This window comes from Vicia villosa, linkage group LG7 (genome assembly GCF_029867415.1).
Source record: "Vicia villosa cultivar HV-30 ecotype Madison, WI linkage group LG7, Vvil1.0, whole genome shotgun sequence".
In the NCBI taxonomy this organism is placed as follows: Eukaryota; Viridiplantae; Streptophyta; class Magnoliopsida; order Fabales; family Fabaceae; genus Vicia; species Vicia villosa.
In genome coordinates this window covers 36,867,294-36,939,382 of record NC_081186.1, presented here as the reverse complement: position 1 = coordinate 36,939,382, position 72,089 = coordinate 36,867,294, and the positions used below count along the sequence as shown (strand labels likewise).

Here is a 72,089-nt window from a genome sequence, read left to right as displayed (position 1 = left end):
AAAACCTGCGTCGAGTTGCTTTTGAACTTCCACTTTGATCTTGTTAGCCATATCAGGGTGAGTCCTTCGCAATTTCTGCTTAACTGGCGGACATTCTGGCTTCAATGGCAAGTAATGCTGAACAATATTGGTATCCAACCCAGGCATGTCTTGGTAGGACCAGGCAAACACGTCAACATATTCTTTGAGAAGGTCTGTCAACTTACTCTTGATATCAGTATCAAGCAGCGATCCAATGGTCACTTCTTTTTTGTCTTCTTCAGAACCCAAGTTGATCTTTTCTAAAGGCTCTTTGTGAGGCAGAATGGCTCTTTCCTCGTGCTTAAGTAATCGAGAGATCTCGTCCGGGATCTCCTCTTCTTCCTCTTCTTCGGCTTCGAACACAGGAAACTCAAAGTTGGGAGAGGGCATAGGGTTATTGCATTCAATGGGTTTATCAATAGTAAATCTGCACATGTGATTTATATCTATTTCAGAAAATTTATGAATGCAGGAGTGTATGCAGATTTTTTTTGAAAAGTTTTTTTTCTTGGTTTTTTAGGATTACCATTTCCAGAAAAAAGCAAAAAAATAAAACATATAATGTAGGGAATTCAAAATGACGCTTTATTTATGATTCATTTTTGAAACAAAGCCCTAAACACAAACTCATTTGTCTTGGGCAGGACAAAGAGGGAAACTTTTAAAACAAAGCCCTATACACAAAGTTATTTGGGCGGAACATTTAAAAGCAAAGCCCTATAAAACATCTCTCTGCTTTGGGCAAGGCAGGAGGTCAAAATAACAGCGAGGTGATTACTTTGAGCGGCGAACAACATTCGGAACGTCGACAGCTTTCCAGTAGCAACGAACTCCTCTGTGTATTATGTATTCAGGAAAATTCTCCCCAGAGTGATCTTCAGTATTGACATTGACCGCTGGTCGAGCAGGATTTGAAGGTCCTGGTTTGTCAACCTTGTTCTTTGTAGAGTTGAAATGGTCTTCTTCTACTTCTTGAAGAGCATAAGATGAGTCACAATCCTCAGAATTTTCAGGATGTATTTCCCAGTCTTCAGGATGAAGAGACTCATTGTCAGAGACACTTTCTGAGTCAACTGCGGGGCCATCTTCCCCTTCATCTTCAAAAATGGCATTTATGTGATAATAACCATCTTCGGGATTATAAATCTTGGCAGATGCATTGAAGTCAGTAATTTCAGGCTGCTGAGAAAATTGACAGTATTGGTAAGCCTCTTCTGGTTGACTATTGCATTCAAAGGAATCTCCCCATCCAGTTGGTTGAATATCTTCAATCGCAATCTTTGAACTTTCAGGTGCAGTATATTTCACCATATAATCATATTTTCCACTTGGTTGTCCCAAGGTGTCCCAGATTTCTGCAGGAACAGGCTCAGTTTCTTTGCCATTGGATTTCTCTGAAGGAGGATATGGTTCTTCCTGAGATATGTATCCCGAGTCATTGAGATAACATTTCCATTCTTCTTCAGGATCAGGTAGACCTTCCTCGATGCATTCTTCGATAAGGACATTAACCTCTTGAGGAATTGGATTAAGGAATCCTCCACTAATGAATGTTTCTTTGATCGGACGAAGGGTTTCATCCTTCTTGGTGCAGTTTGAGAATGTTGGTGAACATCCGAGACCTGCTCTAGTTTCATTCTTGGTAGGGATCACAACTTGCCCCCAGCCAGTGGTAGTTCCATCTTTCATTAATTTTACCGCCTCTTTGTAAGAAGAGATCGATGCTTTCTTCTTGGAAGATTCGTCTTCTAAAGAGAGACCTTGGAACTGAGTTCCTTCCACATCATCAGCACCAATGAAAGAGAAATTGGATAAATGGCTCACCATCAAGGCTTGCTCTCCACTTATTGTTACCAATTTTCCATTTGTTACAAATTTTAACTTTTGATGGAGCGTAGAAGTTACTGCCCCTGCTTCATGGATCCATGGTCGTCCTAACAGACAGCTATAAGCAGCTTGAATGTCCATGACCTGGAAGGTGATTTGAAATGTATGTGGACCAATTGTCATGGGAAGGTTGACTTCGCCGATAACAGATTTCCGCGATCCATCAAATGCTTTCACTACTACACCACTGAATTTCATAGGCATTCCTTGGTAAGACAAGCGAGCAAGAGTCGTCTTTGGCATAACATTCAAGGAAGATCCGGTGTCTACCAACACATTGGACAAAGAGTCTGACTGACAGTTCATAGAAATGTGCAAAGCAAGATTGTGATTTTTACCCTCCTCGGGGAGTTCTTCATCACAGAAGCTTAAATTGTTACAAGCTGTTATGTTGGCTATTATCCCATCAAAATGGTCAACAGTCACATCATGGTCTACAAAAGCTTGATCTAAGACCTTCATCAGGGCTTCCCTGTGGGCTTCTGAATTCAACAACAATGAAAGTATTGAGATTTTTGAAGGAGTCTGCATAAGCTGATCCACAATCTTGTATTCACTTCTTTTGATAAGCTTCAAAATTTCATCAAAGTCAGGATTGACGTTGGTTCCACTGGATTGACCAACATCTGTGTTTGTATTACTGATAGGAATTTCCACAGGATTCCTCACTGGTGTAACAACAGGATTTTGTCCGGTAGCAGGAGCAACAGGCTGCTTTAGAGGTAATGGAGTATACACACGTCCACTCCTTGTTACACGACTTATATCAGCAATGTTTACCACAGATGGAATAGTAGGTAAAGGAACTTCTTGTCCATTCTTTATCATTGTAGCATTGTAGTTGTATGGAACTGCCTTGTCAGAGTCATAAGGAACAGGTCCAGGTAGACAAATGATCAAAGGAGCAATAGGAACCTTCGGCTTGTTGTAAGTAACTTCCATGCGCTCAGGCATGTTGAAATGAGGAACGATGACGTTAACTGTAGGCATTTCCGAGTTGATATCTGAGACTAAAAGCTCATGCGGATAACATCCTATCGTGTTAACTTCATTTTCATCCCTATTTCTGTAGATCTGAATAGTACCATTATCCAACAGCACTTGGAGATCTCTTCTCACAATAGAACATCCGTGAGGATCTACACAACATATGCTACAGGAACCGTAGTGATGCTGGCGAAAACTCAGCCCTCGACAGAGAGTAGCGTGCATTTGTACCAAATCTGCTCTTGAGAAATTGATATTATAGACTCGGTACGGACCAGGACATCCATACACCATGTTTACAACATGCCCTCCATGATTGGGCAGCGGATTTGCTTGCACATTAGGATTCAAATTTCTGAAAGAGAGGAGATTAGATCTAACCAACCTCTGAACTTCATATTTCAAGGCTATGCAATGCTCAAGATCATGGCCAGGTGCTCCTTGATGATAAGGGCATGAGACCTCAGCTTTGTACCACCATGGAAGTTTCTCAGGTAATGGTGGTGGCGCTTTAGTTTGAATAAGACCTCTTTCAATCAAAGCAGGGTACAATTCTGTGTAGGTCATTGGAATTGGATCAAACTGTGGAGCTCTTTGTACACGATTCTGATTATTGTTAAACTGCTGAGCCTGTGGTCGAGGCTGTTGTTGTTGAAACTGCGGAGTAAACCCCGGATTCGGTGCTGTATTAACGGATGGTGTGATAGCAGCAACCTGTCGTTGACGATTAATGTTTCCTCTTGGCCTCCCTTGGGATACCATGTCAACACTTTGTTATTTCTTCTTTGGGAAACTACCTCCGAACTTTTTGGTTCCACTTGAAGATCCACCTTCTTTAGTCAAACGTCCTGTTCGGACTCCTTCTTCTAGACGCATACCCATGTTTACCATTTCGGTGAAATCACTTAGAGCACTAGCAATCATGCGTTCATAGTAAAACGGACTGAGAGTATTCAAGAAGATCTTTGTCATCTCTTTTTCTTTTAACGGTGGATTAATCTGAGCAGCAGTTTCTCTCCATCGTTGGGCATACTCTTTGAAAGTTTCATGGTCTTTCTGAGCCATGGATCGAAGCTGATCTCTGTCCGGAGCCATATCCGAGTTATACTTGTATTGTCGGACAAAGGCCTCACCTAGGTCATTGAATGTTCGAATATTAGTGCTATCCAAGCCCGTGTACCACTTCAGTGCGGCACCAGTTAAACTGTCTTGAAAGTAATGGATAAGCAACTGATGATTATCTGCATAAGTAGACATTTTCCTGGCATACATCACAAGATGGCTTTGTGGACAAGAACTACCTTTGTACTTCTCAAAGTCTGGGACCTTGAATTTAGCAGGTATTTGTACACTGGGAACCAAACATAGCTCCTGGGCATTCTTTCCAAACAAGTCTTTTCCACGGATAGCTTTAACTTCCAACTGCATCTTGTTAAACTGCTCTTGGAGATCTCCCACAAGATTACGCTGATTTGTGCTATCACCTTGATCATGATAAATCTCATTGCCATCATAAGGAACAGTGTGAACCGTAGGGGTCGGAACTGTCATAGTGGGCTGAGAAAGTGCCATAGTGATTTGGGAAAAAGTTACCCCTGAATGTGGAATAAACGCCGAACCTTGTGCAGCAGGCGCTTCAGTTGTGGATGTTTGAACCCCAGAAACATTATGGCGGAAACCTGTACCGAAGCTGAAAGGCGTGCCCCAACCTTCTGGCATGGAGAAAGATGGAATACCGAATGCAACTGTAGAAACTGGAGTAGTGACTTCAGATGTTACTGTTGCTTGACTGTTGGGTGGCGGCGGCTGATTCTGTGCGGCCATTAAGGAGTCAAACAGAGTAGTGAGACTTTCCAACTTTTCCTGAAGGGTGGTTACTGTACCACGAAGCTTAATATTTTCTTGTTCAGAACTTTCCATGATTCTTCTTCTGCTTGAACGAGTATTGTATCTGTGATCTGATTGCGAGCGCGGTCGAGAAACTTTGAGACGCGACAGCTTGACGATCTAATGGAGAAAGATCCAAAAGATGAGACTCTATATAACAGACTCGATATGCAGAATGATGTATGCAAAAAGAAATTTATGATTTTTTCAAATATTTTAAAGATTATTTTCTTTGCAAATATTTGAACACAAACAAATCTTTTATTCATTCATTTTTTTTTATTTTTTTTGCAATAATGGAAAATGTTACAACATTGGAGCGTAGCTCCTTACAAAAGCAAATGATAAATAAAAAAGCTAAACAAATCCTAAGCATCTTCATCAGACGAAGAACCAAATGCGTTGTGCAGCTTGAGCTTCATGATTTCTTTCCCATAGTGAGCTTTCAATTCGGCCTTTTCGGTCCTCAGTTTGTCAACAACATTCTTCCAATCATCAGGAGTCGGAGCGTTGCTTGTTGAGCCTTCAAGATTTTTCTTGCTTTCTTTGATGTACCTCTTGATTGCAGCGTCTTTCTGACGAATCTTCTCATCTTTGCTCATGAGCCATCCATCTTGATAATAGAGAGTTTCTTCGTGATCTTTCACTCTTTTCTTCAACTTTCTATTTTCCACCTCAGTGCTACGAAACTTTTCTTCCCAAGCATCTTTTTCTGTCCTCATTTTAGCCAAAGTGTCTTGGTATTCTTTCATAGTGGGAATGTTGGGTCGTTGAGACACTGCAGGAAACATGGGTTTTTCATAAGCATAAGGCATTTGAAACTCCTTTGCTCTTTTCTTTACCCAGCAGGTGTAGGCGTCCATGGCAATGCAATTTCTTTCCTCACCTTTTTCTTTCCATCGGACGTCGTACCAAGCTCTCACCATTCTTGCTTTCAACCTTTTAGGATTATCCCCTTCTCGGTAGAAGTAACCTTCCACTGAGGGACCAACAGGTTTAACTGAATTTGCATACCCGAGTTGTCGTCGGGCTAGGACCGGATTATAGTTAATTCCTCCTTGCGTACCAATGAGGGGTACGTTGGCAAACTCTCCACAACTATCAATGGTTTCTGTACCACAGCGAGCCAAGGTATACCAATGAATATCATTATTAGTAAGAGACATAAGTCTTCGAGGCCAACGCAAACCTTCTCGGTTTTCCGTGAAAATAGGAGACTCAGGTAAGTGTGAAACAATCCATTTGAACAACAGAGGTGCACAACATACAATGATTCCACCGCCTTGGCGATTCCTATGATGGACAGAGAAATACATGTCACCAAGCAAAGTCGGAACAGGATTTCCATTCAAAAAGATTTTTATGGCGTTGATATCGACAAAGTTGTCGACATTGGGAAACAGAACTAACCCATAGATGAGCAAGGCTAGTATAGCTTCAAAAGCTATCATGCTACCAGTTTCGATGAAATCAAAGGCTTTCTTTACCAGGAAGTGTGAAGTTAAACCCGGGAGGTTTCCTTTGGTAGTCCAATTACTCTCTACTCCAGATTTCTTCAAGTGGATACTTGCCGCAATGACGTGTGACTTAGGAATGGCTTCCAAACCATTGAAGGGTATTTTGTCAGACACAGGAATCCCCAAAAGATTGGCATATTCTTCCAAGGTCGGTACCAACTGGTAGTCTGGAAAGGTGAAACAACGGTAGACAGGATCATAGAACTGAACCAGAGTCTTGAGAAGTCCTTCATCAACATGAGTGTTCAAAATAGGCAAAAGCTTTCCATAACTTTTCCTAAAATTACAAGGATCTTGTACAGAAGATGCTAACTCTCTCAGTTTTTCCACATCAGGCGCTTTGAAACCGTACTTTTTGGTGTACCTTTTTTCCATAACTTAATCCTATAATGTTTGCAAAGAAAATTCTCTAAATTTTTTGGAAAAATCATGTTTTTTATGGAAAAAGATGGGTTTTTTTAATGAATGTATGAATGCATGGATGCGTGGATGCCACATATTCAAACATGGTAAAGCAAACATGGTAGTTCAAACATGGTAACACTAACATGGTACTACAAACATCGTAACGCAAACATGGTAACGCATAGGTTCAAAGGTCCAAAGTCACGAGCATGAGGTCAGAGAATCAAAATGGGATAGTTCTAGTTAATCACCTGCACAACATGTTCTACTGATACGTCAGAGTCTACATTTTTCTTTCGGATATTACCGGCTTTCCACAATTAAACTCATGAGCCAGTAATATTCTCAAGAAAAACTCGTCTGAGTGTGGTTCTCCGCATGACAACTAATCCAAGTCTTCACCTGAATAGTTTCTGCACCACAACCTAATAAGGCCAGGATGGGTTGGGGTTCTACGGCCAACTCAGCTTCTACAGTTCAATGAAAGTAATAATGTCTTCGCTACGAAACATGCTAAACATATATTACCAACAAGGAACCTCCACTGAGCGGAAGGATTCTCACGTGCGCCTGCACATGACTATACCCTCCACCTAATTTCCTATGTGTACTTAATCCGGGTTAGGATTTGTCCATAATGTATCACTTGTAACAGAACCACGCAAGTAACAGAACCAGAATCACACATATAACAAAAAATGAAATGAAAAATAAAGCAAATAGAATTAACCCTTCCTTTGGAAGCAATAAAAAGATGGTCCCCAGTGAAGTCGCCATTTTTCTGTCGCGGGCGAAAAATCGTTTTGTTCCTCTTTTTTGTGGGATGAGACACCTGATGCCTTCTTTGGGCTCGAGTGCTCATAAAAAATGATTTTTCTTTTGTTCCGACCAAACTTTTTATTATTTCCAAAGGAGGAAAAGGAAAAAAGCTGCAATAACCTAAAAGTGGGGGGAGAGATCTTTGGGTAAGAGGGTTGGTTATACGAAGGGAAGGTATTAGCACCCAACGTATCTATAGTACTCTATAGGTTTCTTTGCTTTGTTTTTCATTCCATGTTATTGAGAGGTTCTTGTGAAATAGGTGGGACCTAAGGTGTTTGTTTGATTATGCTCGCAAAGATCATCGCGATCCTCTGCATACATATCCCTTAGAGGGAATCAGAGCATCTGTAGCTCGGGGTCTACGGGTGCTAAAGTTTGAATGGTTTTTTGTGTTTTGTTTTGCTCGCCAAGGATCGACCTTGTGCCTACGTATTCTCAAAGGGATGTTGAGAAAGTCAGAGCAATCGTAGTTCCCACTTATGCTAGTGGAAGCAAAGGATAAGAGACAAATGTCATCTAAATGTTCGATGTATCTAATCTATATCATCACATACATCTGTTTGTTTTTGTTTGAAAATCTTTTCATTATAAGCCCTGGGCCATGCCACTTATGGCGCTTAGAATGATAAAGATGTTTTTGTTTAACCAGCCTTGTGGCAAAAACTTTCAATGAAGTCAGCCTTGTGACAAAAAGTTTTGATTAATCAGCCAGCCTCGTGGCAAAAGTTTCAATGAAGTCAGCCTTGTGACAAAAACTTTGATTAATCAGCCAGTACGGTGGCAAAACGGTTTGATTGATTAGCCAGCCTTGTGGCAAAAAAGTTTGATTGATTAGCCAGCCTTGTGGCAAAAAAGTTTGATTGATTGATTGTTTGTGATGATATAGAAGAGATACTCCTATCATAGAGATGATAAATGTCTAATCTCCTAGGGTATTTGATTTGGATATTGGGGATGCTTATAAGAAGCCCGTGGGTCCTTGTACGAAGCCCAAGAGGAGGCTATACGAGGGTCCTTGCATTGTAAGCCCAAGAGGAGGCTATGGGAGGGACAATCCAGGGTCCTTGCATTGTAAGCCCAAGAGGAGGCTATGGGAGGGTCACTCGTTTGTACAAAGCCCAAGGGGAGGCATGGTATAGTTGGTTTGAGCTCTTAGAGCGATTTCACCGGGAAACCATACTCTATGTCCTAACCTAAACTAGGGAGATTCTTTGCACGAAGCCCAATAGGAGGCTATGGGGAACCTAGTGTTGTACTAAGTTGAACAAGTATATAACACAATCACAAGTATGAACAAGTACGAACAAATATGAACAAGTACATGAACAAATATGAACAGTTATACATATATGACAAAGTGTGTGTGTATAATGGAGTTTATGAAGGAAATATACCTGTAAGCATGATCCATTTGTATACACAGGGCTCGGGACTCACACTCGGGGAGAAGTCCACTTGAGTTTATTCACAGCTATGTAAACAGGTATTCACAAAAGGGGCTTGGGACTTATACCTACATGGAGGCCCATGGTATTTTTGGGAAGATTTAAAGAAACCTTCATTTTTGGTTTGTTATTCAAAGTTAAAAAACAAACTGATCGAGGTATGTACAAAAAAGTGTATGTACAAAAAAACGTACAACGAAATACCTAATTTCATGTACTGGAATGGGTATGTACAAAAGGGGCTCGGGACTTATACCTACATGGAGGCCCATGGTATATTTTATAAAACATGGTTGATTGTTTATTTACAAACGCATCGTTTGGAAAACCGTTTGAAAGTTGTTTTGAAAGAAGTTTTCTTTTTTGTACAAAGAAAAAGAAAAGGGTATGAAAGGGGCTTGGGACTTATACCTACGTGGAGGCCCATGGTATTTTTGAAAAGTTTTGTTTCTTTGGAGTTTTGTTGTTTTGAAAATTGTTTGAAAATGATTTGAAAATTGTTTTGAAAAGATTTTATTTTGAAGAATGTTTTATTGTTTTAAAAAAAAACTGTACAAAAGGAAAAGAAATGGGACTTACACTCTCTAATATTCGAGAGGCCCCACTTCGTTTTGAAAATCAATTGATCAATTAAAAAGATTTAATCAAAAAGAAGTGGTTTATCATTTTGAAAAAGAATCGCGATCGCTCGTCTTAAAACGATTTGAATTTGACAAAAGTCAACTTAATTAAGTTAAAACAAGTTTTAATGCTTAATTAAGACCTAAATGATTAGGGTTTGATCACAAAAAATATTTACAAGTGATTAGGTTAAAAATTAAATGAAAAAAATATTTAAAGTATTAAAAAACACTTAAAAATGTATCATTTTAAACCTAATTAAAACATATTAAATAAATCTTTTTTTTGTGATTTTTTTTGATATTCATGAAATATATGTGTTAAATAAAGAGTGTACAAAAAAAATGAATGAAAAATGAGTTACTTTGATGTGTTAAATGATTAAATGAAGTTGTATAAAAAACCAAAGAAAATAAGTGATAAAAAATAAGGGATGGGCCAGCCAAGGCTTGAACCCACGCCCTTAGGGTCACAAACCAAAAGCTTTACCACTAGGCCACGCGCCTGTGGTGTTAACATGATGCAAAGCTTGAAATATATTTGAAAACAAGTGTTTGAAATGGTTTAAAAAAAATAAAACCAAAAGTCTGGGGCGAGGGGGATTCGAACCCCAGACTTTGGAGCATGGTAAGGTAAGAGGACAAGAGACTAAGCGTGCTGGCACTACCACTGGGGTGGCTATACATCCGATAGTGGTAGTGTGAAGAATGATATATATACTCTTTCTTCTTCTTCTAACTAAACGATGTGGGACATGAATTTCAAATTTTCCCAAACTTTGATCAATCCTATCTTCCTCGTTTCTTGATGAAATTTAAAAATGTAAGAATCAAAATTGCTCACAGTGATCCCAGGATTATGGTGATGTGATTTGTTTTAAGAAATTTTGACTCTAACGCACCCTAATATTCTGAAAACCAGACGCGACAAAACAGAGAAATTTCGAATCGTGGATTGAATTTTAGCATGAATTATGAATGATTAATGATGTGTATAGTTTCAGTGATGTTATCTGAGTGTGATAGAAGCAAAAAATTGGAATCAAATTGACTGGAACACAAAATGAAAAGTTGAGTTTCATACCTTCTTTAATGGAGGTCGGGTGTGAAGCTGGAGGTGCAGCAGGCTTCAAATGAGGATTGGCAGAGCTTTATCGGCACCTATGGAGTGTGTATGAATGCTTACTCGACCCTGAAAGCGTCTTGAACTTTCTACCCAAGTCCGTCTGGCCGTCTATGCAACTCAGAAGTGAAAACAATGAAGATGGAACTTTTGCTGGGCGGAGTTGATTCTGATCACTTGTATGGGGTATTTGTGAAGTGTTGGAATGATTTTTAGTTGAAGGTTTTGGCTAATTTGGCCTGCTCGATGATAAGGCAGAAGTTGCAGTTTTTTGAGTGAAAAATGTGGATTCTGGTTTTGAACTGGGTAGAGGTGTTTGGACTTCAAACAGAGGTTCTTTACCTCTTGCTTGATGTGCAAGGAGAGCTTTGGAAGCCTCTCACTTGCTCTAAAGTCAGCAGAAGAAGTCTGCTACTTCTTCTTTTTGAAACTCTTCAAAACTCAAGAAAATTGGAACTTGGAGGAAGAAGAGAGAAAAGCTAGGAGATTATGGCTTTTGGTGTCAGCAATGAAGAGAGGAATGCTCTCTATTTATAGGCAAAATTCTGAGATGGATGGCAGATTTCACAAAGACAAGGTAATTGAATTTTAACCTTAGGGGTAGTTTAGGAAGAGAAAGTTCTATGTGCAAGTTGTTACAAAGAGTTAACCATGGTTAATTTCTTTTGATTCTATCTTATCCTTGGCCAAGATATTTCTGATATATAGCACAAATGATTGCATTTGGATCAGGTTTGAGACTCATGTATAACAAATTATCATAAAATGACCTATAACTTGATAAAAGTGACCTATAATGCAAGTCACAAAAACTGTTTTGCAGCCATGTTTGGAGCCTTCAAAACCCTATCAAATCTTGATGAAATTTTGTGCTCTTGGATGTTTTGGAAAGGTGGGATTACAAGCTACAATATTCATTTGAAAAGTTTTTCAAGATTCAAATTGAAACTAAGTTGAAATTGGGTTTGAAAATCGGAAAAATGAAGAATTTCCAACACTTAGAAAAATTTCTAAGTGTTTAGAAATTTTGAACTTTTGAATTTGTTGACTTTTCCCAACCAATTTGAATTTCTTATGGTCATAATGAATATTTGAAATATTGAAATGATAGAAAAAATTGATTTTTGAAGATGTTGACCAAAAGTCAAAGGTTGACTTTTTCAGACGAATCGCGTTTCTGGAGATTTCAAATGAAACAGGCTATCCTCACCAAATGAATGGTATGAATGGATCTCATTGAGGAATTAGAGGATATTGAGCCATGGTTTGAGTTGTGGCACCATGTCCTGATCAAAAAGTCAGTGGTTTAGTGAATTAGGTCAAAAACCCTAATTGTCGACCTGATGAAATTGATGACTGTAGGTCTTGAATTGAGATGTAATTTCCATTGGATGTTGTCATAGGGATTATTTGAAGATGATTTAAGCTTTTGATTGACTTCCTGGGGATTTTTAGGGTTTCCCAAATGTGATCCCTGATTTCAGTCCCTGATAGTTCAAAACCCTGATCTGAGGATTTGTCTGATCAATCTTTGTGTAGGAGATGTTCTGAGTCAATGGATTAGGTCAAAATAATGCACTTGAGGTCTTGATATCATGTCCCAAGCCATTAGGTCAAATTCTGAGCAAAAGTCAGGAGTGTGCTATCTTCAGTCAAAACCCTAAATTGGTTGATTCAGAGCCTTTGAGCTTGTTGAAATGAATCTCTGAGGACCAAATGTTGACTGTTGATGAAGATGATTCATTTGAGATGAAGGGAGAACAAAACCCTAATTGATTTGTTACTTGTATTGATGAGTGATTTCCAGATTAAACCCTGCTGAGTCACAAGTAGCAAACACAAACTATGCAATTTGTTAGAGATGCAAATGATGCATATGCAAATGATATGAGGTGGTATCTTAGGTCAAAAATTGGGGTATGACAGTTTCATTGTCCCCTCCCCCATATTACTATTGTTCTTGCCTTATATTATCTGCGTGGTTAGTAAAATAGGGAGTGACAACCATTAAATTGAATTAGCCTCACTAATTTACAAGATAATATAATTGAATATAATCACGTGATTGGTGCACACACGCACGCTTTTGGGTAACCCTCTCTATTGCCTTGTTGCCTGTTGCCTGTTGCCTTGTTGCCTTGTGTTTTTGCAGAATAGCCAGTCCCTCGAATATGAGGATACCTCAGCCATGTTGCCTCGATAAAAGGTCATGAGACCCTAAAAATGATGCTGCCTTCGATACACTAACATGACCTCGACCCTCGAAAGTTGCCCACGAATAAGGCTGAGGTATCTTCTGGTTGCCTACGAAAGGCTATTCTGATCTTTCCCCTTAGACTACCTGCCCCTCTATGGCATGGGTCAGTCTTTGGGCGAACGATATCTCGATGACCCTTCAACCTCCAAACGAAAGGCTTCCTGCCCTCTTATGGCAAGGATAGACCCTTTCATTCTGAAAGGCTAAAAAGAGACCTATCATCTGAGTTTAAGGTAATTGCCCCTAATTGCCTTGCAATGCTCAATTTTCTATATTCTTTCTCAAAATTCTTCAAAAAAAACTGGCTACGCTCATTTACGAGCTAAAGTCCATTTTTCCTCTTTCATCTACATTTTCTGAAAACGAGCAAGCAAAGCAATTAAGAGCCCATGGCAAACCATGGATGCAAAGGGTGCTTTACACCTTCCCTTTGCATAAATTACCCCCCGAACTTAGATTTCTTTAAAAAGGTTTTTTTCTGTTTCTTTTTGCCTTTCCGAATTTGTTTGGATAAAATAAAAGTCGGTGGCGACTCATGCTTAACCGCGACATATCGATTGATAAAAAGTCAGTTCACCGTATTACAGAACTGGCGACTCTGCTGGGGATAAAATTTCGATAAAAGAGGGGTTACCTTAAAAGTTTAGGATTCACTTAAAAATGTTTTCTATTGTTTGCTTTGTTTGCTTTATTTTTGCAGGGATGTTTTGGGAATTTTGCTGTGTGAAAGATCCTAACCCGGATCTGAGAACCTTAAGTATATGGCATGAGATCAAGGAGACTGCACAGCGTATACTGATGTGGTTGATCTGATGGCCATCGTTAGTGTGACACATTGGTTTGTCCTGGTGTTCCTCGGGATCCGACCTGAGGAAATGCTTGGCCGCCGCGTGGTGTCATTAAGCACTAACTCGCCCTTAGAACCTTAGTTGAACTTGACTTTGGCCTATTAGAAAGTAGCGAGGTGGCTGGCTTTGGTTCCGACTGAAGTTGGTTGATACTCGAAGCTACACTCATATGGACTGGACTTTCAGGACCTTTTCGGTTGGCGATTCGATTGCCGAACTGAGATAAGCGCCTTCGAGAAAGGTCAATGATATGAGCTCCCTATAACCCGATCTTTATATAGGACAGGTTTGAACCAACTAAACTTCAGGGGGAGGGTACATACCTCTGGACCACGTGCAAGCCTAACCATAAGGCAAAATTGTGTGACTTGTGTGACTTGCGTGACTTGTTGGTGTTTGCTGCTAACCTTCGTTTCCTTGCAGGTTTTGTTAAAAGGACTTGTTTGTCCTTACTACCCCACACTATGCCTAATAAACTGCATTCGCATAACATCATGACATCATGACATCATAAGCATAACATGATTTAACTAACCCTTTCAAGGATCTTAGGAATTTAGGGCGCACAATTTTAGGTGCCCTTATCAAAGGTTGATTTCTTAATCAAGGGGCAAGAGGATTTATTTTTCTCTAGCCGCATACCTTCCAATTCAAAGACACAGTACCTAATCAAGGGGCCAGAGGATTTATTTTCCTCTAGCCATGTGCTTTCAAATTCAGAAGTATCCCGAATCAGAGGCGATGACCCACTTGATATGGTGAGCCTGATTTTCAAAGAAGGATGTTCAAAGACAAGAGTCAGAATTCTTCAAACAAATATGCGATCAAATAACTTTCCAATGTTGCTAACTAAATTCCTTAAAGATCCTTGAAAACATTTCATTTGCATTCATGACATTGCATATTTCTAACTTTGTTTTCAGGTTCCGCCTCGACAATCATTCCTCTCAGATATAATCGAGCTGGAGATTCATTCTGACAAGCCTTTTTACATTCCAAAACTTCGTCAAATAACTCATCGACTCTAACGAGCAAGCATTCTCTATCAGATATGGTCTAATGTATGACCCGTTCCGGTATTCTCAATCAGATATGGTCTAATGTAGGACCCATTCCGGTATTTTCAATCAGATATGGTCTAATGTATGACCCGTTCCGGTACTCTCAATCAGATATGGTCTAATGTATGACCCGTTCCGGTATTCTCAGTCAGATATAGTCTAATGTATGACTCGTTCTTGTATTCTCCTTCAGATATGGTTTAATGAATAACTCGTTCTGATATCCTTCCTCAGATATGGTCCAATGTATGACTCGTTCTGACATTCCAACAGATATGGTCTAATGTACGACTCGTTCTGCTATTCCTCTTCAGATATGGTCTAATGAATAACTCGTTCTGATATCCTTCCTCAGATATGGTCCAATATATGACTCGTTCTGACATTCCAACAGATATGGTCTAATGTACGACTCGTTCTGCTATTCCTCTTCAGATATGGTCTAATGAATAACTCGTTCTGATATCCTTCCTCAGATATGGTCCAATATATGACTCGTTCTGACATTCCAACAGATATGGTCTAATGTACGACTCGTTCTGCTATTCCTCTTCAGATATGGTCTAATGTATGGCTCGTTCTGATATTCCTCCTCAGATATGGTCCAATGTATGACTCGTTCTGACATTCCTCTGTGGATATGGTCTAACGAATAACTCGTTCTGACATCCTTCAACAGACAAGGTCTAAATGTACGACTAGCTCTGATATCCCTCAACATATATGGTTTATTTGCTCTGACGTCCTCTATCACATATGGTCTAAATGTATGACCCGTTTCTCTCATCACGAACAATGTTGTGCACAATCTGAAAGGTCGCAATGGACACAGCCAATCTGTGGGGACAATTCTGATCTCTACACTAGTTCCACAACAAAGACGCAAGTCAGATGCACCTAAGCGTCAATTCACCCAGATCAATATGTCATCGGCTCATGCATTACGACACTTGTTGAAGTCAGAATTGATTACTTTGAAAGACCCTCCGAGGAATCCTAGTACTTCCTCTTCTCGTGATAATCCCAATGCGAGGTGCGCATATCATTCTAATAGTCCTGGACATTACACAGAGAATTGTTGGCCGTTGAAGAATAAGATCCAAGACATGATCGATGCGGGCGAAGTTGAGTTCAATCTTCCTAAGACTCCTGTGGTGGTTACCGCTCCTATGCCTAGTCACGACAAGACTGATTAATGTCTAAGTGGATGAACTTTTAATCATTAGATTTACTTTCATGCGCAAATTTTATTCTGTTTGTTTAAACATTCGAATCATGATAGACATTATCTGTTTTAATAATTATCATCAGTGCATTGCATATGTTTGTCTTGAATACATTATTTCGTTATCACTCATTTTAAATTACGTATTTACTTTGCATATGTTTCGTGATACTCGACTCCTGCTAAGCTGTAAGCCTTTTTGAGGGAGGATGACGAAAACGATACTGCAACCTCATACAATATGCTTTTGAGCGGACTATGTTGACGATGTACAGGCATTATTTCAATTCCTAAACTGTGGAGATAAAAGGATGTTAATCCCTCGTCAACCCCTTTGAGCCTAAGAAGTAGAAGTTTCTTTCTCATACAAATTAAACCCTTAATCACAACCTGGGGCAGGGTAGTTACTTAGTTAACTCAATTGTGCTAGTTGTTGTTTATACAAACAATGATGGATTTCCACAATCAGTAAGTCATGCAGTCAATATCCACCAAAAAGAAAAAGCTGTTAAGTCAAAACCTATGGAGGAGACTTATAAAAAATCGAAACATCCCGCTGACTGTAACCCCAAATTAAACAGTTCAGGCAAAAGTTAGGGATAACAAAATCAATGTCAAAAAAAGAGGTCACTACAAATCCTCGGAAAAAAAGGCAAAAAAAAAAATTATTACAAAGAAGGATGACTGACTGTCCAAATAAACTTCTGGTGCTTCAACCTTCATCAAATATCAATGTCACAACTTCAAGCGCTGCTAAAACTTAAATGCAAAGTTAACTGAGCATAGGATCGAAGAACATCACGAAGATTGGGGTGGGTACAATCAAATTTTGAGCCTTTATCCTTTGTTTCTTAAACCGTGAACCAAGCCACGTTACAACCCTTGAAAGTCCTAACTGAAGCATGGTTAGCTCGAAAGCATACTGTCACCAAAAGGGTATCCCGACTCCTTAAGGTTTACCACAAATGCTAAGTTGATATCCTGTTTTTACAAACATCATGTTTTTATAAGTATCACGCTTTTACATCTCCAGTTTTAATGTTTTTCAAAAACTCAAGACAGACGTATGCATTGCATCTCATGAATTCATTATTAAATATATTCTGCTACATAATTTCAAATGTTAGCAACAGAAAGAATTTGCACAGGGTACAACTAATGACTGAAAGTTATCCCGACAGACAATATTACTTCAAGAAGCAATGTCTCCTACGTATAAAAGGGGCATGACGCAGTCTATCCAATCAATCTGGGGCAATCAAGTCAAAATTTCAAAAGCCTCTCAGAAGCATCAACAATCAGGGACATGCATCCAAGTATATCTGAAGCTACTTCCCAATCAACATGGGACATTGTCCTTGGCCTAAGATTACTAGGGGCATGACGCCCATAGTGCACATCTCATAAAGTCCTCGCGAGGCGAATCTTTCCAAGTTCCTACTAGCAGGGGCAAACCTATGCAAGTTCAATTTGACACTTCGATCAATATTTATCAGTGTGTCCTAATAAAATTCGGGAATGGTAGTTACTATAATACTGGGGGCAATGTTCAGGGCATCCATGCCTTCCCACAGCTCCGATTTCACAAGATCATATCCCTACAGAGAAATTCTCAAGAAGATATCTTCAAACATACTCGTCCTGACAGAAACATGACTCCCCAACAGAGTTTACATCTTCAACACTACCGGATCTCCAACACTTTGGTCTTCTCTAACAGGGTGTGTTAATATCTCTAGTCCCCAATCAGGGTACATTAAGTCATTGATCGTCCCCAAGCAGAAGTCATAAATCCCCAGCTGAGCATCTTCAAGATAAGATCAAACATTAAAATCACAATGATACAGAGATTTATTTTCTCAAAACACTCCAAATAGCATCAGTCATACATTATATATTCATACATTGCATACATTATCTCATAATAAATTCATACATAACATACAAGTTTCTCATTTATTTTGAGAGACTCGTCACATAAATACATGCATCATGGCATTGCATGCTGCTAACTTTGTCTTTCAGGTAAGTTCCCAAGCAGACGAATATCATCAACAAATCATTCTTATCAGATATACATTCCGGAAGCTCGAACCCCGGACATTCTGAAAATTCCAAACAGATGCACATTCTGGAAGCATGACCCCCAGACTTCTGAAACATTCTTATCAGATATACATTCCGGAAGCTCGAACCCCGGACATTCTGAAAATTCCAAACAGATGCACATTCTGGAAGCATGACCCCCAGACTTCTGAATCATTCTTATCAGATATACATTCCGGAAGCTCGAACCCCGGACATTCTGAAAATTCCAAACAGATGCACATTCTGGAAGCATGACCCCCAGACTTCTGAAACATTCTTATCAGATATACATTTCGGAAGCTCGAACCCAGGACATTTTGAAAATTCCAAACAGATGCACATTCTGGAAGCATGACCCCCAGACTTCTGAAACATTCTTATCAGATATACATTCCGGAAGCTCGAACCCCGGACATTCTGAAAATTCCAAACAAATGCACATTCTGGAAGCATGACCCCCAGACTTCTGAAACATTCTTATCAGTTATACATTCCGGAAGCTCGAACCCCGGACATTCTGAAAATTCCAAACAGATGCACATTCTGGAAGCATGACCCCCAGACTTCTGAGACATTCTTACAACTCTCATCTTTTGACACTCATTCAAGACATAATTCAGAAACAATCCAAGATCTAATTCAGTTACTAGGAACAGTGCTGACACGATCGACATTCGAAGATCTAATTCTATCATCACGAACGGTGTTGACACGATCAATCTCCAATAAACTTTCTCTCAAAACCTGGATGGCATCTTCAAGCCCATCTCCGACAAAGGTCCCTACTTCATCTAGGGCAAATTTCTTGGTATTCTAGTGTTCAATCATCTTCCACCTTCAGATACCGACTGGCATACAAACCACTCTACATCTTCAGGTTTAAGATAATTGAACAGGGGCAGCTGTCATACCCCAAAATTTGCCCACCACATTTTATACTCAAGCTCATTTGAATATCAGAAGCTCAAGACTCGACTGAACAACAACCCTCAAACTAGGTTTTTTTATTTCTCTTCAAGAAAAATCGAGTTCTGACAATTCAAGTGGACCTCATCACCTCCCATATGCCTCAAAGGAGCCCAATATTTTTTTAATCTTGTTCCGCAAGTTACCAATAGGGTCCATATCCAATGCCACAAATTATTGATTATTATTTGGTTTTATATGAATTTTTGATTCATTAAAAAAATCGATTTAATCAAAAATTTTAAAGAAAATGCATGAAGAAAATATGGACTAAACTAGGAAATTCTTCAAATGGGCCTATGTTTCTTTGATTCAAACATATTCTTAATATTGCCAAGGAATTCCAAAGCCCATTTACATGCCTTGTTGTCATTTATTTTATTGTTGGATTAATTTAATTTAGTTCAAATTTAATTAAAATAAAATACAACAAATCAAGTTAATGAAAATACATGGGCTAGGTTCAAGTTGTATTTGAGATCCAAAACAAGCAATAAGTCGTGTGAATCATAAATCTCTATGGGATCTTGGTTAAAATTGGCAAGCTTTCATGTGATTTGCAAATCAAATCTCTCTACCATAATCACAAGATTGATCTCACAAATACTGACCTAAAAGCACTTGCATATATATTAACAGAAAAATGATAGAAAAGGAGGATTTTTGGGTGCCGCGAAAAAACTCTGACCGAACTCAGAAACCGTGCGCAAGGAGGAATAGAGATTGAAGTTTCAGATCGATTCAAGCCAAACAAATAATCTCATTCAATTCTCCAAAGCTTTCTGGGCGTGATACAATCCATATTGTTGACTGAAGCAAGCCAATTCGCGCATACTATTACCACGGTTTGCTACGGTTTACTGTATTTTCAATCATCACGATTCATGCATCATATATATGTTTTAAAGCTATAGTATTGGTCGTATGAGTACGTAGACCGTTTCTGGGCTGTTCTTTTCAAGGTTTGATGCAGATACCATGGAACACCATGGTTAGGGTTTCGGCCATATGATTTGGAGACGGAGGTTGGAGGCAAAATCGTCCAAAATCGATGATATCGTTGGATTCATTGGGCAATTTCCATTCGATCTATGCCGTTAATTTTTATTTACCATCTATTTTTGTTAAGCTTTGATTCGCAGGAGGCTATGGAGCCCAAACCGTGGCCGCATCTTCGCGAGGAAGAAGAACAAGAGCGCTGAGTTTTTTTTTTTTTAATTATTAACGTCGCTTGAATATCCATATAGATCGTGTTCCAATTCAATAACAGCAAACGAAGCTTGGTGCGATGGTTGAAGCAAGGGACCAGAGTAACGTGCATGAAGGCGTGGGTTCGAAACTGGCCTCGTGCGTTCTTTATTTTCTTTTACTTGTCTCTTTATCATCTAATTCAATGTTACGCTTGGATGCGAGACCAACATGAGCCCTCACCTCACAGCCGCTAGATCATATATGGACCAGATCCAACGAACGCAGGACTGCAAGTCCACCATGAACCCTCACAGGCTTGCCACACCTGATTATTACGCTAAGTTTTTTTAACTTTTTCTTATTTTTATTATTTTATCTTCTTTATTTATAATTAGTTTTTAATTCTTTTTATATAAAAAAAAAAGAGACTTTTTCTTCTTTTTTTAAAATCATAAATTCTCTTAAACTTTTTTTTTTCTAATTTATAAATATAATTTTAGGGTTAATTAGGTTTTAATTTTAATTAAATAATTTTAATTAATATTTAACCTTAAGAAAATAACTTAGATTTGATTAATTAATTTAAATAATTAGGTTAATTAATTAGATAAATAAATTAGGATTAATTAGGTTAAAAACCAATAACTAATTAATTCAATTTTATTTATTTATTCTATTAACCATGTTTAATTTTTGTCCGAATCAGGATTTACGGGGATTTGCCCTACACTAAAAAATATTTCTTTCTGTGCCTTTTTCAGGGTTATCATCAGACATCTTCCGACTACGCGCCACGTCAAACCCAAAGCTAAGTATTCGATTTTAAAATTCAAAGTCTATTTTGATTTTAGGGTCTGCCCTTATATTTCTGAACTATGCATACATTCACTCTCCATTCTTCTGCCTTTGCCATTTTTTAGGGTTACCTCCGAGGCTTCCCGCCAACCATATCAGATCAAATCCAGAGCTAAGTACCTTTGTCTATTTTATTATCTTAAATTTATTTATTCTTTATTTTAGGGTTAATTCCGTTTGCCTCTGAACTATAATGCACTTACCCTTCTGTTTATTCTTTCTTTTCCAATTTTCAGGGTTTGTCGATTGCCAAAGCTACGAGTATCGGTAACCCTAAACCCTAAACCTCATTTTATTTTATGGCTTTTATTATTACTTATTTCAAACCCTATTAAGGGATCCACTGGTTTCATTGTCCCCTCCCCCATATTACTGTTGTTCTTGCCTTATATTATCTGCGTGGTTAGTAAAATAGGGAGTGACAACCATTAAATTGAATTAGCCTCACTAATTTACAAGATAATATAATTGAATATAATCACGTGATTGGTGCACACACGCACGTTTTTGGGTAACCCTCTCTGTTGCCTTGTTGCCTGTTGCCTGTTGCCTTGTTGCCTTGTGTTTTTGCAGAATAGCCAGTCCCTCGAATATGAGGATACCTCAGCCATGTTGCCTCGATAAAAGGTCATGAGACCCTAAAAATGATGCTGCCTTCGATACACTAACATGACCTCGACCCTCGAAAGTTGCCCACGAATAAGGCTGAGGTATCTTCTGGTTGCCTACGAAAGGCTATTCTGATCTTTCCCCTTAGACTACCTGCCCCTCTATGGCATGGGTCAGTCTTTGGGCGAACGATATCTCGATGACCCTTCAACCTCCAAACGAAAGGCTTCCTGCCCTCTTATGGCAAGGATAGACCCTTTCATTCTGAAAGGCTAAAAAGAGACCTATCATCTGAGTTTAAGGTAATTGCCCCTAATTGCCTTGCAATGCTCAATTTTCTATATTCTTTCTCAAAATTCTTCAAAAAAAACTGGCTACGCTCATTTACGAGCTAAAGTCCATTTTTCCTCTTTCATCTACATTTTCTGAAAACGAGCAAGCAAAGCAATTAAGATCCCATGGCAAACCATGGATGCAAAGGGTGCTTTACACCTTCCCTTTGCATAAATTACCCCCCGAACTTAGATTTCTTTAAAAGGTTTTTTTCTGTTTCTTTTTGCCTTTCCGAATTTGTTTGGATAAAATAAAAGTCGGTGGCGACTCATGCTTAACCGCGACATATCGATTGATAAAAAGTCAGTTCACCGTATTACAGAGATACATGGAATCCCTCCTAAAAATCAACAAGTGATGTGTTGTGAATTGTGTAGGGGTGACCATCAAACTGGTTTTTGTCCTCCACCGGGTGAAGAGGTGAATTATGTGTCAAATCCGAATCAAGGTTATGGTGGGAGACAATAACAACCTTACAACAATAACCAAGGTTACCAACAAAGAGGTAATCAAGGTTATCAAGGATGGAGGCCGGATGCGGGTCCATCAAATCGTCCAAGTCCTTATCAAGGTGGTTACAACCAACAACTTCAACAACCTCAACAAACAAAGCTTTCAATAGAGGACACTCTTAGCCAATTCATGCAATTGCAAATTGCAAGCCAAAAGAGTACGGATGCCGCAATAAAGAACCTTGAAACTCAAGTCGGGCAATTGTCAAAGCAACTTGCCGATCAAAACAAAGGTCCTTTTCCGGCTACTACACAAGAAAATCCTCGCGAGCATTGTAAGTCAATCTTAACTCGTAGCGGTAGAAATATTGATATGGGTGTGGGAGAGATAGTTGAGGAAGAAATTGTTGAAAGTAAAAAAGATAGGGTGATTGAAGTAGAAAAAAATGTTGAGGGTGATTTAGTTGAAAATGAGAAAGAGAAAGAATTAGTGGAAAAAGAAACTCTTGAGAAAGTAGTAGAAAAAGAGAGAAAAAAATTGAGTGTGAGTGAGAAGGGAAAGAAGAAGGATGATTCTATTCAAGTGAAGAAATTACCTTACCCTCCCGGTCCGTCAAAGAAAGAAGATGCAAAGCACTATGCTCGGTTCTTGGACATCTTTAGCAAGTTGCAAATCAATGTTCCTTTTTCCGAGGCATTAAAGCAAATTCCGATGTACTCTAAATTTATCAAAGACATCATCACTAAGAAGAGAAGATTCTTGGATCCGGAGGTAGTAACGGTGAGCTCTTGTTGTAATGCGTTAATTCAACGCACTACACCGATTAAATCAAATGATCCTCGACGGGTAACCTTGTCGGTGTCTATTGGAAATGTTCATATAGGCAAAGGTTTGGTGGATACCGGTTCTAGCATTAATTTGATCCCTTTGTCTCTGGTGAGAAGGTTAGGAATCAATGACTTGAAGCCGACTAGAATGACACTATCATTAGCAGATAAGTCCACAGCTCATCCTCATGGAGTTGCGGAAGACTTGCTTGTCAAAGTTGACAAATTTTGGTTTCCTGTTGATTTTGTCGTCATAGACATGGAAGAAGATCCTGATATACCTTTGATCTTAGGAAGGCCTTTTATGAAGACGGCCCGAATGATGATAGACATTGATGATGGCTTAATGAAATTAAGGTACCAAGATGAAGAATTATGTCTTGATCTCTTTGAAGACATCAAGCATCCGAGTGATGATGACGATTGTTTTAGAATCGATGCTACCGAAAGGGCTATTATGAAAGTGGAGAATCAAATGCACTTGTCGAATCCTCTTGAGAAAACTTTAATGGAAGCTCTCGAAGTTCTCACCAAAGATCAAGAGAAAGAGATTGAAGATTGCTTGAGAAATTTAGAGGCTTGTGATGAGATGAATCCATTTGAAACTCAAATTGAAGAGTTGAGGGATGAACCTAAAGTTGAAAAGCAAAAGGTGGAGTTGAATGTGTTACCGTCTCACTTGAAATACGTGTTTCTCGGTGACAATTCTACTAAACCGGTTATCATTAATAGTGGTTTGTCTAGCAAAGAAGAGCATCGATTTAAGGAAGTATTGATAAAGAATCAAGAAGCAATAGGATGGGTTTTATCCGACTTGAAGGGTATTAGTCCGGCCTATTGTATGCATAAGATTATGTTAGAAGATGATTTTCGGCCCGTGGCACAACCTCAAAGGCGATTGAATCCAACCATGAAAGAAGTTGTAAGAAAAGAGGTTCTGAAGTTATTAGAGGCGGGGATGATTTATCCCATATCCGATAGCGAATGGGTGAGCCCGGTGCATGTGGTTCCTAAGAAGGGTGGATTGACGGTTGTGAGAAATGAGAAGAACGAGTTGATTCCTTCGAGAACGGTGACCGGGTGGCGTATGTGTATTGATTATCGGAGGTTGAACCAAGCAACAAGAAAAGATCACTTTCCATTACCTTTTATGGATCAAATGTTAGAAAGGTTAGCCGGAAGAAACTTCTATTGTTTTTTGGATGGTTATTCAGGATACAATCAAATATCAGTGAATCCGGCGGACCACGAGAAAACTGCATTTACATGTCCTTTTGGCGTTTTTGCATACCGAAGAATGCCATTTGGACTATGTAATGCTCTTGCAACATTTCAAAGGTGCATGCAAACTATCTTCTCTGATTTGATCGAGAAAAGCATCGAGGTGTTCATGGATGATTTTTCTGTGTACGGGTCGTCATTTGACTTGTGCTTGAAAAATCTTGATGTGGTGATGGAAAGATGTATTGAAACAAATTTGGTTCTCAACTGGGAGAAGTGCACTTTCATGGTAACTGATGGGATAGTCCTTGGCCACAAGGTATCTTCAAAGGGGCTTGAGGTCGATCCGGCAAAAATCGAAGTTATTGAAAAGCTTCCCCCTCCGGTGAATGTGAAAGGCATAAGGAGCTTCTTGGGACATGCTGGGTTTTATAGAAGATTCATCAAGGATTTCTCCAAGGTCGCAAAGCCTTTGAGTAATTTGCTCAACAAAGGTATGGAATTTAATTTTGATGAATCATGTCTAAAAGCTTTCCTAGAACTCAAAGAAAATTTGACCACCACACCCATAATTGTCGCTCCTAATTGGTCGCTTGAGTTTGAACTCATGTGCGATGCTAGTGACTATGCGGTTGGTGCGGTCTTAGGCCAAAGGAAGAACAAACATTTCCATGCTATACATTATGCGAGCAAAGTTTTAAATGAGGCACAGGTAAACTATGCCACTACCGAAAAAGAATTGCTCGCAATTGTGTTTGCATTGGAGAAGTTTCGTTCTTACCTTATTGGTTCTAAAGTGGTGTGTTACACTGATCATGCCGCAATCAAATATCTTCTCACCAAGCCTGATTCAAAATAGAGGCTTATTCGGTGAATTCTTTTGCTTCAAGAATTTGATCTTGAAGTGAGAGATAAGAAAGGTACGGAAAATTTGATTGCGGATCATTTATCTCGGTTAGTGAATACCGAGGTGACAAACAATGAACAAGAAGTGAGGGAAGAATTCCCTGATGAAAAACTGTACATGGTACAAGAAGTTAGACCCTGGTTCGCGGATATGGCTAACCACAAAGCATCTGGCTGGATACCGGAGGATCTAACTTGGAATCAAAGAAAAAAGTTTTTGAACGATGCTAATTTTTATGGTTGGGATGAGCCTCGCTTGTTTAAGTTGAGTAGTGACAATCTTTTGAGAAGATGTGTCGCGGATGAGGAAACAAAAAGCATTTTGTGGCATTGCCACAATTTGCCGTATGGTGGTTATTTTAATGGTTTGCGTACGGCCACAAAAGTCCTTCAATCGGGATTTTGGTGGCCTACTTTGTTCAAAGATGCTTACCACCATGTTGCCTCATGCGACAGTTGTCAAAGAACTGGTGGAATAGGGAAAAGAGAGGAAATGCCCCTCCAAAGTATTTTAGAAGTAGAAGTATTTGATTATTGGGGCATTGACTTTGTTGGACCATTCCCTTCCTCTATGTCAAATGAATACATCTTGGTAGCTGTGGATTACGTGTCTAAGTGGGTTGAAGCAATTGCTTCACCCAAAGCGGATGGTAAGACCGTGATCAAATTTTTGAAGAAAAATATATTTTCGCAGTTTGGCACGCCAAGAGTGTTAATTAGTGATGGTGGATCTCATTTCTGTAATGCCCCGCTTGAAAAAGTGTTGGAACAATATGGAGTAAAGCACAAGGTAGCTACTCCATATCATCCACAAACTAATGGGCAAGTTGAGAGGACCAATAGAGAGATTAAGAGAATTCTTGAAAAAACTGTGTCTAGCTCTAGGAAGGATTGGTCGATGAAACTTGATGAAACCTTGTGGGCATATCGGACCGCTTTCAAAGCACCGATCGGTCTTACACCATTCCAAATGGTGTATGGTAAAAGTTGTCACCTTCCCGTAGAATTAGAGCATAAGGCATATTGGGCTTTGAAACTTAAATTTTGACCAAAAGTTGTGTGGGGAGAGAAGAAAAATCCAACTAAATGAGTTGGAAGAGATGAGATTGCATGCCTACAAGTCTAATTCAATTTACAAGGAAAAGACCAAATTCTATCATGATAGTAAGATTAGAATTAAGGACTTTAAGGTAGGGCAATTAGTGTTACTCTTCAATTCCCGGTTAAGACTTTTTCCGGGAAAATTGAAATCGAAATGGTCCGACCGTTTTTGGTCAAAGATGTGAGAAGCCAAGGGGCTATTGTGATAGAGGACCAAAAATCAAAGCAAGAATGGGTAGTTAACGGTCAGAGGTTAAAGGTTTATCGAGGAAGCGGTTTTAATCGTGAAACTTATGTTTTATCGTTTGGTGATCATTGATTGCCTTTGACCGTCGAGCTGACCGACGTTAAACAAAGCGCTTATTGGGAGGCACCCCAATTTGTAAATATTCAGCTTGTTTTATGTGTTTTTTTACCGTTTATGTTTTTTGCGTTCTGGTCGAGCCAAAATCAGCCTACCGGTAAAGTTACACTTGCTGGTAGAAGAAAAAAATTTCTGTGTTCTGTCAGGGGCGCTTAGTGCGCTATAGCCCGCTTAGCGCGCTTTTGAGATTTTGGAACCTTAAGTTCCAGTAGCTTTCGCGCTTAGCGCGCTTCACACCCCGCTTAGCGCGGGTTGGTTTTCAGAGAAAAAAAATCGTTTTTCGGCCCTTTTGTCTTTGACCCGGCCCATAACGAGAGTGAGGAGGAGAAGTTAGGGTTTTGAAGCATTTTGCCTCATTTCCACCATTTTTCTTCTCTTAAACTTCCTCTTCCTTTTGCTTTTGTTCCTAAGTGTCTCTTTCACCATTTCCTTTGCTACTTCTTCATCATCACCAAGGTAATTTCTCCATTTCCTTTGCTATTTCTTTATGCTTGTTTTATATATTAAGGTTTAAATTTAGATTAGGAATAGAAATTATGTGGTTAGGGTTTGTGTGTTGAAAACTTAGTGGTAGAATCTATTTTCCAGTGCCTTGCTGTGTTTAAAATCAATTTTGGGTGCTGGAAATGTTTGGAAACAACCCTGGTTCGCAGGGAATTTTTTCTGCAAATCGCAGAGCCCGCTTAGCGCGGTCTGGGAGTTTTAGAAAAATTCCCTATTCTCCCTGCTTTTGTTTGATACAGGGGGAGTGATCCTTTGCTGTGATTCTTACTTTGGTTGTTTATTTTTTTTATTATTGTGTTAACATTGAGGTTTTGTGTTGCCATTTCCTTGATTATTTCAGATGGGACCAAAATTCTTAGGCTCTAAGAAACGAAAGACTGGAACCGAAGGTGGCAGTTCTTCTCAAGCACCTAGGGCTATTCCGTTTGATCAGAACCGTTTTAAGGGACCTGTCCAAGAGGCAAGATGCAAGAAATTAGAGGCTAGGACATGGTGGCCTGAGCGGATTGTGAAAATTAATCCGGAGGGATCCTATGGGTGGTGTTATCGCACCCTTGAGGAGTATGGTTGGCTTAAACTTTGTGCTTATGGAATTTGAACCACCCATTTGTTCTTGTCTTAGCTTGTGATCTCATGGTTGTTTTTGTTGTTGTTTTTGTGTTTGTTTTTGTTTGAGGACAAACAAAGGTTTAAGTTAGGGAGAGTTGTTAGTTACCAAATTGTGTTAATATCTTGGGTAATTTTAGGCAACTTTCAAGTCTTTTTGTGATTAATCGTAGTATTTTATTATCATTTTATATATTTATAATCTTATATTTATATTATTGTCAAATAGTGCTTATCTTTGCAATTTGTGTAGGATTTTATAGTTTTTTTTTGCTAGATAAATGGAAGCTTGGACCATGGAAAATGAATGGAAGATACTCCAAGACCAAAAGCCAAGGATTGCTGGAAAAAGGTACCGCGCTAAGCACGGTATAGGCGCGCTAAGCGCGGTTTTGAGGAAATTAGAGAAGTTCTGGCAGAAACTTCTGCGCTAAGCCCGGTCTGGAGCCCGCTTAGCGCGGTTGGGCGGTTTAACTATTTTTTGAGTAGCGCGCTTAGCCGGCTGCACCGCGCTAAGCATGGTCTGCGTAACTCAGTTTTGTTGTTTAAGGGCCAGAAGTGTTAATTGGGCAATATAACATAATCCTAAGACCTAAAAGAGCATATTTTACTGTAGCAAGTGAAGAATTGGAGATTCGAAGCTTTGATCGTCGATTAATCACCGTAGATGCTTGTTGATCTTCATCCTTTCCTTCTTGAGCAAGCTACCATTTTCATGGATAGCTAAATCTCTTTTGTATTAAGATAAGATGTAATCTTCCTAGCCTTTTTTATGTTTTTCTTGTGAATATACTATGTATGAACAAGTGATGATCAATATAGATGGTTTAGTTTGTTTATTAAAGCTTTTCTTTGGTATAAGTGTTTGAGACATCAATGTTTGTATCTAGACCTAACTTTATCATCTATCAAACTATAAATTGCAGACATGGATTTAGCGTTTGATGTTTACTTAGTATCGGTTTTAAAAACGTTATTTGTATTGTTTAAAAGGTGGAGAAATCGTCGGTTAAACAATACCGTAAATCTAACTATATCGTTGCGGACACGGACGATATAGGCGTCGATGCGTAATTATATTGATCGTTACCAAGTTCATATACGTATATTTATAAGGAGACATACAAATTTAGGTCGATGAAATTGAATCTTGATACATTTTCTTTAACTTAGAACTTTCATTAATTTACTCTTTGCTACTAAAGTGATTGAATGATCTTTTGCAAACCCAAAACTAAAGTAACATTAACTCAAGACAAAATAGGCTATAGAACGGCGGTGATATCGCAATAATCCCTGTGGATACGATATAAACGAAAAGTACACCACAATACTCTTTCAACACTCTCTTACATCATGTTGAAAGACGCTACCATTTTCTCTATTTTCTTTTCCAAATAGGGTGATTTCTTGGCCCCAGGTAGTTATTTCAAAGAAAATGATACTTGGAAAGGGAAGGCTGAAGCTCTAGAGTTGAGGTGCAACAATCTTTAGACAAAGCTTGTTACACTACAGGGGGGTTAAGGTTGCTAACTATTTGCAAGAGGCAATGAAAATACATGGCTCTCCTTCCTTGGAGGCTCGTGTGACCAAGATGAAAGGTTCCCTCAAAGATGTAGAGAAACGATATAAAGTTGCTTCTGACTCTGTTGAGAAAAAGGCTCGCCAGGTGGAGGAGTACCGGAAAGATGTAGAGACCTTGAAATATTTTTACGATGTGGTGGCCGGTCTAAGGTGGGCGCTCCATAATGCTCTTCAACAGACTATGCGGGATGCGCTTGGAGTTCATGAGTGAGTGGTGGAACAAGCAAAGAATTTTTGCTAAGGCGCTGAACCCGTTTAAGTCTGCTTCTAGGGTGACTTAAGGAGGTGGTTCAGGAAAAGTGGATCTTACAAATTTTTGCAACTCCTGAGCTTTCTCTTTTACCTTACAGTGCCTTTATTCACTATATAGTTTAGGCCAGACCACCGGTGTTCCTCGGTAATAACATGATATCCCTTTTGGGCGTGAGAGCCTTTACTACTTTGCTTTTCGAAAGAAACTCTGCATTAGATTGTAACAAGATGACAAAAATGTCTCTGGAATTTTCTTGCATTTTGCAACCTGGTGCATTAAATGATGTCAGATACAGTTTTTGGTTGCTGCACTTGCTCGTTGTCTTTAGCATTTGTCACAGTAGTGTATTGATTTATACATCGCATTTGGCAATTTGTTTGCTTTTCCCATGCGATGCTTGGGACTGGCGAGGTGGACGCCGTGTGGTCGTACTTTTTATTGTGCTCTACGTCACAGAGGATTGTTCCCCCGCCAAAAGTAGGATCCCCGTCCCTTCCCATGAGACTTGCCTCGGATCGAGGTTGATATCTTCGGGCTCCACCACCTATGCCCTAGGATTGGCTAGATCTGACAGGGTTCACCAGCTATGCAGAAGTGCGTTTAATAAGTATTGAATGCTAGGTGTGCATTTGAGCCATATCAAAATCGCAAAAGTGTGTTAAGTTTATATCAGATACAGAATAGGGCACGGAATGTGCTTAAACTATATCAGAATCGTAGAAATGCGTTAAGTCCATACCGGAGTGTGCTTTAAGTCATATAATGTGTGTGTACATTTATAACATTTCAATATTTTTTGTGTAATTTCTCTGAGTTATTCTATCTCTAGTGATTGAGATTGTTTAATCAATTTTGTTGAACCACTGTTAGGTCATAAAATACGTTTCTCACTAGAAGAGTTGTTATATTTTTTTACACATTATTAATCAATTACGGGGTTTTTAACCTCCGAAAACAAAATCTCTCCGGTTTAAATAGTCTATCTGTTTTTTAATACATATGTTGACTCGGATTTGCACCAATTGCCTTGTTGTCATGTCACATCTGCAAAAGTTAACAATTTTTCACAAAAGTTAACGAAAAGGACCAATTCAACTAACAAAAGTGTTTCTAAATGACCAACATCTAATATTTTTTATATAAGAGACTAAAATGAAACATTAAATTAAGTTAAGAATTTCGTGACTAATTATATCTTAAATTTTAATTTAAGTGTGGCTAACAATTTGCAACATCATTTTTATTCACTATTTTATAAACCATTGCAAAATTTCATTCGTCGCACTTTTTTTATTATGACTAAACAACAAAATTTTGATTGTGAATGGTCGAAATTTCACCATTTAAAACAAATAAGTAAAATATGGAATGTTCAAATCCACACATATGCAATTAGATGGCTTTACATTACTACAAATCAAACAGATTTAACCGATTCATATATTGGACTTTTTATAGGAGAAAATGGGAAGTGTGAGTAGTTTCTTGTAATGACCTCAAGAATACAAGTATTTCTTTGAACAATATTGACCAGGATTGCTAGAATTCCAAACCAAAGTTTGGAGAACATGGAATGTGTGAATAGTTTTTTGTAATGACCTCATGAATACAATAAGTACTTCATTGAGCAATATTGACCAGTATTGCTAGAATTCTAAACCAAAATTTGGATCACTTTTTGAGTTGACGAAGTTTCGTTATTTACACCATGGATGTCACTTTTGAGGGTTGTTGACATCCAAGCTAATCTACATGAATTTTGCATGTCCACACAAAATATGGGGGAGATTTGGTGTCTTAGGTCTAAATAAAAAAGTTTGTTAATAACTTTTTTTGAAAAATATTTATTTAAAATTAAAATAACAGCTATGCTATTTCTACAATAATCTTAACATATACATAATAATCACTATTCACATATTCACAAATATCGTAAATAGTATTATGAATAGTGAATAATTACGTGAACACTAACCTTAAATGGTGTCGGTCAATAGTAGCATGAACAATAGTAACATAAAATTAGTTAATTCAGTGTAAAATGTTGGTTAATATAGTTTATAGTTTGGTTAATAAGCACTCCGATATTAAAAATAACTTTTAATAAAAAAAAAGTTGATTAATGAAGTGTAAAATATTAAATAATGAAATGGTGAAGTTGTTTAATAAACGTCATATATTAAAAATAATATTTTAGTAATAAAATAAAGTTGTTAATTAAATATAAAATATTAGTTAATTAAGTGATAAAGTTAGTTAATCATACCGCTTTTATATAAAAAAAATTAATTTAAAAAATTATTTTTTTTTAGAAAAATTATAATTTTTTAATAAAATACTGTACTACAGGGTAGTGTATCTTTTGGAAGGTAACAATAGCAATTTTTCTTAAAATAAAAGATAGTGACATGTATAATAGAGGAAAATTCTACATGTCATCCCTCATTTTATACATGACACCTCTTCTATATTTTTTTATTCCAATTTTATTTATCGTGAGATATACAGAATTTTCGGATGAAATTTTCAGTATACCCTGCCAAATTTTTGGTACAAGATACCGAAATTTTCAGTTATATTGAAATTTTCAATGAAACATATCGAAACTTTCAGTTATAATGAAATTTCCCTAATGCCGTTAATTTCAAAATTTCTAGATAGTACCGGAAATTTCAGTATAACTGAAATTTTCGGTATGTTTCAATATTTGATTTTTTCAACGGTTGAGATTTTGCTAACACTTTTGGAGGGTCCTTGTTAGGATGCTTGAATAAGAACCCTAACAAAACTATTAAAAGCTGGAAAATCTAAACTATTAAGAAGATAAACTAAGAAAATAAAGATAAAACATAACTTTTGATTTCTTTGATACCCTTAATTGTGTCAAAGACACTACATATATAGTTCCCATAATGGATGTTCAATTCAAAGCCCAAATACACAAAAGCCCAATAACATACTAATAATATAATTTCTATTATCACCCCCTATCAATAACAATACTACTAATATAAATCATATAATACCCTTCTATCGCGGGATTCACTTGAACCTTGTCCTCAAGATTCTAAAATAAGACTTAAGATGCTAAATTGTTATTGTTACATTAATCTTTCCTGGATCCCACATAATGAAGAGAAAAACTCCCCATCTGAACTCATTAATCTATGGTGCAACAGTCTCTTGTGACATGTCACGACAACAATCAAGAGCCACTTCTTTTACATGCCAAACACTGTCACTGCAGATCACAAGCCGGTCTCCAGCAGTGGACAACTTCACTTGTTTTACATGTTGTACAGGGACATAAAATTCACTGATATCCATATCTCCAATAGATCGTGAAAGGCACAAGCTACCGGGCCAACATCTAAAAGGACCAACCTTTGCATCACCCCCTATATTGAAACGTCAATTCTCAATTGGGATTCCATCATCTATAGTGTGGCCTTTATTAACCAAGGAACCCCTGGGATACTGAAAACAAACTGGCCGGTCATTGATGCGAGTAGCAGTAGCCACCATGTTCACAAGTTCAACTTTATCAGACAGTGCCATGACAATCATGTTTGGTAAGCACGACATGAATGTTATATCAAATGCTCCCCACTGGACGGGACCATCCGAACCTACCAATCTTGCACTTGTAATGACAAAACGCACTAGAATTTTTTGTTGATCAACATCATGAACAATCTGATCATAGGCTCTCTGTAATAAGGAAGATTGTATGATGCAAAATGGCTTCAATCTACCACATGACAAACCAGAAACAAACGTGATTGCATGTTGCTCGGCAACTCCCATATTGAAAATCCTATCTAGAAAAATTTTCCGAAACAGTTCAAGTGAAAGTTCCGATGTGATTCCTGCACGAACAACCACGATATCTTTGTCTTTTTCAGCTTCTACAACCAAAGAATCCACAAAGCAATCACCATATGCTTGAGGCTGACCAGCATTGTAGAACAAATCATAACTAACATATTCATCTTGTTGCTTGTCTATATTATTACTTTTCTTATTGTGTCCTCCAACCTGCTTTTCATCAGTTATAACATGAACCAAGACAGGACCCATCAAATCCAAGGAAGCTACTTCTTGAAGAACACATATGAGATCTTCAATATTGTGTCCATCCATTGGCCCTATATAATACAACCCAAGCTCTTCATCTACTTTAGCTTCCAATTCATGCATGCCCTGCCAATTTGTGAGCTATCAAAAGAAAATCCAACCAAGCCAGGAACTGTATCTGAATGTCCTTCAAAAGTATGTAATCAAGTTTTTCCCTTCCAAATCTTTAAAGTTGTGACACTTGAACCAGTAACAAGCTCACTTATGGGTAGCTTTATAACTGCTTGAGTCGTTGACTTGTGAACCTCCCATGTCTCAACGCATTGATAATTCCTCCACCGTTTCAAAGTATAATCACTAGAAGAAGAAATAAGGTCACCATCATCAAACACAATATCCGTGACCTGATACTGATGACCTTGAAAAGTGACCATCTCATAATGCATTCTCACAGCCAATTCTTTGTTAACCTGAGCATGATTGGTGTGATTCATGAACTAACCATCACCGTCAAGAATACGATAACAATAAACCCTTATGTTTGAAGTATCAGAGATGAATCTCATCTCAGAAGTGAATCCAACTTTTCCTCTAGGAAAATCAAGCACTCTTAATGGCAGTCAAATTTCCACTGGCCGCGGAAATTCATTAGTTGTCACTTTGGAATCTGGCGGTTTTGGTGGAATTGCAAAGTCGACCTTACCGTGAAACTCGATGTCGTTGAAGGGAGCCTCGATGTTGAGCAGTACCGAGAATGAGTTTGCAGTCGTCTTCCCTGGTAACAGTTTATAAATCGGAGCCAAAAAAATTTCATTACGAGTAAGCTCTTTCTTCAACGAGGATACTAGGTTGAAAGGAATTACCATTTCTGGGGTGAAGGTACTGTAAAATTCATGGTAGTGAGAATTGGGGAAAATTAGGTTTTTCGTCAATCGATGTAATTCCAACACAGGTTCCTCTTTCTCATCTTCAATTGATAAAATTGAGAAATCGTCGAGTTCCGTCAATCGTTATAACTCCAATGCATGATCCTCTTTCTCATCTTCAATTGATAAAATCAAGCAATCGTCGAGTTTCGACGATCGTTGTAACTCCAACGCATGTTCCTCTTCCTCATCAATCGGTAAAATAGATCTCCATTCGGGCTTGAAGTGCCAAATAAATACAGTAATGAATGTGTCCCAACATAACAGAGGTTGATGTTGAGACCGCCAAAGCCACCATTGATGAGCACCACCACGCAATTTCGTTACAGCTTTCTGCAACTTTATCGTATCTGGTATTCCATGATCCTTGAAACTTTTTTCAGCACTTAGCACCCACCAGTAGGCATCCTCTTTGTCGTCAAAAATAGGGATTGACATCTTAGTATCTTCAAATGTTTCAGAAAGAAAATCTTGCAAATCTTTTGTTTGTGGAGTGGGTGTCGCTTTATGTGAATGAGATGTTATGATTGTACTGATTGATCGTGGATGTGGAGAAAATATTGTATGTTGCTGGTGATAATCAATCGTGAATGGAATGAATTGTTTTTGTTGAGAAAACGGTGAGTGTGAATCCGGTGAGTTTGTTGTTTGTTGTTGAAAGGTATGGATGATGTGGGTTGAGTTAGGGTGTGTGTTTGATGTTGCTGCACTAGTACATGAAGGCTGCAGATGTGGTGTATAACCATGGGTGTAGTATAAATTTTGTGATGGGGTTATAAGGGAGTGTCGGTGGAATAAGATGGAAATGAGGGATTGATATGAGATGTAAGATTGGGGTTTGTGGGATAGGTGGGAGAAATACTCCATGGATGATATGAAGGTGTGTGATAAGGATAATCCATAGGAGGATTTGAGTACATGATGAAAGCACCAATTGTTAGGATGCTTGATTAAGAACCCTAACAAAACTATTAAAAGATGGAAAATCTAAACTATGAAGAAGATAAACTAAGAAAATAAAGATAAAACATAACTTTTGATTTCTTTGATACCCTTAATTGTGTCAAAGACACTACATATATAGTTCCCATAATGGATGTTCAATTCAAAGCCCAAATACACAAAAGCTCAATAACATACTAATAATATAATTTCTATTATAACCCCCTATCAATAAAAATACTACTAATATAAATCATATAATACCCTTCCATCAGTCCTGGTTGCACCGACACATATGTGTGGTCTAGAATGCACCACCATTTGTATAAATAGGGATTTTAGAGTTATTGGATAACATATCATTTCAACAAAATGTCTCTTTCTCAGCATTTGATTAATGTAGAAGTGTATTTCAATGACTGCAACCCTACTGTTGAAACAAAGATCCGAATCCTTTGTCACCTTGAAAGAAACGTTGAAAAATTTGCTGTCTGATTCCGATAACAGAAGGTTGACAAAGATCGAGTTTCGGAAGGACTAGATTGATACAAATGGAAGGGTGAAATACAACATAATCGAGTTGAAGAATGATGAAGATGTGAAGGCCATGTGGAAATCATTTCGCCGTAAAATAACTAAAGCTCTGATCGAGTTGGACGCGCGGATTCGAAGATCTGTGGACGACATAATGAAGTGTCTGAAACATCCAGAGTCACTCGTTAGTGCCTAGGTTTTCATGTTTCGGAGTACTGTTTATATTTGTTGTTTGTCATCTGATGTTTGTTAACAAACAAATTGTTATTGATGTTATTTTAAAAAGAAATTTAAATTTAAAAAGATAAAAAATTTATATAAGAATCAAAATTGTATTCAAACTATTAAAAATTCTAATCTTCTTTTTCTACGACAACTAGGTATAAGTATAACGAGTCAATTTAATTCAATTTTTGAGATAAAATAAATATAAACATGTAAAAAATAATTGATTTAGTTGGATTTAATTTTTTACATTTTTTTAATAAAAAACTAGTTTGATTTGATACCATCGAATTAATTTTTACAAATAATGCAAAACTAATTTTTAAAAATATTAAAAACTGAATTAATTTAATTGATTTAAATCTTCGTATAACATATGCACTTTTTCCACACAAAAATGTCCAAACTTCCAATGACATGTTTAACTGTCTAAGTAATTCTTTGTAAAAAATCATTTAAATCAGTTTAAACGTTTTGTTTTATTTCTAGATAGAATAATTTCTTTTCCCTAAATTAAACTAAACTGCATTGTAAATGTCCCTTGACATGTCTTGAAATTCAAAAAAAAAAATAATTGCAGTTCACCAAAAATGTTCTCGCATCGATAGTAGGAGTTGAATCTACAATTTCTATGTAAGTCAATTTTTTTAGTTTAATCAGTAAATTTATATAAAAAACATATTTTATTCGACTTATAAAAATAATTTAATTGCATTTTATATCTCCACGTTATTACGGTCTCTTTACAAATTATAAGCAAAAAGCAATAATTGCAAATAACTTTAATATCGTAATAAATTGTATTGATTATTGTTATTTAGTGACATAGATAGGATAATATTAACACCAAATTAATGTCACTAAACACTACTTAATATATTTTTAATTCCTCATGTTTTGAGTCCGTAAAATAAGTTGGGGAATGTTTAATAAAAGGCTTAAATAGCATGTTAGTCCAGGTAAATTAGCGCGTTTTTGTTTTTAGTCTCAAATATAGATTTTTTTAGAAAATAGTTTTTAAATGTTATAATATTTTGGTTTTAGTCCTTAAATTTAAAATTGGCAGAAAAACCTACAGGTTTCCTATGGATTTTTATGTGAAATTTCCTACGGATTTAAAATCTATTAATTTTCTACGAATTTTCCTGCGGATTTTAACTTGAAGGACTAAAATAAAAAAAATTAACATTCAGGGACTATTTTCAAAAAAAATCCAGATTAGGGACTAAAAACAAAAACACGCTAACTTACAGGAACCAACATACTATTTAAACCTTAATAAAATTGTGAAATGGAAGCCTTGGCCCTCAAGGAGGCTATGCTTAGTGCTAGTGATTTGAGCTTGGATCATGTTATCTTCGAGAGTGATTCCCAAAGCGTGTCTCAATCTATTCGGTCCAACCATAATGGTATTTTCGAGTTTAGTTTCATTATCTATTCTATTAAGTCTTTGTTGCTCTCTTTTCTTAACTTTTAGGTAAAATTTGTAAAATGTCAAGCGAATTCGATTGCTCATACGTTAGCAAAAGCGGGTGATTCTTAGACTAAGCGTAGTTTATTTTACACGAATCCTCCTTATATTGAATCCTTATTATTTAATGAGATGAGTTAAGTTTTTGTTTGTCAAAAAAATTATGAAAATTATCGCAATTAATTGCCCATATTTTTTTATCACTCTTTTCAAACCTAATGGACTGGGGATTCTTAAGAGGTGTGCTATCCAGATTGGATTTTGATGAGAGATTGACCCATTGGATTATGATGTGTGTTAACTCGATACACTATACTGTTCTTGTTAATTCGGATCAAGCTAGACCATTTGAACCAGGAAGAGATCTTAGACAACGGGACCTACTATCTCCTTACTTATGTATCCTTGTTACTGAAGGTCTTTCCAAACTTATGACGGCATCGGTGGCGCGTGGTGATGTCCATGGGATACAAATCTGTAGAGGGGCACCTAAAGTGTCCCATCTACTTTTTGCTGACGATTGTTTTTTGTTTTGCACGACAAACTTAAACGAAGTGAGGAATATTATGAAGGTGTTTACGGTAAATGCGGCGGCTTCAGGTCAGGGAATTAATCTGACTAAATCGGAGTTGTTTTTTAGTTGTAATTCATCCAAACCAGCTCAGGAGGATCTTGCTAGCATTATGGAAGTTTGCCATGTGTTAGGAACAGGGAAATATCTAGGTTTACCTTCTATGATTGGTAGAAGCAAGAAGGCCACATTCTCATACATTAAGGATCGAATCTGGAATAGGATCAATTCTTGGAAAGGAAGGTCTCTATCTAAAGCGGGTAAAGAAGTTATGATCAAATATGTCCTTCAGACTATCCCTTCGTACATTATGAGTATATTTATTCTCCTAGAGACGGTAATCCAGGACATTGAAAGGATGTTGAATGCATTTTGGTGGGGGGTGGGAAAGATGGTGGAGGAATTCAGTGGATGGCTTGGGACAAGTTAGCATGCCTTAAGGAGGATGGAGGTTTAGGCTTTCGGGATTTTAAAGCATTTAACATGGCCATGGTTGTAAAACAAGGTTGGTCCTTACTCTCGAAACCAGATGCACTTGTTTCTAAAATTTTCAAAGCAAGGTACTTCCCTAATAATTCCTTCTTTGATTCTTCTCTTAGTTATAATCCGAGTTTTGTTTGGAGGAGTATATGGAAATCCCGAGAGGTATTAACATTAGCGTGCATGTGTAACAGCCTGGGCCCCTCGCAAGGCGCTCCCGGCACTGTCACCTCACGATCTTCTCTACTCCCCTCCCTAGTAGAGTTTTTTCCTTCCGTGGGCATCGAACCCGGTACCCTGTGGTTCAAGTACATGTTCATTCCATTCCCACTACCAATTGAGCTACTAGCCCAATTGGTAGTGGGAATGGAATGAACATGTACTTGAACCCCAGGGTACAGGGTTCGATTTCCACGGAAGGCAAAAACTCTACTAGGGAGGGGAGTAGAGAAGATCGTGAGGTGATAGTGCTGGGAGCGCCTTGCGAGGGGTCCGGGCTGTTACAGTAGGTGGAGTATTGGTGATGGTAGTCATATAAAGATTATGCAGGAACCGTGGTTACGTGGGAGTAGTGAAGGTAATTAAGGAGGACCGTAGAAACAAGGGATTTATCATATGTCTGTTAAAAAATTTTGATGGCCAATGCGAAGCAATGGGATACAGATGCCGTTAGAGATCTTTTTGATGCGTCGGACACGAATAAAATTCTTCAGATTCCGTTGTTGGAAGAAGTTAAAAAAGATAGAATGATTTGGAAGGAGGAGCAGGATGGTATCTATAGTGTGCGAACTAGTTACAAACTTTGGTATCGTGCCGTTAGAAGTCGAGAGGAGGTGGGACGGTCGGAGGATTGAGGTAGTATTTGGAATATCAAGGCGCCACCTAGAATCAAGCACCTTCTTTGGCGAATTTGTAGGGGTTGCTTCCTACTCATGAGAGACTCAGGCAACGCTTTGTTATGTACCCGTCTGCTTGTCAGTTATGTGAGAGCACAACCGAGGATGAGTGGCATTTTTTTTGGGTTGGATAGTTACTAATCAGTGCTGGAGAGCAGCAGATTTGTCTAATCTTATAGATTCTCGCCTGCATTCCTTTCAGGATATTAAGTCTCTAATTTTTTATATCTACTCAAAGGAAGGAAAAGAAGTATCAGGTAGATTTGCGGTTATGATAGATGTTATTTGGAAAAACAAGAATGACTATGTCGGTCATAATGAGAAAGAAGAAGCGACAAACTTGGCATTAAAAGCGATGCACATATGGAATGACTGGTTTCAAGCTCAGGAAGACTCGACAAACAATGATCGACCTCATCATGCTTTAGAATGGAGTCCACCTTCTGTGGGTTGGCTTAAATGTAATGTGGATGTGGATTTTAATAATAATAACGACACTACTAATAGAGGGTGGTGTGTGCGTAACCACCTTGGCAATTTTATCTATACAAGTATTGCTTGGGATCCAGGAACTCTTCCCGTCTTTGAAGCTGAAGCCTTGGCGCTTAAAGAGGTTATTCTTGGAGCTATATCTTCGCACTTGGAGTTTTTGATTTTTGAAAGTCATTTCCAAATAGTGACACAAGCTATCCATTCCAATAGAAAGGGTGATTCCGAGTTTTGTCTTATTATCGAGTCCATTGGTAGTTTATTACATTCCTTTCCAAACTTTGAGGTGAAGTTTGTTAAATGACAAGCGAATTCGGTTTCTCATTCTCTTGCGAGGGCGGCCAATTCTTAGGCTCAACGTAGTATATTAGTTTTGATTTCTCGTTGTATTGAACATCTTTTGATGAATGAATTATTGATTTTATTGTGATAAAAAAAAGAAAAATAAGAAGTTTTTATTAATAAAAATCATAACCTTTGAAGAAAAAAAACTACAATTAGTGGTAGAGAAGGGGTGATACATTGATTGATAGTGTAAAATAATTTTACAATGTCAATCAATTATAACCATCTATCTAATTAAATTACTATTTTATTTATAATGATTTGACAAATTTATAATTTTTTTATTAGATAACACTGTAAAACTATTTTATATTGTCAGTGCATATCCATTAAATTCTTATTGGTATATTTTTAAAACTAAAACATATTTAAACATTTTCATTAAAAATTACAAACTGGAATTTAAGAGCACGGTAATAAATCTCTTTAAATTAATTTGAAATTATAAATTCGAAGTCAACCTTAAACACACAGTAGTAGTGTTAAAAAAAATTTTAATTTTCTTTATCATCTATTCTAATCATTTTTAAATTTGTATATTAGTTACAATTTCATGCAGAGAATATTTGATGAAATATAAAGAAAAATGACAACATGAAAAAATATAAAAAAAAGTTAGATACATTAATTCATCATTCATCCTAATTTGGCCCATTCACCCAAGACATTGACCAAATAATTCTCAAAAATCAAAAATCACCACCGACTGAGTCCAAATTAAGAAAACAAAAAGCAAACAACACATAATTTTTTATATTAATTTAACTGTATAATCTAAAGATCGATGGAAAGTTAAGTAAAGGCAAAAAAAAGTTATAGTAGATATGTCACTTAATTTAAATAAGTTGTTAATTTCAAAGACATCTTATTGTACAATTTTATTTATTTATTTTAAAGAAATAAAATTTTGATCATTAAACAATAAAACAAAAATTATCTATTTGAGATTTTGAGTGTCTAAGTGAGTTTTACATAGAATCATAATTTATTTTATACTTTGTTATTATCAATATATAATAAAAATCCAATTCTTTTTGTCCAACACTAAACAAAATTATTAAATAAACTTTATTAATTTTTATCTAAAACCAAAATTTTATTTATATAAATAAGATGTCTTTTGTTCCAACTTTTAACCTAAAATAAAATGTCCTCACACACTCTTAAGTTGACTTAACTGAAGAATTAAATTCTCCCATATATTATAAATTTTGCAAAATTTAAAGAAAAAAAATCTTTCACTAAATACTTTTGATTATAAACACTAAAGAATTAGTATAACTCCATTTTGCAAATATTACTAAATGAGTACTAAAAAAAATTGAGTTATCAACCAGAAACTAAATTTCCTGCCATTACTATTTTACCGCATCCATATATTTGATATGTTCGTAATCGTTAGATTAAAATTTAACGATTCAGATTTTAATGCAGCTTTCAATCTGCTTTAAAATAAAGTATTGATTTTAAAATTTAAACCGTCTGATTTTAATCAAACGATCGTGATCGTGAATATGCCGAAAGAATGAATGCAGTAAATTTTATATGCAGAGAAATATGGTCCGGATCCTCCAACTTAAATAGTCATATTTAGGTATTCCCACACTTTAACTCTATTTCACTCTTGCAAGTCCTAGCATAGACAATATGTCAAGCAAACATTGGAACATTCAACTCTAAACTTTTATAAGAAATTATTATTATATAAATTTATAACCGTTCGTACCAAGATACCATTGACCTAATCAACCCACATTTATGCTGAATTTATTCTCCAAGAAAAAAAAACCACTTTGCTTTTATTGCCTCATACAAACTATATGCTCTATGTTTTTTGGGTCCAAACTTAAATTATTCCATATCATATTCTTCTAGCATATGTTCACTCATCACTATCTCACCATGATGATGAACCTTTGATGGAAGAAATTATTAGTTTCATTTTCTTCATAACTTAGTTTCAAATATTGAGAAGTTGATCACTTATGGGTACCAAAAAAATTGTTATGCTAAAAACTCATATTGATTCAATCAAGTTATATTTTCATAATGATTTTGTTTATGAAAACTTGATTTGGGTTTTGGCTTCTATATGGATTTTCTTATGCAACTATGTGCTTCATTCCATTGGGTCCATACTCACATACATATTCAGGTTTGGTAAATTTTTACTCTTTTATTTTAGGTTATTTGTTAAATGCATGAAAAAATGAATGATTATTTCTCTTTTTTATTCTTTAGATTTCATAGAAAAAATGAGCAACTTGCTCCACTTGCTTTGGTTGAAGAAAGAAAGAGGAATGATTTTGAAGATTATGAGATTGATAAGTTCATAGAAGAGATAGGTAATATGATATTTCAAAGTAATGAAGATTTTTATATAGCAAGTGAAGGAATAGAAGGAGAAACAGAGTACTCTGTTTTTGAGAAGAGTGATTCTATTGATGAGAAAGGAAAAGAAGAAATGAATTTCTATGTTTTGAAGAAGAAAGATTCTGATTTGAATGAAGATGATAAGAAAAGTGAAGGGGAAATAAATTGTGATGATGTTAAGAAAAGAGATGAAAAAGAAACAGAGTGCTCTGTTTTTGAAAAGGGTGATTCCAATTTTCATCAAGATGGTAGGATGAGTGGAAAGGATATTCAAGAAGAAGGAGAAGAAACAAAAGGGTCTACTCTGGTTGATACTAGCTATGATGCAACAATAAGTAATGTTCAATTTATGTCACAAAAAGATATTGGTGATTTGGAAGAAGAACCTATGGCCTTTACAAGCTTCTCTTTTCTAAGAAATGTTTGCATCAATGAAAATAATGTCAAAAAGGAATTATTAGAGCATAAATTAGAGGCATGCCATGTTGATCAAGGAAAAGGTGAAGAGGGTTTTTTAAAATATGAGATTATAGGCTCTAACAATTCTAGTGAAGAATATGAGTGTGAAAATCTCAAGGAAATGGAAGGTTTTAAGGAAACTCAATTTTCATGTGATAGAGAAGAAGTTTCACATGATTTTGTTGAATGCAAAAATGATAAGGAAGATTCTTCATACCATGGAGAAGAGACTTATAATAAAACAATGTATGAAGAAGAGTTGGATGAAATGGAATATGTTGAAGAAGATGAGGATGAATATGAGTATGAGAATGATGAGGTAATGGAACAATTCAAATTGGAAATGAAAATTGCAAGACAAGGAGGACTTGCAACAATTTTTGAAGATGAAGAAAGAGATAACTCTTCAAAAGTTGTTGAAGAGAAATTACAGCCATTAAGTATTGAAGAGAAGATGGAATATAAAGATCACATTGTTGAAATTCAAAAGGTTTATAGATGCTATGCACAAAAAATAAAGAAACTTGATGTCTTGAGTTATCAGACCATGCATGCAATAGGTGAGTAAGAATCAAATTATTTAATTTTTTTTTTTATGATAAATCAATTGCATTAAGTTCATATTACATTGAGATTAGAACATAAATTCTTAGACTAACTACAAAATTCATTGTTGTCTTTTATTGGTATTTGAGCATACACATTCAATTATAGAAGCGTGAGTTCGAACTCGAGATATTTCATTTATTCATTTTTAAATGATGAAATGTCAGCCATTAGGCTATTATACAAAAAATACTATTTCTTTAATAATAAATATTATTGTTATTATTTCTTTTTGTTATTGATGAACTAAATTACCTATTTAACCTTCGATGTAGGTCTTCTTCGGATAAAAGACCCTCCAAAATTATTTTTAATGCAAAATTCAACTGTCAAGCCTTTAATGATTTCTCAAAATTTGTGGTTGCGCAAAGCCCAAAAGAACACGTTTAATCCAATGTTGAAGTTTGTTAATGAATTGCATAGGGATTTGGAGCTTGTTTATGTTTGTCAAATTTGTCTCTCTTGGGAAATTCTATGTTGGCAACATGAGAAAATTCAAGAAATGAAAAAATACGATTCACAATGGCCTCATAGGTATAACATAGTTGCAGGTGATTTTCAACTTTTTCAGGTTCTTATTCAACGGTTTTTAGAGGATGAGCCATTTCACCAAGACCATAATAGGGTTCAATATTATGTCAATAATCGATCTCTCATTCGCAACTTGCTCCAAGTTCCAATCATAAAAGGTATAACAAAAATTTATCATTATTCAATTATTTATTACATTGTTAGACATGTCTCATTGTTCCATACTCACGTGTGTGCTCCTACTCAATGCACTCTCCCGTTATTATTATATTATTATAAAAATTTACTCATTTTCTAAAATCTACTAATTATTGGTTAAATCTAAAAAGTGAATTTTTATGACATTAGATGGTCTAACATATATTTTTTCACATTATTAATGCTTTATAGGGTAACAATAGTGTTATGATTGTTTTGTAGATGATAGTGCAAAAGATAAGAAAAAAGTTAAATTGAGTGAAGAGGATGCAATTGGTAATGAAAGATTAGAACACATAATCCAGAAATCCATGCAAGTGTTTTGGGAATTTGTGAATGCGGATAAAGATGATGAGAATTTGTTTCACAAAACATCTCATTATAGAGAAAATGAGATCAAGAACAAAGAAATTTCAGATCTTGTTGGGAATATCCGAACCCAATTACATAAGGTTTTCCCCTGTGTTTTAATTATACTTACTTTCTATGGGCATTATCATATTCTTACAAAATTGAGTTTTAAATGTTTTGTAGAAGGAGAGAATGGTCAAGGACAAATTGAGAAGTGGAAATTGCATAGTTAGGAAGTTCCAAAAACACAATAAGGATCAAATTCAATTGGATCATGATATGTTGCTTGCTCAAGTGGGGTTGAAGTTGATTTCAAGAGTGATAAATATGAAAAAGTTGAGAAAAGATCACTTAATATGGTGTACTGATAAGTTAAACCAAATCAATTTTGTTGACAAGAAGATTCAAGTGAAGTCTTCGTTTTTGCTTTTTCCTTGTTGATTGATATGTTCAAATTCTTTAGATAGAAAGATTCATGTTTATATAGAAAAGAGTTATGTAGACATAAGATTTAGACTTAACTTACGTAATCTTAATGTATGTGTATACTCATCGAAGTTTACTAATTTATAAAATACAATTGAAAGATTTTGTATCAAAAATTGTTTCCATTGTAGTGATTTAAATAAAGTCATTGGCAGAGAAAAACAACTAGTCAATTTCTTCGCTAAATATCAAATGTTGCTTTATTACTATGAATCAAACTGAATTTTGAAACGTAAGACTCACACCATGCACATTCATCACATACGCTAGACTTTAAATAAATACCATTGTGATTTTATATTTAATTGTAATAATAAGTACTTTTCAAAATTGCTTTATTAAGAGTGGGTTTGAAAGTTAGTTTTTAGAGGATTCTGAAGATAAGGACTTTGAAAGAATGAGTATTTTTTTTAATAGAAGGGATGATACTCTATATAATATTAAATAAAAAGAAGAGAACAAAGTAAGGGGGACGTGGAACAAACATCTATTTTGGAGAGAAAAATTGTTGGAGCAGTAAAGCGACAAAGAATAAAAGTTTTGGAAATATTTATCCGGGAAATTATCGTCTCTACAGGGATTAATGTGAAGGAAAAACTAGCATTCAATAGTTTCAATCCTTCGAAGTTTGGATTAAGGTTTTCGAAAGGAAAATGCGAGAAAAGTAAATAAAGCAAATAAACAATCTCAATAGTCTAAGAGAATTTATCATGGAATTGCATTTCATTCTACCCGTCAAATACTTAAACTTGCCAATCAATTGAACTCAACCTAAATTACTCGTCAATACCATCACATATCGCTCACAACCAAGGTTATTGAAATTTTGGTCTTCAGATTCCAGATGTCCTATGACTTGTTGGGACATCTGATCTGATACAACATACAACTGACAAATATCCATGAATGAAAAACAATGCTGGAAAGTAATTGAACACACATGATTTTTAACCTAGTTCGGTGTACAACGACACCTACTCTGGAGGCTACCAAGCCACGAAGAAATTCCACTACTGGCAGTATCAATTCAAAGCTAAACAACCTCCGGTTTACAACTTCTCACTTAGTCCCTAACCAGTGCAACTTCTACCCAAGAACTTCCTAGATAAGAGAAACTCCTCTCATTTCCAATCACCGCAATGATGTCTCACAATAAATACCCTAGTCACTAATATTGACGGCTCTTTACCACGATCTTCAATTACAAACAATACACGATAAGACTCCCTTAATCAACAAATACTCTCCAAGAAAATATGCTTTCCAATTATGCAAAATATTCTTCAAGAAAATAGGTCTTCAATTATTAGTTTCCGAAATATTCTCCATATTTAGAAATCAATCAAAGCTCTTGAACACAGATAAAATACTTTATCCTTAGATTAATAGTTATATTGGATAGCATAATATTCTTCAAATATTCTGCATCTGTAGTAATCAAAACAGAATCTGAAAGCCCAACTTATTACTTAGTCACGATGTTGGAGGATCCTGCATAGGACATGTTGTTTGACATGTTATACCAGATGCAGTAAATAAAACATCTTGTTCAACATATTGATTATCGTATATTTTATGCAATGTTGAAACATATTGATCATCGTATATTTGCTGCCTAATTTGTTTTACTAAAATTAATGATAACCATACAATCAGAGAATTAACAATCCCCCTTTGGAAAATTTTGGCTAAAACAAATTTACATATTACAATCTGATCTCAGCAACAATAAATGTCCAGTAGTGCTCTAGAGTCCTTATGCACTTCTCAAGTATACCTTCTCAACTTGAGACTTTTAGTAGCAGATCTACCTGTCAGAGAGTTAGTCTTCTTTTTATTCATATGAAGATTGTCAAGGCTTCATGTTTGACATCTTTTCACAGCATTTTGAATAAGCTCCATGTACCCACACACCATGGACCAACATCATCAAGAAAGGAGTAGAAAGTCCTGAAGTCATTTGATGTACATGAGGAAGAAGATAACGACACTCCCCCTCAATGTGGAAACCAACTCTTGCCACTGATGGAAGTATCCAATTTTCCCTAATGATGGATAACACTTCCAGAGGGAATAAGCGACCCATTAAGTGGCATAAGAGACCCCTTAAGAAGCATAAGAGGAAACTTAAAAAGCAGCCACCAGTCAACCTATGTAACTTAGAAGACACGACACAACTGTGTTCATAACTCAGATCACAAGACGCGTGATGAAACATCTTATTTGACATCTTTGTAACTCCAGAAATTCAGACACAGGAAGGAAAGAAGTCCTAAAACCCCATATTTTCTCTCCCCCTTTTTAGCCAAAAATTAACAAAGATTTTCATCACAGTGTTTACGGTGATTTTCGGTAAACAACCACTAGTCCTCCAAATTATGAATATGCTTTGGTTACTTGCAGGATCGACTAGATTGATCCTAGGACATGTGTTAAAAAGCTGTCTTTTATGATGATTTGGTTCATACTTTCTTGGTTTTGGTTTTTTATAAAGTAATGATGCGGATCTATAAATAACTACAAAGTAAAACTAATTAAAATGCAATGAAACATAAATTGGTTAGACAATAATCGTAAATGACTTCGACGGAAATGTAACAGAAATTAAACTACAAATATGAAAATACTTGACGAGAAAGCAAAGGAAATTAAAATACTTCGATCTTATAATAGAAAGATAAACATAGATAAGGTGTTGGTGTTACACGTACATTTCTCAACGAAAACTCTTTCTCTAACGCTTGATACTTGAGTGATTTGTGAGTAATTTGTACAAAATGAACACCCCTGGATCCTACCACTAAGACCCTTATTTATACTAATTCGACCCTAACAATCCTATACTAGCGAAATGCCACGTTTCCTACATGCATGCACTTCAAATTCCTGGGGCTCCACATGTCCTCCTTGATTCAAACGGAACTTTTCGAATTTCAAACCTTCCCGCTCGAACCTTATTCGATTCGCGACAATGTGTCCTTCGTGAGAATGTATCAAAATACCTTAAGTCTCAACAATCTTTGTGTTTCGAAGACTACTTAAGGTTTTGAAGGCTACCTATCTCAATTGAGCTTTGATTTAGGAACCTTCATAATATATAACATTCTCAAAAATAGCCATTCAAAGCCATTCTTCCTCCGAAACTTATATTTTCAAAGAATATACACATTATTCGAAATCTTCAGCTAACAAATTGCCCCCAATAAATACCTGTTTCAAAAAACCAATAGAAATAGGCATTTCTTGACATTATGAGATTTCGATTTTCTCACAACCTTTTGAGTTCCAAGACTCTAAATAACGTCACAATCATTTATAACCTTTCTTTCAAAGACGTCTTGTCATTTTCAAAAACGTCTCTTCAGGACGTGCGTTCCCACGTCTTAACACTATTCATGATTATTGCTCCTAGATACTAGGAGTAAGGCTAACAACTGTTCGACCGTCAGATAAATAAATCAGCCGCTGACGCGTGTCTCATTAACTCCACTAATTAAAAAAAATAGAGAATTGAAAGGTTTTTTACTAAACCTTTAAATAAAAGGGTTTTAACGTTTAGAATACTTTCTTCTCCATTCACAATCGTTTCATAACAGCTCCAAATGCAGAAACAAAACCTTTTTTCATTACCTCTCTATTTCTGAAGCAATTCATTCATGGCTTCCTCCACCGATGAGAACCCAACGACGACAACAATAGACGCTTTTCAACTTATCCATCAACTTCAACGTCCTTCCCAAGTGGGAAATCAGCAATACATTCCAGAGCCAAATCTAGAAGAAACTCGCGCTATTTACGCCTCTCAGGTAATTATCCCTTTTCTATTTTCTGGAAAGACTCATGCTTTCATGGGCCTTTACCTGGTCGTGACAATCACCTTCAAAATAAATTCTTCCCTGTTTACTACAAGGCCAGGCCTTTAGTTAGTAGAAACAAGATAGACAAAGAGGGTAAACCACTTCCTGCTGACAACACCGTCGCTGAAGGTTCTTCGACTAAAGCTTCCGTAGTCCCAGAAAAAATTAGGTTAGGTACATGATCAACATTCTTAGGGTCTTTAGGGCAATTCCTTTAACAAAAGATCCTGAGTTATATTACGCTTGGTTGGCTAAAGTTGAAGCCATGAAAGCTTCATTTTGGAAAGAATTAGGGATTTATGATTTGATTCAATTATCAAAAATTGGTTTAGAGTACAACCTAACCATGTTAGTAGCGTCCATGTATTTCTGGGACGCCTCCCACAACACTTTCCATCTCCCATGTGGGATGATTACCCCAACTCTCTTTGACATAGCTGCTATCACAGGGCTTCGACCAACAGGGGAAGATTTTGACCCTAACTATATGGATATTGATACCATACAATTTGGTGAGATTAAAGCCACCTATACTGTGTTCACTACAAAACATCATGACAAAACGAACGATGAAGTGTCAGACGAAGAACACATTGCGTTCTTAGCACTCTAGCTTTCGAGATGCGTCTTCTGTTCCAGGTCCCTTCAGGTAGCTAAAAGGTATCTCTGTATGGCCAATCAACTCAATGCTGGGAAAAAGTTGAACTTGAGCCAACTAATTCTGGGGTATCTCTACGAAAGTCTTGGCCAATCAGTAGACTTCATAAAAGAATACGAAACTGGGTCTTCTTTACTTTTCGCTGGGCCTTTCTGGTTATTGCAGTTGTGGCTTAACGACACCTTAGAAGCTTTTCTCCCAAAGAAAGGTATTGTTGACGAAGAAGACACAATCATTCAAAACCGAACAGTCGAAGGAACAAGACTTGCTAACCTAACTCCTCCAAAAGAAGGAGGAAAATTGCCTGAAGCATTTCGAGCGTATATCATGATGTTTGCTAAACGCTATCATTTTAGTCCCTCGATGGCTCCATTTGTGAAAAGAGAAATAGGCCCTGAATGGTTCACACGAAAGTTTCCTGCACCTTCTCTGGATCAACAAGCTAGATCAATGGCTATTTGGGAAGCTTTCCTAACTCCTAAGATGTTGTATCATCGACTGCAGATGACAAAGAGCCATTGTTGCCTTCTCAGCTATCAACCCAATATTGTGTCGAGGCAATTTGGGCTTGTTCAGCTTAAACCCAAGTGCATGTATGACAAAATGAGCCATATGTGTCTGCATACCATGCATTCAGCTGAAGAAAACTATGCATCCAAAATCGCCAGATATGTTGGCGTCACAACCCTTTCTCCTATTTCTTTCGAACCTGCATTTTATTCCATTATATACTTTCATCAGTGGTGGGCTGAATATTATGACAACCAGATCTTCGATGTCGCTGGTCTTTCACAAGAACTAACTGAGGCTTTTGCTGCCGTGCAAGAGCGCTTCCAAAAAGGTACTTCGACGCATATTAAAGAAATCCAAGCTTTCAAAAAATTCTTTGAAACTATCTATAGACCCAATGATCTTAGTCGGACCGTTCGTGAAGCTGCAATTACTTTACGCGAAAAGTTTTCTAATAAACTAGAGAAGTTGAAACTGCCCACGTATGTTCATCCTGTAATACGGTGAACTGACTTTATCGAAATGTCGCTGTTAAGCATGAGTCGCCACCGACTTTTATTTTATCCAAATTAATTAGAAAGGCTAAAAGAACAGGAAAAACCTTTTAAATAAAATAGGGTTCGGGGGGTAATTATGCAAAGGGAAGGTGTAAGGCACCCTTTGCATCCATGGTTTTCCATGGGCTCTTAATTGCTTTGCTCTTTGTTTTCAGAAATGTAGAAGAAAAAGAATATGGACTTTAGCTCGTAAATAAGCGTAGCCATTTTGAAGGATTATGAGAAAGAATATGAAAAAAAAGTTTTAGAGCAAGGCAAAGCAATTAGGGGCAATTACCTTATAGTTTGAAAAAGAAGTTCTTTTAGCCTTTCAGGGTGAAAGGATCTATCCTTGCCATAAGAGGGCAGGAAGCCTTTCATTTGGAGATTGAAGGGTCATCGAGAGTGTTAGAACAAGATTTGTTCTGATCAATATTCTTAGTTTTGATGATAACAAGGATATGAATTTTGGATGAGATAATGTGGTACTCTAATACATTGAAATTTCCCTTTCAGGAAATATATAAAGAGTATGCACAAATCAGCGCTCAGAAGCTTTGACTCAGAAGGTTCAGCATGCAACATCAGAACATGGTCTGGCAAGACATCAGAAGATGGTCAAAGCAGAATCAGAACATGGGTCTATGGAAGCATCAGAAGAACTTGAGATCAGAAGCAGAAGCACTGAAGTTCTCATGGTATCAGGCTCAGAAGCACTTCAAGGTCAGAAGACAAGAAGATGCTCTGCACCAAGCTGTTTGACTCTGATGATATTCAAACGTTGTATACACAAACATTAGATCAGAAGCAAGTACAAGATGGCAGGCTACACTGACTGACAAAAGGAACATTAGAAGCTATTAAAGGCAACGTCAGTAGACACAGCGTAAACAAGGCTCGAGGTAGTTGACAAAAGAGTGAAACATTAAATGCAATGCTGTACGGAATACGCAAAGCATTAAATGCTCCCAACGGTCATCTTCTCAAGTGCCTATAAATATGAAGTTCTGATGAGAAGCAAGGTTACACCTGATTCTGAAGAATTCTGTGAATACAAACTTGCTGAAACGCTGTTCAAATCAAAGCTCACAAACTTCATCTTCATCAAAGCTCACTACATTGCTGTTGTAATATATTAGTGAGATTAAGCTTAAACTTTAAGAGAAATATCACTGTTGTGATTATAGCTTTTCAGAAGCATTGTAATACTCTTAGAATTGATTACATTAATTTGTAAGTAACTAGAGTGATCAAGTGTGATCAGGATACTCTAGGAAGTCTTAGCTTGTGTCTAAGCAGTTGTAACTAGAGTGATCACGTGGTGGTCAGGATACTCTAGAAAGTCTTAGCTTGTGTCTAAGCAATTGTTCCTGGAGTGATCAGGTTGTGATCAGGATACTCTAGAAGACTTAGTCGCGGACTAAGTGGAAAACCATTGTAATCTGTTGAGATTAGTGGATTAAATCCTCAGGTGAGGTAAATCACTCCAAGGGGGTGGACTGGAGTCGTTTAGTTAACAACGAACCAGGATAAAAATAACTGTGCAATTTGTTTTTATCGTTCAAGTTTTTAGACTACACTTATTCAAACCCCCCCCTTTCTAAGTGTTTTTCTATCCTTCAATTGGTATCAGAGCGCCGGTTCTAAGGTGCAAGCACTTAACCGTGTTTAGAAAAGATTCAGGAAGAGAAAAACGCTTCAGTAAAAGATGGCTGGTGAAATTCCAACAAACCCACCTGCATCTACATCTGGCTCTGCTGAGCAATATAATGGTAACAATGGTTATACTAGACCACCAGTATTTGATGGTGAAAACTTTGAATACTGGAAAGACAAACTGGAAAGTTACTTTCTTGGTCTAGATGGTGAACTATGGGATCTTCTGATGGATGGTTACAAACATCCAGTGAAAGCTAGTGGCGTAAGGCTTACAAGGCAAGAAATGGATGATGATCAGAAGAAGCTTTTCAAGAATCATCATAAATGTAGAACTGTTTTGCTGAATGCTATCTCTCATGCTGAGTATGAGAAGATATCTAACAGGGAAACGACCTATGATATATATGAGTCATTGAAAATGACCCATGAGGGAAATGCTCAAGTCAAGGAGACTAAAGCTCTTGCTCTAATCCAGAGATATGAAGCCTTCAAGATGGAGGATGATGAAAACATTGAGAAGATGTTCTCAAGATTTCAAACGCTAACTGCTGGATTAAGAGTTCTGGATAAAGGCTACACCAAGGCTGATCATGTAAAGAAGATTATCAGAAGCTTACCCAGAAGATGGGGTCCAATTGTAACAGCATTCAAGATTGCAAAGAATCTGAATGAAGTTTCTTTGGAAGAGCTTATCAGTGCCTTAAGAAGCCATGAAATAGAGTTGGACGCAAACGAGCCTCAAAAGAAAGGTAAGTCTATTGCATTAAAATCTAATGTTAAAAAATGCACTAACGCTTTTCAGGCTAAAGAAGAAGATTCTGAAGAATCAGAATCAGAAGAAGAAAATGAACTGTTCATGATCTCCAGAAGGGTAAACCAACTCTGGAAAAGCAAGCAAAGGAAGTTCAGAGGCTTCAGAAGTTCAAAGAGATTTGAACGAGGAGAATCTTCTGGTGACAGAAGATCTGACAAGAAGAAGGCTGTCTGATATGAGTGCAATGAGCCTGGACACTTCAAGAATGAATGTCCAAAACTTCAGAAGGAGAATCCCAAGAAGAAGTTTCATAAGAAGAAAGGTCTTATGGCAACATGGGATGATTCTGAATCAGAATCAGAATCAGACTCTGAAGGAGAGCAAGCCAACTTCGCGCTGATGGCTACAGAAGATGATGGATCAGAATCTACATCAGAATCAGATTCTGAAGAGGTATTTTCTGAACTATCTAGAGAAGAGTTAGTTTCCATTTTAACAGAACTTCTGGAACTCAAGGCTCATCTTAGTATCAAATACAAAAAGCTGAAGAAGCAGTTTGAATTTGAAACTAAGAAGCTGGAAGTGGAAAACTCTGAACTGAAGGAAAAAGTTTTAAATCTATCCAAAGATAGTGGATCTCCTTCTGAAACAGAAAAATCCATTCCAAGTCTCAATCATATTCTGAAAGAATATGACTCGAGCTTCAGAAAGTTCTTATCTAGAAGTATTGGCAGAAGTCATCTTGCTTCTATGATATATGGCGTTTCTGGAAACAAAAGGTTTGGCTTTGGCTATGAGGGTGATGCCTCACATAAATTTGAACCTATTGATGATCTGAAGATCACATACAAGCCATTGTATGATCAGTTCAAATATGGCCATGCACATGATATTAGGCTCACCTCACATACACAAAGTTTTAACACTGTTCACACCAAGAAGCATGTGACACATCCTAAGAAATATCATGCTGACAAACCAAAAGAATATCATGCTGTTCCTCCTGTTAAATATTATGCTAAACCCAAGTTCAATCAGAACTTGAGGAGAACTAACAAGAAAGGACCCAAGAAATTGTGGGTACCTAAGGAGAAGATAATTTCTGTTGCAGATATCCTTGGCTGCAAAGAGGACAAAAAGCAAAATGTCATGGTACCTGGACTCTGGGTGCTCGCGACACATGACGGGAAGAAGGTCTACATTCCAAGACCTGGTGCTTAAACCAGGTGGAGAAGTCAAGTTTGGAGGAGATCAGAAGGGCAAAATCATTGGCTTTGGAACCATAAGTTTTGGTAACTCTCCTTCCATAACTAATGTACTTCTTGTAGAAGGATTAACACATAACTTATTGTCCATAAGTCAATTAAGTGACAATGGTTATGATATAATCTTCAATCAAAAGTCTTGCAAGGCTGTAAGTCAGAAGGATGGCTCAATCCTATTTACAGGCAAGAGAAAGAACAACATTTATAAGATTGATCTTTCTGATCTTGAGAAGCAGAAGGTGACTTGTCTTATGTCTGTTTCTGAGGAGCAATGGGTCTGGCACAGAAGATTAGGACATGCTAGTTTGAGAAAGATTTCTCAGATTAACAAACTAAATCTGGTCAGAGGACTCCCAAATCTGAAATACAAATCAGATGCTCTTTGTGAAGCATGTCAGAAGGGCAAGTTCTCCAAACCTGCATTCAAGTCTAAGAATGTTGTGTCTACCTCAAGGCCGTTAGAACTCTTGCACATTGATCTGTTTGGCCCAGTCAAAACAGCATCTGTCAGAGGGAAGAAATATGGATTAGTCATCGTTGATGATTATAGCCGCTGGACATGGGTAAAGTTCTTAAAACACAAGGATGAGTCTCATTCAGTGTTCTTTGATTTCTGCACTCAGATCCAATCTGAGAAAGAGTGCAAAATCATAAAGGTTAGAAGTGATCATGGTGGTGAATTTGAGAACAGATTCTTTGAGGAGTTCTTCAAAGAAAATGGCATTGCCCATGATTTCTCTTGTCCTAGAACTCCACAACAAAATGGAGTTGTAGAACGAAAGAATAAGACTCTACAAGAAATGGCCAGAACCATGATCAATGAAACCAATATGGCTAAGCATTTCTGGGCAGAAGCAATAAACACTGCATGTTACATTCAGAATAGAATCTCTATCAGACCTATTCTAAATAAGACTCCTTATGAATTGTGGAAGAACAGAAAGCCCAACATTTCATATTTCCATCCTTTTGGATGTGTATGTTTCATTCTAAATACTAAAGATCATCTTGGTAAGTTTGATTCTAAAGCACAAAAGTGTTTCCTTCTTGGATATTCTGAACGCTCTAAAGGCTACAGAGTATACAATACTGAAACATTGATTGTAGAAGAATCAATCAATATCAGGTTTGATGATAAGCTTGGTCTTGAAAAACCAAAGCAATTTGAGAATTTTGCAGATATAGATATTGATATATCAGAAGCTGTAGAACCAAGAAGCAAAGCTGCAGAAGCTGGTAGTCTCAGAAGCAATGGATCAGAAGATCAAGTTGCTGCATCTTTAGAGAATCTCAGGATTTCTGAAGAGCCAATAGTCAGAAGATCATCTAGACTTGCATCAGCTCATTCAGAAGATGTGATCCTTGGGAAGAAAGATGATCCTATCAGAACAAGATCATTTCTAAAGAATGACTATCAGAAGTAGTGATCAGAATCAGAAGATGTACAGTCTTTTCAAAACAACACAACTGTCATCTATAAGTTTCTGAAAATGAACGCGTGTCTGTACGGACAGTACAAGCGTGCAGTTGAAAAGACGCTGACCTAGGTAACTATGTTAAATCATTTCATTTACCATGTTCTCTCTCCTAATGTCATTTCTCATTCAATGCATAATGATGTCTTTTTTCTTGAAATCAATTTCTTTCAAAACAGTTTTTTTTCTTTTCTCCTTATTTTAATTTTTTAAATCGTTTAAATAACCCGCTTCATCTTCATTTCTTCTTCTCTCTCTCTCTCTCTCTCTCTCTCTCTCTCTCTCTCTCTCTCTCTTTTGTGTATCTCTTTCGTTGCATTTGTTTTCAAACCCTAGTTTCTGATTTGATCTCAAAGCATAATCATCATGAACTCATCTTCAAGTTCATCAAACCCAGCAGAAAGTCTCACTTCTACACAAATTCTTCTACGCAAATATGGGTATGCTCCTTTGAAAACATGCATGATTCCCATGGACGATCTGGAAGTTCTTTGTGAATCTGCTGTGGACTTCGACAACCTTAGAGCAAATGGTTTTCTGTGTGATGTCAGAATATTGGAGCAAGGATGGTCGAAATATCTTGATAGATTGGTTGGACCAATTTATCCTGAACTTATGAAGGACTTCTGGGTACATGCAACGGTTACCCCAACTGCTATAATTTCCTTTGTGCTAGGGCATGAAGTGGTTATTACTGAAAAGCTCATCAGGAAGCTGTACAATCTGAATGATGAAGAAGGTTGGTCCGGCTTTCGACCTGGAACGATTAACTGGAATCAAGTTGAAAATCAAATCTCTCTTGCCTTCGGAGCTGATTCTCATAAAACGGGCACTTTGAGGCCGTTTTATCAAGTATGGGCTGAGATTATTCTGGGTTCTCTTCACCACAGAAAGAAGATGTTCTCTCCCTCCGCCTACATCAGTCCGGATCACAAGTACACTCTCTTCTGCATTGGCAGAAAGATAGAACTCAACATCTCTCACATTCTATTTGAGAATCTGAAGACTTCTATAGTTGAATCAAGAGAAGATGAAAGGGCGAAGTACCCTCATATTCCTAGAAAGACTATTCCTTTCGGAAGAATGATTTCAGACATTCTGATTGAAAGCAAATTGCTGGACTCCATCAGAACACTTGATGCGTCCCATTTTCTTGGAGTAGTTTAGGGTCCCATTTTCAATGGTGTGGATTTGTTCAGACTAGAGCTCATCCAGAATGTATCTTCTGTGTGCACAAGCTTTCCTGACATTCTGTCAAGAAGAGTTGCTGTTGAAGGTTTTGTCTCTTTGTTTCATAAAGAACTTCATCAGGTTGTCAAGCTTTACTTGGAAGATTGTGTTAGGAAGCAATCAGATATTGATCCTGCTTGGATCCGTGGCAGAGTACTTCTGTCCAAAGCTGATCTTCTGAAGAAGGATCAGAAGGAACAACAGGAAAGGCTAAAAAGAAAGGCCCGAGAAGATGAGGCTAAGAAAGCCAAGAAGCTGAGGGTCACCTATGATCCTGACAAGGTGTACTCTCCTGAATACAGGGATAAAAGGATCAGAGACTCTTTTCGCACCACCAGATCTACATATGCTTCTTCTGAATCCGTCACCAGGCATGTTTTTACTCCACCTCCTTCTGTTCCTAAACCTTCTACCCAATCACCTCCTTCTGAACCAAAAATCAACTTCACTATACCAAATCCTTCTCCATCATCTCTTTCTACTCCCATTCTAAACCCCACACCTCTAAGTATTCTTCCCCCAACTCCTTCTGATAAATCTTTCTCACCAATTCCCTTCATAAATACTCCATCCTCTTCACAACCTATATTTTCTGATACTCCATCCACATCAATCATTCCTTCAGATGTTCCTTCTCCCTCATCTACCACACCTCTACCTTCTTTATCCCATCCCTTACCTATCAGAAAATCCAAACCCTACTGCCTTCTCTACCCTGACTACAAATTCACCTTCAATCCACCTGAACCTGAACCCTATGCCTACTTGGAACTGTTCAGACATGAGGTGATTAGCAGTCTAGACCTTCTGAAGGATGCCTTCCTAAATGGCCTGGATGATATTTCTACAAGAAATCTCTGGAGAAGCTTTCGCCAGAATTTTCAAGTAGGAGCAATGGGAGTACAGAAGAGACTAGTGGCTGCTGCCCCTGGTTACCCTGGTTACCTTCTGGAGGGTGATAATGGTATATAATACCATCCTCTCAGAAATTGTGTTGCTGTTGAGGAGAAGTAGTTTGTGGATGAATTGGACGAAGTAAGACTTGCTGCTGCAATGGAAGCTAACCCTTGCAGGGAAATTGTGGTCTGGAGACCTCAATATCCTGTTCTGCTCGGAGACTTCAAGACTCTCTTTGACTTTCTGAGGGAAAACCCTTCTAAGAAAGACCCAAGCTTGGTCATTCCAGAAGTTGTTGACCCACCAGAAGTTGAAGGTCCTTCTGCCCCTAGGAATCTAGCTGCCATTCTTCAGGCACTTGAGAATGGAGATTCTGAGATTCCGGTTGCAGAATATGAAGATGCATATATGCAAGAAGAAGACGTAGAAGATCATGTTACTGAAACAGTTCCTGTTGAGGAAAACCCTGCAAATGATCTATCAATGGAAGCTACAGATCACAATGCCATCCCTGTGGATAGAAGCTGTGAAGCTTCTTCTGATGAACCTTCCCGTCTTGCAAGGACTCTGGAAGTTATTCAGAAGAACCAGGATGAGCAAAGCTCAGTCAATGCTGAGTTTAGAGCTTTCATGGAGAGGCAGAATGAGCACAACAATGGGGTTCAAGATATGCTGGCCAAGATCTTGTCGAAGCTAGAGTCATCTTAGATTGAGCCTTAGTTGTTTTGTTTTCGTTTTTTACTTTGCTGCATCTGTTTTGTGCATCTTCTCTTGCTTATCCTCTTGTACTTCTGTACTTCTGTCTTCTTGAGCTTAATTAAAAATTATCTTTTTCTTCCATCTGTTTCCTTTTGTTTTTCATATGAATCTTTTATGTTTTTGATGTTATGACAAAAAGGGGGAGAAATATGTGATAAATGATCTGATTTATTTTTATCAGTTGCTAGGAGAAAGGCTCCACTTGTCTAACAGAACTTGCAAAGTTCTATGCTTTAAGTTTTGTTGCTGCAGGAATTAAAGATCCTCTTCAAAGCTCAACATGAGAAGCAAAATCATGAGGAGAAACAATTATAAAGAATCAAGCTCTTGGATTCTTGAAGCAAGCTGAGTGCTATGAAGCTTCAGAATCAGAAGCAAGAAGCAAGAAGGAAGAATGTTCAGATATTCTGATGATAGAATATGCTCTAAAACATTATGTCCATTTGTTCTGATACATATTATGTGGCTCTGATACATATTATGTGTTCTGACTCATTCAAGATGTAGAGATGCTCTGATGATGCTCTGGTACATTCAACAATGTTCTGATACAATCTAGCATGAAGTGATGTAAGAAGAAATTCAAAGATCTGAAGCTGTCCTGATGGAAGCAAGAATCAGAAGCTGTGAATGTTCTGAAGATCAAAGAAATTCAAAGCTCTGAAGCTGTCCTGATGGAAGCAAGAATCAGAAGCTGTGAATGTTCTGAAGATCAAAGAAATTCAAGTTCTGAAGCTGTCCGATGGAAGCAAGAATCAAAAGATGTGAATGTTCTGAGGATCTAAAGAAATTCAAAGTTCTGAAGCTGTCCTATGGAAGCAAGAATCAGAAGTCATGAAGTTCTGAAGATCAAGCATATGTGAACGTCTCTATTGAAATACTCAGGGAAGTCTTTTATTATTAAAATTCTTCTTGTATTTATTTCAGGGGGAGATTATAAATCTCAGGGGGAGACATATTCACATGCTTATGCTTTAGCTGTGTAATTGTCTTTAGCCGTCTGCTCTTTCTGATCGCAAATTCATATCATTTATATATGTTTTTGTCATCATCAAAAAGGGGGAGATTGTTAGAACAAGATTTGTTCTGATCAATATTCTTAGTTTTGATGATAACAAGGATATGAATTTTGGATGAGATAATGTGGTACTCTAATACATTGAAATTTCCCTTTCAGGAAATATATAAAGAGTATGCACAAATCAGCGCTTAGAAGCTTTGACTCAGAAGGTTCAGCATGCAACATCAGAACATGGTCTGGCAAGACATCAGAAGATGGTCAAAGCAGAATCAGAACATGGGTCTATGGAAGCATCAGAAGAACTTGAGATCAGAAGCAGAAGCACTGAAGTTCTCATGGTATCACGCTCAGAAGCACTTCAAGGTCAGAAGACAAGAAGATGCTCTGCACCAAGCTGTTTGACTATGATGATATTCAAACGTTGTATACACAAACATCAGATCAGAAGCAAGTACAAGATGGCAGGCTACACTGACTGACAAAAGAAACGTTAGAAGCTATTAAAGGCAACGTCAGTAGACACAGCGTAAACAAGGCTCGAGGTAGTTGACAAAAGAGTGAAACATTAAATGCAATGCTGTACGGAATACGCAAAGCATTAAGTGCTCCCAACGGTCATCTTCTCAAGTGCCTATAAATATGAAGTTCTGATGAGAAGCAAGGTTACACCTGATTCTGACGAATTCTGTGAATACAAACTTGCTGAAACGCTGTTCAAATCAAAGCTCACAAACTTCATCTTCATCAAAGCTCACTACATTGCTGTTGTAATACATTAGTGAGATTAAGCCTAAACTTTAAGAGAAATATCACTGTTGTGATTATAGCTTTTCAGAAGCATTGTAATACTCTTAGAATTGATTACATTAATTTGTAAGTAACTAGAGTGATCAAGTGTGATCAGGATACTCTAGGAAGTCTTAGCTTGTGTCTAAGCAGTTGTAACTAGAGTGATCACGTGGTGGTCAGGATACTTTAGAAAGTCTTAGCTTGTGTCTAAGCAATTGTTCCTGGAGTGATCAGGTTGTGATCAGGATACTCTAGAAGACTTAGTCGCGGAATAAGTGGAAAACCATTGTAATCTGTTGAGATTAGTGGATTAAATCCTCAGGTGAGGTAAATCACTCCAAGGGGGTGGACTGGAGTAGTTTAGTTAACAACGAACCAGGATAAAAATAACTGTGCAATTTGTTTTTATCGTTCAAGTTTTTAGACTACACTTATTCAAACCCCCCCCTTTCTAAGTGTTTTTCTATCCTTCAGAGAGTTCGTTCGCCATAAGACTGTCCCATGCCATAGAGAGACAGGTAGTCTAAGGGAAGAACCAGAATAGCCATTCGTAGGCGGCCAGAGGATACCTCAGCCTTTTCGTAGGCAACTTCCGAGGGTCGAGATCATGTTTAGTGTATCGAAGGCAGCATCATTAGGGACCCATGATCTTAATCAAGGCAACATAGCTGAGGTATCCTCGTATTCGAGGGACATGGCTATCCTGCAAAAACACAAGGCAACAAGGCAACAGGCAACAAGGCAACAGAGAGGTTACCTCAAAAGCGTGTGTGGGTGCAACAATCACGTGATCACATTCAGATATTTATCTTATAGTTAAGTGATTCTAATTGAATTAACAAGTTGCACTCCCTAGGATTATTAACCACAACAATTAATATTAACAATTATGGGGAAGGGAAAGTGAAACCAGCGGAGGAAAGGGAAATTGAAACCAGCAGGATAATAATATTATAGATCTAACACAAGTAATAATCAAGACCAGGGTTTAGGTTTACCGATACTCGAAGCTTTGGCAATTGGCAAACCCTGAAAAAAGTGGAAAAATAGAAAGCAAAATAGGGTGAGTGCATTATCAGTTCGGAGGCAAACCTTGCTAACCCTAAAAAATAAGAGGATAAAAGAAATTAAAATAAATAAATAAATAGGCACTTAGCTTGGAATTTGATCTGATATGGTTGGCGGTCGGAGGAAACCTCGGGGTTAACCCTGAAAAAGGGCAAAGGCCAGAGGCAGAAAGAAATGTGAGTGTATGCACAGTTCAAGAAAGGTTTAAAGGGTAAACCCTAAAATAAAAGGAAACCAAATAGACTTTGAAATTAAATTGAATACTTATCTTCGGATTTTGAAGGCGCAAAAAAGACAAATATTTCAGTGTATGGGGTGATCTTCGTAAACCCTGATTAGGGTACGAATTGAATAAAAACGTAAATGATTTAATTAATTATTGGTCTCGCGACCTAATTAATTAAATTAAGAAGAGAAAATAAAATCGGACACGAAGGTATTTTTTATGAATTTTTTAGAGTTAAAATAAAATAAACATGAATTTTTACAGTAATTAAATAATTAAACATAAGTTGAAAAAGAAAATAAACAAATATGAAAATAAATATATGATAAATATATAAATAAATAATTAAGAAAATAAAATTATTATAAATAAACATAATAAATATAATAAATATGATTAAATAAATAAAGAAAAAGGATATATGAAATTAATAAAAATAAATAAACAAATATTAGTTATATAAAAAAAAGTTTTTTATAATAAAACCTATAATTAGTTTATTATTTTTTAAGAAACAAAGAAAAGATTTAAATTGATATATATATATATATATATATATATATATATATATATATATATATATATATATATATATATATATATATATATATATATATATATATATATATATATATATATATATATATATATATATATATATATATATATATATACACACAAAGTAAAATACAAGGTTATGTAATTAAAAAGAAAAAAATTGGAAAAAAAACTTAGTTGGATCCTGTGTGGCTCACGAGCGTGGTCCATGGTGTGCCCTCGCTTATGGATGTGTTGGATCTGTTGCCAGCATGATTAGATGGTTGGATGTGAGAAGGAACACCACATGCACGTAGACTAAGAAGCAGCGGATTATTTTGTTTGAAAGGGAGGAACACGCGCGCGGGTTGTTCAAACCCTCCACTCACGCATGGACACGTCATCATCTTCTTCAATCAAAACCTGCAACATGCCTTTTACAACTGCGGAAAATAGCGAATAGCACCTAGAGTATACAGAAATTTTTCGCGATGGCCTCGTTACATTCGTACAAGCCTCGCGAATTTGATTATGGTGTCAATTCGGTCAACAAATGCTTATATCAGAAAGCCCTAAAAAAGCTTTGAAAACCCTATTATGGCATCTTGCTATTAAGGACACAAGAACTCGATTAAACTTCCAGAATCGATAAACACATGATAACAAACACAAATGTATGAATGAAATTCATTAAGGATGCATGATAAAGCTTAATCGAATCAATTTGAAAGTGTGCAAACCGTGGTGAATTGAGGGCGATTCCATAGGTTTGAAGGCTATGTGATGATCCAGAAAGTTTCCACGATCTTCCCTGAGTGTGTTGGGATCTTTAAATCTCTTTGAATTGCTCTCTAATGCAGATTCCAACTTTGAAGTTTTTCTTGGAATTTTGGATTCGGCTATAGGGTTCCTCTTGCAGAATTTTTCGTCCCCCCTTGCATATGAATGGTTTGTGTACTTATATGGATTGATTTAGGTCAACAAAACCAGAAGAAATCTTTGTTAAATCTTAGATTTGCAATCTTGGATAATTTGATTTAAAAAGCTTCTTATTATGGTCAAATCCAATATTTTCCATACAATTAGCCTATGCACGAATTTTGTGATGAATATTGGATATTTGTATGATTGATAATGATTGATATTGGGAGCAAATCAAATCTCTTCTATTTTATTCAATATTTTGACTTAAATCCATAATTTTAAATAATAAAAATTTGAATAAAATCAAATATTCATTATTTTCGTGGCTTTAAGATCAGAGCTTCTAGATGATTTGATTTGCAAGATTGGATCTTAAACTCATGGGCTTTTTTTGCAAAAATATCCAAGTTCTTTCACATTTTTCGCTCCAAAATAACCCAACTTTGACAAACCTATCTCTCTCAATTTTTGAGGTATGGAAGTGTTCTAGGACTTTTTAGAAACCTTAGAGAGTCCTCTAACCAGTGTCTTTGGTCTCATATCAAAATTATTTTCCATGCCCCTTGTGTGTCCTTTTGAAAAAAGTGACTTTTTATTGACTTTTGAAAAGGACCTATAATGTTTTGGTCCATATCTCTCAAATGAAGCATTTTTAGACTTGGCATGTGAGAGATAAAATTGTAGAGAATCAAATTTCCTTCAAAATAAGCTTTGGATGGAAAATTTCTGATGTTCCATGTGAGAGTTATGGCTGGTCAAAGTTCAGTTGACTTTCTCCTATACAAACCCTAATTTAGAAACTTTTTGATTTGTTGATTTTTGATCTTTCCTTGATGAACCATGATCAATTCTTTATCAAATGGTGAATGATACTTCAATATGAGGATCTTGACAAAAAATCAGGAGTTTTGACTTTATTTTGACCACAGTTGACTTTTAGGTTAACTTAGTCGACTGTTGATTTTCTGAACAATTGAGTGACCAATCCTTTGAGATGAGACTTGATACTTGTCATAGAGAAAATGTGAGATATATTGAACCATATAGGATGCCTTGGAGCCATTGATTCACTGATTTTCCTTTGAAGAAGCCAAACCCTAGTTTCAGAGTCTTGTATAGGAGAGTGTGTCTTGGAGCTTTGTGTATTGATTTGAATTTGAATAGGAGAAATAGTATGGGCAAATTTTGGGGTATGACAAATCCCGAACAACGTTATGAAGTGGCTTTCAATCTATATCCTCCTAAGTTACCTCCACTACCCAATGCTGACTTTGGTGTGGCTTTAAGCCCTCCTTTCCCAAACTGGTTTGTGTGTGGGAATGTCCCCAAAATTCTTTGCGAACAATCCAAAAAACGTGCCGAATGAGTGGTTCCGACTAAGCATACCTTGGATAATTTCAAAGGACATCTTCACATAAGTCTGGAGCACGTTAGTGTTTTGACTTCAATACCTGAAGGTTGGGAACTGGATAATATTTCGATTGGAATTTCTTCTCTTTGTCTTTATACTAACTTATTTTTTTTTGCTTACAGCCCTTAGTCGGTAAAGAGTTATCAAAGACGCTGCTGCCCGTAAAGCTATTACAGCTTCGAGAGGTAAGAAAGCAAGTGGGGAAGATTCCAAGGATCCTGGAAAAAATCCTGTGGTAAGTATCTTCGCCTTGTAATTTATGCTTTATTCTAATAGCGTTTAAACTTCTGACATAATTATTTCCAGAATACAAAGCCTCCAACACCTCCCATACGGAAAGCTTCGACTACAAGTGCTACCATTGCCTCAGATGACGAAGATGGGTCTCCTCCTCATTCCAAACTAGCGATGAAGAAAAGACAGAAGGTTACTGCCTCCTCAGTTAAAGGAAAAGGATCTGGGACTTCGAAGCCTACGTCTTCGAATGACAAAATCTCCTCCGACGGTCAGCCTCGAAAGATAACTGGAACCATACCTGTCGGCGAAAGTCATATTTCGAGCCCATTCTAACCTTTAATTTGAGTAAAACCCTTCTAAACTTGTAGGACGATGTGGGTACTGCTACCTCTGACCTTAAGACATCAGATCCCTCTTTTGATATTGATGATTTTCAATGTATACTTTTATATTCCTTGTATTTACCAGCAATTTTCTTTCAATAGCTTTCGTTTTGATGTACTGTAATTTTCATCGCAGCTATTCCTCAATGAAATTCACCCGCTCTTTCTCCAGTTATCGAAGATGATGAACCTTCCAAAAATGTCCCTTCCACTGAACATACTGAAGGTATTCGCTCAAATGATTCGTCTCCAGTCATCGATCAAAACATTGAGATGGAAGACATTCCTCAGCTGTCTAACACTGGCGAAGAAGTCGAACAGTCTACGGGGAGTGAGGAAACTAACCCTGAGAACGAACCTAGGGATGGAGCTTCCAGCCAACTTCAATAAGAAAAAACAAAGAATCAACCCTTTGGGAAGACCGTTGTTCATGCAACTACTTCGACCAATGCATCTTCTACACTTTCTTCAGCTGAATTGGAGCATCTTAAAACTATTAATCCTACGAGCTTCCTCAAAGCTATGATGAATGCAAAGAGCGGTTCTTCTCTCATAGACAGAGTCTCTTCGACAATTTCTGTGGATAACAACACAGAACCTGATAGCCAAAATCTCCTTCAAAAAATAAAGGAAAAGTTTTTTGACATTGACCTTGTCGAAGTATTGAGAAAAGATGCTACCACCTGCTTTGGGCTAAAGAATCTTCTAAAGAAAGTGGACCTGCTCAATGTCTCTGAAGAGGTTTCACAGGTGATTGCTTCACTAGGTTTCTTACTCGACCAAATCCAATCAGATAATCTTTGAAAACAAGAGTTCAATCAAAAGTTAAGCACTAAAGTAGCTACTCAAACCTCTTCATGGAAGGCTGCTGGTGAATCAACTGTCAAAGTCGAAACTCTGGAGCTTGAACGTTCGAAGTATCAACAAGAGTACCAAACCTGTGAGGCGAATATCAAGTCTTGGGAGCAAGAGATTGAACATCTTCAAGGGAAAGTGAAGGTTGCAAAGGACCGTCGAGATGAGATTCATAAGCTAAATCGCAAAGAGATAGACGAAGTGGTCCAAATGGGCATTCGACATATCGAAACAGCCCAGGAATTGGAGCTAGAGATCGAAGAGTTAAAGAAGCAACAAGCTACGATTGAACGATGTTTGTCCAAATTAGCTTCTCAGTATTCTCATATGAAGAACAATCTTCCTGATGACTTTAGTGATTAATCAATTCTAATAATCTTTTAAAGTATCTCCTATCTGCTGACTCTTTTTGTAATTGAATACATTAATGGACATCTTTCCTTCTCAACTACTTTTGGCATGCAATATTATGGACATTTTTTTCTTGGCAAATTTTCTATTTAATATATTTTCACCTTTTTAGCCATCATAATTGCCTCGATACTACACACATGCAATGTAGACATCCCTTGCAGCCACTTCGTTTTGATTTGATGTTCCATTACTCTATAGGTCATAATTGTCAGTTAATTATGACTTACCTTTTCCAAAACGTCTCATTAAGACGTGCGCATGTCAGTTTTAGAATGGACCAAGAAGGAAAGATTACCATCTGCTTCGAAGTTTCTGGTTCCCCTATAATCATCTCTGTGAAGCTCATTTTCAGAGTCCTGAAGTGTGAGAATGCTGGGTCTCTTTGTGAAGATCCTTATAGAAAAACTATTTATGATGTTTTAAGGAGCATCTTCACTGGTCCTAATCATGCTTTTTCTGCCTTCTTGGGCAGAATCTGGCACCAACTTCTTGTGGGGAATTTTCTCCCACGAAAGGAGAACCAGCAAAACATAATGATGTGGGATATCCAGTTTATGTATTGTGTCTTGCTTAAGATAAAAGTTAACATCCCTCTCATTATCTTCAAGAATCTCACAGAAGTTGTCTTGACCTCTCGTTGTGGCAAGCCCTTCTGTCTTCCTTATGGACGAATCTTGTCCCATATCTTCGTTAAACTAGGGGTAGCCAGAAGACTGCGCATAACAGGGTCTTTTGATGCCTTTGAGGCTGAGAGTTGCCCCTCGCTAAGCCTGGAGGACTTGCATCTTCAGGTTAACTAAAGAAAACTTGAAGACTTCGTAGACTTTTTGTTTCATTATCTTTTTGTGATGTTCTACTGTCATTTGGGCTTTACTATATTAGCCCCTTTTGTAATCTAGGCTCAAATATGTCAGCCACTTTTATTAATGAACATCTTTTCTGATTTATATGTTAACTTGCATGTCTTCAGGCTTTCTTATTTGCTTATTCTATGTTGTAAATTTGCTATGGATAAAGCCATCTTGGCGAAATATTCACCATTTTATCCGTAACATTAATCTTTATTCGCTATGTTTTCGCAATCTTGACTTCATGCATAACTGGCTTATATCTTTTTAGATATTTTCCATTTACTTTTAGAATCCTACGATCCTCTGCTAGTTCTTCTATTTCATAAGCATTATTTGAAAACACTTTTAAAATTCGAAAAGGGCCTTCCCAATGTGGAGACCATTTACCTAAAGCTTGATTCTTTAGATCCATAGGCAAAATGACTTTCCAAACTAAATCATTATTAACAAACACTTTACCTTTCACTTTTTTTTATATGCTCTTGCTACTCTTTCTTTTTGTCTCTTTATCATCTCCAATGCTCGCAACCTTTCTTCGTCTAGATCCACCAATTCATTCATCATCATTTCCCAGTACATGTTTGGGGGAATCTCTTCTTGTTTCTGAATTCTGACTGATTGCAGGTATATTTCAACCGGTAACACTGCGTCATGTCCAAATGTAAGTTGAAATGGCGTAGTGTTGGATGCTTCTTTGGGTGATGTTCGACAAGACCAGAGCGCTTGCTCTAAAGTTTTATGCCAATTATTAGGTTTCTTCTCTACATGTTTCTTTATCAAACCTTTTATCACTTTATTGGCTGCTTCTACTTGTCCATTTGCTTGAGCATAATAAGGTGTGGAAGTGAGTAATTTGAATCCCATTTCTTTCGCGAATTCTTGCATCTTTCGACCAGTAAACACTGATCCTTGGTCTATGGTTATACTCTCTGGGATTCGAAATCTATATAATATGTGTTTTTGAATGAATTCAATCACAGCCTCTTGGTCCACGTTGGCTAGTGGTATTGCTTCGACCCATTTGGTAAAATAATTTATTCCTACCAAGATATATCTCTGACCTTTAGATGAAGCGGGTCGAATTTCTCCAATTAGATCTAATGCCCAACCTCTGAAAGGCCATGGCTTAATGATTGAACTTAATTCATTAGCAGGAGCATGTTGGATACTTGCGTGTACCTGGCATTCCTGGAAACCCTTGGCGAAATCTATGCAATCTTTTAACATAGTAGGCCAATACATTCCATAACGAAACAAAATCCATTTCATTTTATGCCCATCTTGATGGGCTCCACACGCTCCACTATGTACGTTTGATAGTGCTAGATAAGCTCCTGTTTCGCCAAGGCATTTCAACAAAACCCCTTCAGGAGTCTTCTTGAACAATTCGTTCCCCATCAGGAAATATGACAAGGCTCTATATTTCACTTTCCTTTCTATGTCTGTCGAAGGATCTTTCAAGTAGTTGACGATCAGACTAATCCAATCCGTGTCTGCTAGAGAATCTATGTTTAATACTTCGAATTCTTCCTCATTGGCAAAGCCCAATTATGTATTTTCTAGGTCGGTTGGAGACAATCTTGTTGCCATTGCCTTTCCTCTTACTTCAATTAATTCTTCCAGCTTTTCCTTCGACACTTTATACCCTGAAGCTAGTTGCGCCAAGTCATTTGCTTTTTGATTTTTTATCCTTGGGATATGTTTCAAATCCACATATTCAAATTTTTTAAGCAGCCTATTCGTCATAACAAAGTACATGATCAAGTTTTCTTTTATACATTTGTATTCTTTTGTCAGCTGTTTTATGACTAATTCAGAATCTCCTTTAGTCATGATCAAGTTTTCTTTTATACATTTGTATTCTTTTGTCAGCTGCTTTATGACTAATTCAGAATCTCCTTTAATTTCAACTCTGGTTGCCCCCAATTTCAACAAGGCTTCAAGTCATGCAAGCAATGCTTCATATTCTGCTTCGTTGTTAGAGCATAGAGGACCTACGATTTTGTACTTGAGTTTTGTTGGAATTCCTTCAGGAGAAATTATGAGTATCACTCCCTTCTTTGTGGGTTGCACCATCGAAAAATAACTTCCAAGGTTTTAATTCAACATATTGTTGAGGGTTTTCGACCACTGCATGGTCTACAATAAAGTCTGATACGACTTGTCCTTTCATTGCTTTAAGAGGTGTCATACCCCAAAATTTTCCCATACTATTTCTCCTATTCAAATTCAAATCAATACACAAAGTTCCAAGACACACTCTCCTAAACAAGGCTCATAAACTAGGGTTTGGTTTATTCAAAGGAAAATCAGTGAATCAATGGCTCCAAGGCATCCCATATGGCTCAATATATCTCACACTGTCTCTATGACAAGTATCAAGTCTCAATTCAAAGGATTGGTCACTCAATTGTTCAGAAAGTCATCAGTCGACTAAGTTAACCTAAAAAGTCAACTGTGGTCAGAGTAAAGTCAAAACTCCTGATTTTTTGTCAAGATCCTCATATTGAAGTATCATTCACCATTTGATCAAGAATTGATCATGGTTCATCAAGGAAAGATCAAAAATCAACAAATCAAAAGGTTTCTAAATTAGGGTTTTTATAGGAAAAGTCAACTAAACTTTGACCAGCCATAACTCTCACATGGAACATCAGAAATTTCCCATCCAAAGCACATTTTGAAGGAAATTTGATTCTCTACAACTTTGTCTCTCACATGCCAAGTCTAAAAATGCTTCATTTGAGAGATATGGACCAAAACATTACAGGTCCTTTTCAAAAGTCAACAAAAAGTCACTTTTTTCAAAAGGACATAAAAGGAGCATGGAAAATAATTTTGATATGAGACCAAAGACACTGGTTAGAGGACTCTCTAAGGTTTCTAAAAAGTCTTAGAACACTTCCATACCTCAAAAAATGAGAGAGATAGGCCTTGTCAAAGTTGGACTATTTTGGAGGGAAAAATGTGAAGGAGTTTGAATTTTTTTGCTAATGGGCCTACACTTTTAAGATCCAAACTTGTTCCTTATGACATTGAGAGCCCATAAACCATTTTCCACGAATTTATTTGATTTTAATTAATTTTATAAGAATTTTATTCATTTAAAATTCAATAAAGTTAAGGAAAATCAAAAGATTTGGAAAGAAATTTGTTTTGAATCAAATCTAATCCACATTTACTCCAAAAACTCAATCAAATTTCGTGCATGTGGTAATTAAAACAAAGTGAATCAAATATTGGCCAAATATAGAAGGATTTCATAACATATTTTCAACCAAATTTTCACAATTTGCAAAGATTGATTCAATAAGATTTTCTCCATAAAAGTTGACCTAAAACATTCACCTATATATACATGATCATTCCAGACCCCTAGGGTGATGTTTTTGCAGCTCCAAGAGAATCAAACCCGAATTCCAAAAGTCAAAGAAAATCAAAACTACAATTCTGAATTGGAGGGCGATTGAGAAGTTCTTGTGCATCCTAACAAGTTCCCTAGTATTCATTGAAGCTTTTCCAATTGTCGCACGCAAGAGACACGTCCAGAATCGTCCCAAAACACTCACGGTTTGTGTCTTCCTAAATCTCTTCGATTACAATAAATCACGCATCATGACTGTGTTTTAATTGCATATTTATGTTTCATATGATGTTATGTCTGTTTCTGGAAATTGAATTGCGTTTATATGGCCTTATGAACAAGGTACCATTATTAGGGTTAAGGTTTTTGATTTGGGGTTTCCTATTATGAGTAAAATTAGAGGAAATCAGCAAGTCCATCGTATCCGTGAGTGTTGGACGATCGCAAATGAGTGGTCGCGAAAAATTTTCCTTTGCGTTTTGG

General features: G+C 37.0%; 4 protein-coding genes across 4 annotated transcripts; 3 read left to right on the top strand and 1 right to left on the bottom strand.

Moving 5' to 3' along the window:
* Positions 1–33,377: 33,377 nt before the first annotated feature.
* LOC131618870 (1-deoxy-D-xylulose-5-phosphate synthase, chloroplastic-like) lies at positions 33,378–34,166 on the bottom strand. Its single transcript, XM_058890025.1, has one exon. The coding sequence runs from the start codon at positions 34,164–34,166 to the stop codon at positions 33,378–33,380; it is 789 nt and encodes a 262-aa protein (XP_058746008.1).
* Positions 34,167–38,359: 4,193 nt separating this feature from the next.
* On the top strand, positions 38,360–39,142 carry LOC131618869 (uncharacterized). Its single transcript, XM_058890024.1, has one exon. It carries the CDS (start codon positions 38,360–38,362, stop codon positions 39,140–39,142), a length of 783 nt encoding a protein of 260 aa, XP_058746007.1.
* A 685-nt stretch (positions 39,143–39,827) lies between these two features.
* Positions 39,828–40,881, top strand: LOC131618867 (uncharacterized). Its single transcript, XM_058890023.1, has 2 exons — positions 39,828–40,025; positions 40,291–40,881. Exons 1-2 carry the CDS (start codon positions 39,828–39,830, stop codon positions 40,879–40,881), a joined length of 789 nt encoding a protein of 262 aa, XP_058746006.1.
* Positions 40,882–42,773: 1,892 nt separating this feature from the next.
* Positions 42,774–45,881, top strand: LOC131618866 (uncharacterized). Its single transcript, XM_058890022.1, has 5 exons — positions 42,774–43,077; positions 43,164–44,314; positions 44,636–45,049; positions 45,312–45,541; positions 45,624–45,881. The coding sequence occupies exons 1-5, from the start codon at positions 42,908–42,910 to the stop codon at positions 45,879–45,881; spliced, it is 2,223 nt and encodes a 740-aa protein (XP_058746005.1). The 5' UTR covers positions 42,774–42,907.
* Positions 45,882–72,089: the final 26,208 nt, after the last annotated feature.

What these genes read in the sequence shown, in the direction of transcription:
- LOC131618869 (XM_058890024.1), top strand. Translation starts at nt 38,360, where the DNA reads ATGGACTGGGGATTCTTAAGAGGTGTGCTATCCAGATTGGATTTTGAT.
- LOC131618866 (XM_058890022.1), top strand. Translation starts at nt 42,908, where the DNA reads ATGGGTACCAAAAAAATTGTTATGCTAAAAACTCATATTGATTCAATC. An exon ending in TCAGACCATGCATGCAATAG is followed by an intron (nt 44,315 to 44,635) that starts GTGAGTAAGAAT and finishes CCTTCGATGTAG; the next exon opens with GTCTTCTTCGGATAAAAGAC. An exon ending in TCCGAACCCAATTACATAAG is followed by an intron (nt 45,542 to 45,623) that starts GTTTTCCCCTGT and finishes AATGTTTTGTAG; the next exon opens with AAGGAGAGAATGGTCAAGGA.
- LOC131618870 (XM_058890025.1), bottom strand. Translation starts at nt 34,166, where the DNA reads ATGCATGAATTGGAAGCTAAAGTAGATGAAGAGCTTGGGTTGTATTAT.
- LOC131618867 (XM_058890023.1), top strand. Translation starts at nt 39,828, where the DNA reads ATGGCCAATGCGAAGCAATGGGATACAGATGCCGTTAGAGATCTTTTT. An exon ending in CCGTTAGAAGTCGAGAGGAG is followed by an intron (nt 40,026 to 40,290) that starts GTGGGACGGTCG and finishes CATTCCTTTCAG; the next exon opens with GATATTAAGTCTCTAATTTT.